Genomic DNA, 72,089 nt, shown 5'->3' on the forward strand with positions numbered 1-72,089 from the left:
CTTTCATACCGACCTGAACTAATTTTGGCTGTCCAAAGACAATTAGTGATTTTCTAGTTGAAAACTACTCCAGCCTCATAGGAAACTTGAAGATTGCATGTGGAATAGGTTTCCTACTAGGATAACACCATCCCTCTCTATTTCTATGAGAAGATCATTGTCGATAAAAAGCACCAGGAGGAGTCAATTTCCAAGAAGCTTGTGCTTTGTTGGCGAATAAGTTCATCTATTGTGATGTTATTTTTGTTATCCTTCGGTGTTGTGATAATGTTGCTCATGGGCTAGTTCAATTTGGATTGAGAAGGAACCCGAGTCATCCATACCCCTTTGGAACTTTGTAATCTCTTTTGTGGATAGTGATATCATTGATCCCATGGTTAAATGAATGAATGAAATTTGCTTAAAAAACTATTTACTATACCTTTTTACCCTCTCCTCTACATTTTCAATCTTTTATTGTTATTCGTTCTTCGCTGCCGTTACTAATGGTTGTTGGTCCGATGATGACAAAACTCTAGAGCGCTCAAGCTGTTGGTGTTTGATGACCGGCAACCCGTCACGGGGGTACCTAGGACGGTGTTCGAAGGGCTTCGGCGTACGGAGAACTCGACAGTAAATGCAAAGAGACAAACGATTTATACTGGTTCGGGCCCTCTTGTCGAGTAATAGCCTTTACGTCCAGTCGGCGTGTAACCTTTTGCGTTGGATTGATTGTATGATTGTTATGGTTAAAAGGGGTGCATTGTACCTCTCTTGATATAGGGGGAGGGTAAGGGCACATATCTTGTCATAGTCGGTTACAAGAGAAGAGTTCTAGTCCTATTACAGAATCTAGCTTTCATAGTAAGCCGACTTGATATAGGGGGAGGGTAAGGGCACGTATCTTGTCCTAGTTGGTTACAAGAGAAGAGTTCTAGTCCTATTACAGAATCTAACTTTCATAGTAAGCCGACTAAGTCCATCTGAATAGCTTGAAGTCCACGGCACCTTGTCTCGCGTCCTTCAATAGATCGTGGGCCATCCCTGGACCGTCACAGGCTAGCTAGGGCAGCCCATAGCCGCCGCACGCCTTGACGACGACGTGTATTATGTATCGCTGGAGGCCCAAGGTAAAACATTCATGCATGAACATGTAGTTAGGCGGTGACCAGCCTAAAAGTCGGCTAGCCTAATTTTTGGCCCATCTTAATTTGGGAGCCTGGCCTAGCAGCAATCTGGAAATGCTTCCACTGAAAATGCTATTACCTTGTTTGGCAGATGAAATTATCCTCACTTCTGCTGGATGTTTAACACTTCTAAAATTGGATTGGGTTGGTAATTGTATTTTCTGGAATTTGTCTTGCTGTCCTCCTTGTGTGTAAAATGAAGAAACCAAGAGATGGGTGGGGTAATGCGTGTGCATACAGCAAGTCAACAATGGTGTTGTTGATGATAGCAGAGCAGAATTTGCCAAAAGTCACGTAGCAGGTGAAGATGACGCCGTGCTTTTCCTTGTGCTCCTAGACAGTAGATGCTACTCCGATATATGCAGGGAATGAGACGAAGAGGAACAAGCTAACAGCACACAGAAAACTACCTACATGGCCCACTTGCATTGGAAGAGATGGGGGGCCCACACACCCCGCTGCCGCAACTGCCCTGCCATTTGCCGTGCTCTGCTGTCTGCCTCTCTTCCTCTTCCTCCTCTCCTCCTCCTCGGCAATGTGCAGTATATCTCGTCTCCTCTGGAGTGCACTGGAGCAGCCAGCAGGCGCGGCCCACAGGCCATAACGACTCACACTCATGTCTTGCATTCCATTTCCATGGCAGCGCCGTCTCCTGTCTCCTCCCGGTCACAGATAGATAGACGCTGAGCAACGCATCCGAGACCGAGAGTCAAAAATCTTTGGGTCGTCCGGGCCAGGGCCATGGCGCTGCCGCGCCAGCAGCTCGCTCTCCTCGCGGTCCTCGTCTCTGCGGCCGCGTGCGCCGCCGTGGCCACAGCGCAGCCGACCACCGACGAGCTGTCTGCATCTCCGGCGGCGGATAACAACAACACGCCGGCGGGCGTGGGCATCAAGGTGTCCTTCCGACCCCGAGTGGCCATCGTGGTGGGCATCTTCACCATGATCTTCTCCCTCACCTTCATCCTCCTCATGTACGCCAAGTTCTGCCACCCCTCCTCGTCTCCGCCGCCGGCCTCGGCGCTGGTGGGAGGCGGAGAGACAGGAGGCAACAATGGCGCCGCCGCCGCCGCAGCAGCAGCAGTCGGAGTCCCCAAGCAGGTCATCGAGTCGCTGCCCTTCTTCCGGTTCGCCACCCTGCGCGGGGCGCGCCAGGGGATGGAGTGCTCCGTCTGCCTCGCCCGCTTCGACGACGCCGACCTCCTCCGCCTCCTGCCGCGCTGCCGCCACGCCTTCCATCTCGACTGCGTCGACCGCTGGCTCGAGTCCAGCGCCAGCTGCCCGCTCTGCCGGACCAGCGTCGACGCCGACGACGCCACGCTCGGGCTCAAGTACCCATCCAGCGCGCGCATCGTCTTCGGCGGCGACGCGCTGTCCTCCGGCCGCTTCGAAGACGCTGCTGCTGCGGGGACAGGGAGCGGACGCGACCTCCTCGACATCTTCGTGGAGCGCGTGCCCGGACCGGAGAAGCAGGCTGGTGATGAGGAGGTGATATCATCGGTGGCGCCGCCGCCGGGGCTGGAGCTGGACAGGCACAAGCACCGCATCATCGTGTCCGACGTGGTGTTCAAGAGCCGGTGGAGCGAGCTCAACTCCGCCGACCTCATCGCGCTCGACACGGAGATGCTACGCTCCATGTCCAGCGGCCGCTTCGTGTTCCCGCCAGATTCCCCTTATTGCCCGGAGTACAGCAACGAGGCCCAGGTCCCCAACAGCAACAAGATAACAGCAGCAGAAGAAGAAGAGGATGGTATCGTGCCGACGATGATGGGGGGCAAGGAGAGGAAGCGGCTGCTGGAGCCTGTCGTCGTGGTGGACGGCCGGCTAGGTGGCGGGTGCAGCAGTGGCTCCGCCGTGTCGGCGTCCGCGGCGAGGATGATATCCTCCGGGGTGCGCTCCATGTCGGAGATCGTGAGCCTGCCACGGCTGCGCGCCGCGGCGAGGGAGCGGCTGTCGGAGGAGGAGAATCGGCGGTGGCTGCCGATCGCACGGCGGACGGCGCGGTGGTTCGCCGGGCGCGCCAGCAGGGGGCAGGAGGAGGAGGAGGAGCACCGAGCTGTCCACGTCATGGCGGCGGAGCATGATGATGTGTGATGGTGAGTAGAATAGGATAGAGAAGAGAAGAGAATCGAATCGAATGGAATGCATTGAATTTGGGATGGGTGAAAAGTGTAAACAAACAAACAGTCAAGATCATCGATCGATCATCAATCAGTACATATAATGATGAAAAGAAAATGATCAAAGACAAGTCAAAATTGAGTTATGGAGGGACGGAGGTCAGCCAACAGGGCAATGCGACCATGCAGAGCACAGCAGCAGCAGGCAGGCCAGGTGGTTTGGTTTGGTTTGTATATATAATAATCTCGATCGGCCAAATAATGCTTGCGTTGTGTTATGACTTGGAGGAGAGAGAGCTAGGACCATGACAATGCACTTGAGCAGCTGCAGCAGAATTATTCATTCCAAAAAAGAAGTGGAGCAACAATGCAAGGTCGTGACGACGCACATGCCTTCTCAACATGCATGTAAACAACACCATAGAATATACTAGAGTAGCATTATGCAATGTAATGCATATGATGTACCCCCTCTCCAGTTCCTACTTAATCAGAGTTGATGATAAGTAATACATGTGCTTGGCTGCTAGCACACCATAATTAAGAAAGAAAGGAAGAATACAACGGTGTGCGTTCATGTTCCAACCTAGCTAGTACTTTATACTGCCTTGCCTTTGTCCACAAAAAATGCAATTCTCATTTTTCGAGAAGACAAGTAATTTGAACTTTGATTAAATTTATATAAAAAGTACTAACATTCAAGATCCAAAATAAATATCATTAAATTTGTTACAGAATATATTGTTATAACAAATTTATTTGGAGACATAAATGCTAATAATACTTACTATAAATTTGGTCAAACTTGAACTACATTGACCGACACGGATCACATAATTGCATTTTTTTTGTGGACGGAGAGCCCTTCCTATTTGGTGTGTTCTTTCATAGGTAGGACCGTATGAGTACACAAATAATCGAGTGGCAAGGATCAGTACTCACTCCGTTTCAGGAAAAAAAAAAGACATCTTTTTTTGGACCCAAAATTTATCCCACAAAATTTGTCATTGTAGCCTTTGACAATCAGTAAGGTTCACATATATCAACTCAACCGTGTATCGTTCCTTTATTTGTAATATGAACAAAATAAGAGGGTGTTTTAGTGGAACACATGGAGGTGTGAATACATGTGTGGCACAAAAGGAGAAAAAAAACTATCTACTAGGATGAACAATAGAGTTGGTAAGTAATAAAGTCTATGACAATCGAATAAAGAAAAAAAAACGTCTCCATGAGAAATTAGAATACGAGAGGTCTTTTGCTAGGATCCAGCTACGACTGTTTTAGATCGACCTCCTTTGCGTTGTTTGTATGTTTAAACTCTTCTTCTTAATACAATGATACACAAATATTTTGTATATTCAAGAATAAAAAAAAAAGAATACGAGTAGATCATGGGAGAGGAACAATGTTAACAAGCTGTGGACAGTATTCGTTCAATAATTCCTAAAATACAACGAAGTAATAAGGATGATAAAGACAAAAGAAATAAAAAATGTTTTAACAATAGATCCATTTTTGGATTGTATCGGTTAGAGACCGAGTACATTGTAGCAAATCAGGGATTTGGCCTCCCTTGTAAGGTAGAAGAACTCAACTGGTCGAGGAAACTCCCTAGCTTTGTGGGTGGGAAGAATATTTTTTTATTAGCCTCAATTTGCTACCACGAGTCGAACGCAATGGAAGCACTACATTGCAAGCCATTCCGCATACATTCATAGTATTATTGTCTATGGTAGCCACCTAATTGCGCGGGCTAAGACATTAGGTCTTGTTTGGATGTACATGTATCTACATCAACGTATGCATATTGAAGTAATTAGAGTGGAATTTAAACTAAATTACATATAAAAAAAACATGAATTGAGTTAGATACATGGACATCCAAATCCGGACTTAGTGGCTGGAAAAAAAGATAAATGTATAGTGAGCTTAAAAAGCCCTTTCGTTCTAAAGTAACAATAACTCACAACTGCTCCGTGGACTCTATAGCTACTCCATCTCAGCTCCTATAAATATGGCAAAGCAGGCCTTGCGGATGTGTTCAATATCTATCTATCCATATATCGACATCAATAGATGCCAATACTACTTACTACTAGAGTACTAGTAGTATCTAAAGTTGTTTCGATCGGATGGTGGTTGTTAAATAGGAGTACAAACAAAAACAAATGATATTAATACGAGCACTCAGGGAGGACGACGCGGTCATCGAATGATAGGCAGACAAGTCACCAAAAAATATACAGTAATTCTAACCTTAGCTTGCAATCAGACAAAACCCATGCAAGATTCTGTCGTGTTTAGTCTGCATCGTCTGGATTATGATTATCTATCTATCGTAGATAGCTAACTACTCTTGATTGATCTGTACTAGCTACTATATTCATACAATGCTATAAGCTGCCGTTGGATGCATGATTGATGCAAACAACTCGATGGAAACAGAAGCTAATGTTACGGCCGGATTTTCATTTCATTCATTCAACCGAAATGGGATTGACCTCTGATCCTCTCCCATTCTGACCAGGGCATCCTCAAAACAAGCAATGGATGTCTTAATTAAACACTACTCCTATCCCTAGGAAAATGTATGAGAGTTCATTGGGTTTATTGGTTGAGCCTAGCACATCTCATCTATATAAGAACTTTAAATTTGAGGCCTTTCACATCATCACGCACTGTTCATCCGTCGTTTTCACAGACCCACGCTAGTACCAAATGTTTTTGTATGTCACAACAGAACGATCAACGTTGCGCGAGATTTATTCAATGACTCTTCATCCGTTCCAATTCATCCTAGAATCGGACTACGTATTTTGTTTCTGTACGCAAGCGCCTTGCTCTTTTGTATGGGCACGAGTTGTCTTGTAATCAGAATCTGCACCACGATCGCGTCATCTTAAAAACTCTCGGTCTGTCCCGTCTATTTCTCTACGTTTGTCATGCCCTTTTTGTTTTTTCTAGATCTAACCCAAAAACGGGATGGGAAACATGAGAGAAATTTTCGGTCCGTAATTGTGGAATCTCCTCTTGAAGCACCATCTTTATCCCTATTTTAGTTACACGTCAAAGCCCAATATACTATTCCTTCGTTTCGGCCCGCTTCTTCATTTTCTATGTGTTCTATTACATGAATGCAGTCGAAGTACTACCTTCGTTCACGAAAGAATGCAATTATGAGAATCGTGTCAGTTAAATTGGCTCAAGTTCAACAAAAATTATAGTAAATAATATTAGTATTTATGTCTCCAAATAATTTTATTATAAAAATATATTCTATGACTAATCTAATGCTTTTTGACTCCAGTCAAATTTTGAACTATTTGACTTCTTCAGGACGAATTCTTTTATGGACGGAGGCGCATAGACTCGTGAGTCTAGAACTACTGAACTTCACTCGGGATTTTGTGATGCCTCTTTTCTTTGTTTCATTGCATAGGATACGTTGATTATTAAGCATTGGATTAATGTATATTTAAATGTGGGATTTCGATATGTTCTGGCTCCTGCCCGTTTCTATAGACCTGCACTTCTCCTTTGCTTTCGTTCCTGGCTATTCTGATCCCGATGACGGTAAGAGGTTTTCCATCTGTTTTACCCATATATATATATATATGTAGTGCCCTATATAAGCTGGACGAATAAAGCTCACGGTGGCAAAGCTGTTACGAGTTATTTGTTGTATACGCAATTCGTCCGACTAATATAGATGATAGATACGTTCATTCAAACGGATGTCAGCGAACGATTCTCCGATCACATTCATTCCCGCACATCTTTGTAAGATAGTGTGATGGCATTTCATTCTCTTTCTCTTTTTGGACAGACGTGGTGGGCGCGCAGGCATTTCATTCTCTCTTTTTTTTTGATGTGGTGGGCGCGGACGTAGGGATCTCACGCGTCCCATATTTTCTTTTTTTTAAGAACCATGTGCACATAACTTAGAGTTGGATAGCATAACTTCGACAAATAACTTAACAATGCCAAGTTATACAATACTATGCTTTTTTTTTCTTTTCAGAAATTAATCATTCGGGAACATAAAAAAGGTTTAAAAACGATGGAGGAGCAAAATAAAAGTAACTTTTACAACCTATGCTATAGAATAAATTCCATAATATGATGCAAACTTCCAAAACCAGATAAATAACAACTTTCATAACTTCCGCAGCGATAGTCTCAGCATCTCTATAATTATGACATTGAGCATATCTATTTCTTTAATTGAAAAATCTGCAAAATATTTTAAAATTTAAAATAACAAATACAAAACAAAAGCTGACAACAAAAGAAAAAAACATAAGCCAATAGAAAAAGTAAGATGACTATCTAACATACACATGAAAACACAAGTTAAATACATAACTCTATCGGATGTCTCCATAGAGACTAAAGACATAACTCTAAACAGTAAGTTAATCAAATAAGTTAGATAGCACACCCATGAGACACAAAAGTTAGACACATAACTCTATACAGTAACTTAATCAAATAAGTTAGGTAGCATACACATGAAAGATACATAACTCTGTAGAATAGAATAAGTTAATCGATTAAGTTATACGAAAACTTATAAACACATAGTTATGAAACACAACTCATTTAGAAGAAGTTATTAAACACAAAGAAATGAACTAACTTTTAACTTTTACCAAAAGTTAGGAACACAAAAGTTTTTAAACACGAAAGAACGAATTAGTTTATAACTTATATCAAAACATAGAAACACAAAAGTAATGAAACATAATTTATGTGTAAAAGTTATCAAACACAACTTATGTACATAAGTTACTCTATAAAACTTATGTACATAAATTATTCAATACAAGTTGTGTGCATAAGTTATGTTATAAGTCATACTTATAAGTTATATATTATAAATTATGTGTTATAAGATAATACACATAAATTACTACTAAAATAAAATTCTTTGAAACATACGTAAGTAGGGTCTAGTTTTGTTCATTTCGTCACGTAGAGCACACTGGTGCAGACATAATTAAAAATGAATACACAATTCAGAAGGTTATAGGATTTTCAAATAAATGTTTCGTTGCGGCTCGTTCGTTAGAATAGATTTCGGTGAACGACCGTAGGAATGGAATTGTTGATGTCATGTGTAAACCCTTGCCTAAAGATTTATCTTTTTGAGTTTTTAGGACGCGTTTGGTTGGTTACCCAACCACGCCAAAATACGCCACACCTCCACACCGCACATTCGGCAAGTGTTCGAGTGATTCCCACAGATGGCACCGCAGCAGTCTTCCAACATCCTGTAAGTTATTTTTTTACGCCACGAGTTACCAAAAGTTTGACAGACAATTTCAGCGTACGCGCCCTTAGCCCCACGTTGGTCTGCCTTTGTTATAGTGCCGCACGTGAGAACTGGACGCCTAAGCCCACTCGTAACGGAAAAGCAGCAGGCTGAGAAGAGCGTGCAGGATTCATAAAAAATAGACGAAAAATTAAAGACCAAACGTCCTTCAGCCTGTTCGCTTGCTCGTAAACAATCGTAAATTTCCAGTCAGAAACAGTGTTTTTCTCTCACACCAAACCAGCCAGCAGTAAATAATCCACGATCGTTTACGGCCTCCCGAACAGGCTGCTTGTACGTTACTATGCGACATACAATTTGTTAGATGGTACTGGTGTCAGTAATAATAAGTTAGCTGTTTTATTAGATTTAATTAGTCTTAATCTAATATTAAATCAAATAAATTTCAAGACAAATAATAAATACTGATGCAATAAAGAATTAATCATGTACTCCCTCCATACTAAAAATGAAGTCGTTTTGGACAGCGACACGGTCTCCAAAGCATAACTTTGACTACTTATTTTTATAAAGATATTTATCAAAAAGTGATATATGTAAATTCTTGTGAAAGTATTTTTTAAGACAAATGTATACATATGGTTTTCACATTTTCAAACTCAACAACTTAAAAGTTATTCATGATTTATATTCTCAATGTTTGATTTAAGCCCTGTTCAAAATGACTTCATTTTTTTTAGTATGGAGGGAGTATAAAAATTTGGATATCGATTGATCTTAAATAGGTGCTATTGTGCGTGCTTGTTATGAGTTTATGAAAGATGGAAGGCGAGCCACACGTCAACACGCGAGTCACAACACGAACGGTCTCGATAACCAGGAGATGACATGAGCGGTATGGCATTAACAAAGGTTTTACAACTCCAAAGCCAAAGCGAGAAGTGTGAGAGTAAGAAACGACAACTAAGAGACGATAGACTAGCTATGGACGAACGTGCGGGGAGAGAGTGTGAGACTGAAGAAATAAATTTACAACTTTTATAATGTTAGCCATAAATATTAGTAAACATGCTCATGCATTACGATACGACATACAATTAGTTGCGCGGTATTTATGCCAATACAATAAGCTAGCTATTTTTCTTAGATTTAATTATTTTATGGCTCAACCTTAAATCAAACAATTGCAAGCTAATAACGAATGCTCGTGTAACAAAAGACCAATCTCGCATAGGAAATTGATAAAAAGAATGACTCAACTTAAATGCCAAGTTATTATGTATACCTGGTGTGAGTTTAAAAATAAAATAAAAGACGAGCTACACTTTTACCCAGACAAGGGGGGCATGCTCCTCCGCCAGGAGCGCCGTCCACGTCGCCCGAAATTCCCACCACCATCCGATCTGTCATCGTATGGCCAAGATTGCTTATAGCCGCTTCCGTTAGAATCAACTTCTTATAACTCCTCGTCGTAGTTGCTCTGGCTAGCTTCTGCAGCTTCTCATCAGGACCCCAGCCACTAAATATATACCTGGCTCCCACTTCACATTCCCTCATTCCAGATTCTTCTCCTGGATTCCTCCTCTCTCCCCATCGGTCTCTCTCTGTCCCGACGCACGGAGGGGCGACAACGGCACCGCCGGATGCGACTGCTGTGCGGCGGCGGGCGCCGCCCTCCTTCGCCTCCTTCTCCTCCTCCGTCCAACCTCGGCTGCCTCTCACCTCCGTTTTCCCCTCCCCTTTCTCTCTCTCCTTTCCTTTTGATGGCGTGACCGACCAAACCCTAGCTGCGCCATCGATATCCTCGTATGGAGGTACGACATCCTCTATCTCTCTCTGACCCTTTCACTTTCCATGCTCGTGGAGGTTGGTCGCGATTGCGGGTGTCCTGGTTGCACGCCCAAGATTGTTGGGATAGGGGTTATGGTGGTTTCAGAAGACAGATTTGTCTGTACCTTCTTTGTCTTTGGGGAGGAAATATATAGTCCTCGTCATAATTTATAAGTATTCTTCTATCTGCAGCATGGACTTCTTCCAGTTTCATAGATAAGTGTTTCTAAATGCGTTTAGTATTATATGATTTACCTTTAGTTACCAAGTGTTCTTCAATCTACAGCATGACCGAGTGATTATTGGTGCTGTAGCATAATTTTGATGCTCCTATGTATGAGACTGAAGTTTCTTTTCAAATTATATGTGTATGTGTGTGTTTGCTTTGCCCCTAATAGTTGTTTTCATGATATAGTACCCGTTTTTATATGTATAATCTATTTATTTAGCATGATATGTCAAGCATAAATTTCATAATTATATCTTCAACACAATGATATTCATTAATAAATAGAACGTTTGAGACGGTGCTTATGCATAATTTATTTACCATGGATGTGTCAATAACAAATTCCTTAATTATTTTCAATACAATGAGCGTTATTAGTAAATAGAATATTTGAAGAGAATATTTGAAGTAGTGCTAATTCCCGGTGCTGTTTTTTATACGTGTTTTTTATGTGGATAGGTTGTGGTAAATCTCATTCCTTTGGAAACCAATGGAGCTACAGGCAATATATATAGGTGTGTGTAGCCTTGCTAAAGTATGTTCAGTTATTGTTGATTCTTAGATATCTATTGCACTCCTTTTGGGGTTTTTTATACTATACACATTACTATGGATCTTGCTTCTTGCCATGTCAAGAGAGCAGTTAAATGATAAATATCTGTTCCACTTAACTGTTGTTTCTAGAATTTTATGCCATCAATTTAGGTGTGCTTCCCTAGATTTGTGTATCTATGATAAAAAACAGGTCACCCTCCATGTGTACAGCCACATCATGGCTGTCAACTAAATTTTTTTTCTCCCATATCAGGTTCATGTTGCTGTCATTTTTATCCAAAAGTTTGTCCATTGTTGTACATCTAGCCCCCCCCAATTTAGCTTCTTGCCATGTGAAGAGAGCAGTTAAATGATAAATATCTGTTCCACTTAACTGTTGTTTCTAGAATTTTATGCCAACAATTTAGGTTTGTTTGTTTACTTAATAATTTAACTTATTGTGCCTATTTATTGTTGTCTATGCAGCTCACATGTAGATAAATTGTGATGTGCCGTGTAGGCACAATATGAATACTTTATGTGCGGTATCTTTCTTGCATGCCTCCTCCTTCTGTTGTTATTTGTTTTCTTTTCCTTTTTCACAATGCTATTTCTGGTTACATGTTACACAATGTTATTATTTCTATATATTTCCTTCATATTTCAGCTCGACTCATATTTCTTTTAGATTTCAGCTAGGCTCCTTAAAGAGGTACATTTTCCTTCCTTTGTTTTCCAGTGTTAAAGAGGTGTATATTCCTTCCTTTGTTTTCTAGGGTACGCTTCATCTAACTCAGACTATAAGCTCTTTTTTACATTTTAGCTACTCTACTCAAACAAGGTATATGTATATATAGTGGTTCTTTGAAGTTCGAATATATGGTACCATCTACAATTCTAAAATATTTGAGTCTAAGTACATTTCACACTATGAGAATGAGAAGCAATTTCAAGCCCAGGCAATTCCAATAATTACTGGTCCTACACACAAAAAAGAGGTTCAACTCCAATCGATCAACTATTTAGTCCATTGCATTTACTTAAAAAAGTTGGGACTCTTATCTACGATTGTCTCCATGTTACTGCTTTTTATTATTGGACCACAAACATTATTTCTTTAGTTCTTTTCATACACATCAGTTCATTATGTTAATGAAGGTCAATGTCGTCCTATCCATATTTTTAGGTTCATCAAGTGTCTGGGCAGCACAGGTAAAAAAGATTCAGCACATATTTTCAGGTTCATTCCTATCATATTGTCTCAATTTGGTTAGTTCATGGTTTCATCTGTGATTCGTATTTATTTTGGTGGGTTCAAGTTTGATTTCATACATGTTCAATATTGAGAATAGTGCTTTGTCGTTTCTACAGTTTTGTAGTGAACAGAGTTTTCCTTAGAGAGTCAAGATTCATAGTTTTGGAGTGAGTTCGTAACAAATCTTTTTGCAGGATTGACGCTGCGGACAAAGTCAAAGGCACTACCTGTTGCCTTGCCACGCTTTGGTCTGGTATATTTTTCCCTACCTGCAAATGTTATTCGAATTCATATATAATCATCATATCTTTTTAGCTAGCAATAATGCATTCCGTTTAGTACCAAATGTTTAAAGCTCACAACTACCGATGGATTGGTTGCAGTTCATTTGAAGATTGGTTGTTCCTTTACAATGGCAAGGCCAATATAGATTAACCTATTGTCATTACTGCAGGTCCTGGTAGAAACCTTGCGTGGAGTTTTTTTTAATGCTTAGATTATTAGCTCATTTTGTTGTTCCTCCAGATTAACTAAATCTGCAATAAAAACACTTGCTTACATGATGCTGCTGTGAATGAAAAATTGGATCATCATACAATTAGCTTCCATCTTCTTGAGAAGCAATCTATTCCAATTGGACCGTTTCGATGGTTCACTACGGTGCCAACAATGACTATGCACAGCCGTGTTGGTTTAAACTATGAATCTATATAAAAAGTTCATAGTTTATATGATCTGATAAACTGTTGACATTCTCCCATATGACTATGCACAGCCGTGGTGGTTTGCAAACAGAAATGTCACTAGGAATTACTATTATTTATGTCGCAGTTTTCTCTGATCTATATAGGCGCTGCAGTTGTATATCCTATTTCTATAGCGCTTTCCACTCCATTTTTTTCATTTCTTTCTACTTTGGTCAATTGGTTATTCCTATTTTTTTGGCATCTCTTTCTACCTACTCTGTTTTGTGTATTTTTGAGGCACCAATGACAGTTGCCTGCTTACTTGCTTATGATCACTGCCTGCGAATTCCTGCTAATCGCTAATTGGGTTTGGGTACTGCGATAATATTGCCTGCTGAGGACCTTGTCGACAAGATCACAAGACCAAACTTAGTGGATATCCAGGTGAGTACAGCCATCAACTTCTATATGTTGTTTCTCCATAGAAATATGCTGCTTGGGTGCGATGCGCGCTTTCCTACTTAGCTTCTTCTTGACCGATGTTCCCATATGATAGTCATTGCATAAATAAGATTATCCATTCACATTTTATTTTTAGGTACAAAGTAGCTGATGGGTTCTTAGGCTAACACTTTATTCTGATTGCAGGTGTGTGCCACTTCATATATTTGATTATATGTATAGTTATCTCATGGACACAGCCTATCATGGCCAGTAATACTTGCCTGCAGCAGTCTTTTTTCCTTTGAATTATGTTTTTAAAATAAGACTGGTTTTGCTATTGACATGGCAAATTTTCTTTTTCTCGGTTTTGATGATCTTGGTCCACATGACTACTAGCCCTAGAAGGTGTAGCTTTATGGTTACAAAAATGTTGCTTCATTTTTTCTATAGTGACTCTTTTTTTTTTGCTTCCAGCATGATTCAAATTCAGGTACTTATAACAGTTGTTATGCCTTTTCATAGTCAACGTTGATTTTCTTGTGTAGTTTCCCTTTGTTGATATATGTAGACTGACTGTTAATGTATTCTTCTTATATACATATATAGGAGTAGGCCATGTCGGGTGATATTGTAGGTTCAGAGGTAGACACCAAGGGTCAGCACATACGGCAAGGTGCTGTGTTTGTCAGATAGGACAATGCCATTTCTGCAACAGTTTTAGATTGCTACTGTCTAGCTTCCAATTGGAAGAACAAACATATGACTTCACAAAACGATCTGACAAACTGACTGTGATATTTATTCTTTGCATTCAGTTCCAATTCATCTTGTGGTTCGTACTAATTAAGAGAAAAGAAAAAGACAGTTCTTCAGCCAATACAAATGCATGCTGAGGGTTGTTTCTAGGAACACTAATTATTTAGAGCCCTGTGAGTAGAATAAAAAATCCTTTGTTCTTTAGGTTTCAGAGAAGTACATACTAAATTTAAATTTAAGGGTTATTTGATTGTTCCCCTGTTTCAGTGATCTTTTGGTGGGCATACGTTCACCTACGTTGCATTGAACTGAGATTGTTTTGCTCCACAATGATATCTGCTTCCAATCTATGGTTAATTTGTACTCGTACTGCTTATATTTTTTCTGAATATTTTTTGCTTCTTTCCTGCACAGGTTGGTATTTCTTCATTTTGTTGCGTACTTGCATTATTAACAGTATTTGTGTCTCCACTCCATGTTGGATTCCTTCATATGCATGTCGCTTGTTGCTACCTTGTGAGTCATTTAGGCTTCCTCTCATTTATGTCAACCTTTTTCTATTTTCCCATCTATTTATGCCTGCTGCTTGCTGAGATCAGTGCTGTGAAATTTTTACTCTCCTCAGATGTCTTCAGCTAATGTCACCTTCTTTGCTTTTGTCCCTTGCTTTTTCGGACCAGGTAGGTACTGCTATAGCCATCCATGCTTTTTCGGACCAGATAGATCCTGCTATATTCATGTCGTCGATATTTATCTTATTCATATGCGTTCGGCTAATGTTACCTCTTTGCTCATGTTTTGAATTGGAAACAGCAGCCCACACGGATGCCCCACCAAATTTGCACTGAGCTTAAGCATAGTGTGGTAGTTTCCAAGGTACAGTGCCTTTATGCCCCTCATATGTTACATGAAATGCGGATGTCGTAACATAGCTCAACTCTAAAAAATCGATTTTAGTTGTCACTGTTGGATTTATTATGGGCTAGGCCCATTTATATATTCAATAAATCAATAACTCTATGGCTTGTAATTGTGAGTATCATTATTTGTACCGGATTGGAAGTTAAAAGGACGTTGACTCAACTTAAATGATTGGAATTAATCCGTTTAATTTGAGAGGTTGAAAAACGGACAAAGGCGTGCCACACGCGCGCGAGCGCTGCCGCCGCCACCGGCCGAGCCAGGCTCGGGCTCGGGCTCGGGCCGAGCCATGGCGTGGCGTGGCGAGGCGAGGCAGGCAGGCGGGCGGGCGTGGTGTGTTAATTTTTAGCACCCACTAACTCGACCTGACTCTTGATCTCCTCATCTCGTAACTCTGCGCGCACGGAGGAGCGAGAGGGTAGGTGCCTCCGAAGCCCTTGTCGTTCGAGACCTTGCACGGGGGATCGGCAATTAGGTTTTTGGGGAGCGTCTACGCGACTGCCTAAGAGTCTCCGTCTCCGTACGTCGTCTTCTTCCCGATCACCGGCGTCTCCTTCCTCGAGGAAACATTTTCTTCTCCTACAGCATGTCGAATGCTGGAACTTCGGAATTGCGGACGGGAGGGTATGATCGTTTCATCTTCTCTCAGTTTGTTTCATATGTCCAGTCTTGCCGTTTTATAAGATGTCTTATGTCTGTTTCTGCCAAATATATGCTCTGCGTATGTGTTTTATTTTTACAGTCATGTTGCCTCATATGTAGCCTTATGCTTGTTACAAATATGAGATATATATCATGCCAGTTTCTCACTGTTATGATTCATGAATCAAGTTCATATATTTTTTATCTTCATATGTTTCACATGATACATGATCTAGCATGTATTTTCACCATGGATATAATCGATATCATGATTTCAATGATTAATATTTCTTTATATGTCATCATCATGCTGTTAAATTATGGAATTAAAATGACATGGAAATTGCCTATTATTCTAACAGTCACCAGATCTGGGTCAATCACTACATTGTTCTCCATGTCATTGATGTTCATTTAGAGACCAAAGAAAATCATGACATACCATGTTCTAGGTTTCTTTTTCCACTCTTGCTATCATTACCGTTTTTAACCTTGCATGTTTGACAGTGCCAAAAGGTGCATTGGAAGACTTTAGGCAAATGTCATGGGTTAGTGGCTTTATATTGAGAAATGTGTGCTATCCGTGTGGAATATCAATTAGAATAAAACAGTCATAGAATCTGTAACTGTTTTTCACTGATACAAACTATGATTCATTTGTTATGTGTCATTTGTTTCTAGGTCTAGAAGATGAGCTGGCAGAATACGTGGACAACAGATAGCGTTCCAAGTTGCTTCCAGTAATAATTGCCCACATACTGTTCCAAGCTATGTCCAGTAATAATTATGGCCAGGTATGACGCTTTTTTTCTTCCTTTCTCCCCTTTTTGTGACTTCTTAGTCTGTACGCATCTTTCTCTTCAAACTACTATGAGGGAATTATGAATGCAGTTATTTTTGAATAAATGCAAAAGCCAAGGGCATGATGCAAAGAAAGAATCCTATATCGTTGGATAAAATATACCCAAGCCAACCAAGTTCAACATCTTTATCTGCGGACAAGAATCGTGCCATTGAACCAGCGGTGTCTGATCATGAAAAGTGTGAGAAGAGTGAAAGTTCCCTTTCCGGTAGATTCTCTAAGAGGTTGGCGTCCATTTTCCTTTCTGTGTTGCCACTGACAATCTAGGTTTTTACTGAAGGAGTCACTACAGGCTTCTCCCATTGCTAGGTGTTCAGATCTGGCTAGGGTCAAGTGCAGTTCATGAATCATATGTAAATCCCTCCTGGACAAGGCAACCATCATTCATGAACATCAAAGAGTAACAGGTACCCCTCAATTTGCCTCCCTCCGTTTATTTCTATCCAAATTCCAATTTCGCTCAACCTTCTCTTGCAAGCATATATGCACACAATTGATCGGAAGGTTATTTTTGAGATGTCTTGATTTGAGTGCACACGATTTTAATAGTAGATCATTAGATACATGTGTTCCAATAGCCTTAACAAGGTTCTGAGAAAGATTAATCTGGCAGGACAGAGGATGTGTTCCATGTGCATACTTCCCGAAAGGAGTCCATCAAAGGATCGGATCGTATGATTCATTGTTTCCCAACTGATACCAGGAGGATCAAATGAAAGTGCAGATTAACCAATTTTTTTTCTCCATATCAAATACTTGCATGTTAGCATCAGGGCTTGGATTGCGAAATAACAGTTTGGTTCAGAAAATTGGTTGTGTATCTCCAGTTTCCTTACATTGAGTTTTATCAGTTGTTAAAATTTCAGATAGGTTCACAAACTATTTACTCTATCTACAGCTGTTCTTAATCTATATTTGGCTGTGTAATGTTACCAACTACATACCTGTCTATTTGACTGTTAACTCGGTTGTACATCGAATGTTTCAATATATATTTTCGACTATGAACTTACCTATCCCTACGAACGCGCGCAATGGCGCGCGCCTTTCACTAGTTCATATACGTGTGAGAGATGCATACGAGCCAAGCAGGTCAGGTCATGGCACGAGTATTGTAGTGCCAACGCAGATTTTACGGCTCTAAATTTAAAGCGAGAAGGGTTAAAATGAGATACCACAAACCGATGAGAGATTGATACCGTTTAGCTTAAAGATGGCAATGGGGACCCATGACCCGATACCCGACTGGTATTTACTCCATTAGGGTCTAAATATGGACTAAACACACTACCCACGGATACGTAAATGGACCAAACCCTTCACCCATCGGATACGTGGGTATGGGTATGTTCCAGCAATCCCCGTACCCGTTTACCCATGGGTGAAAAATACTAGGCCAAAAACTAAATAAGCCCACCAGCCGATGTAATACCCTAGGTTCACCCGCCGGTCCCGCTTGGCAACTTGGCCGCTAGAGCCCTCGACCACTCAAGGGAGGCTCGACACCTGACCTCCCGCCGCCGAAAAAATAGGCGCGTGAGTAAAGCGCGTCGTTACCTAGTCTCGGTGCTGGCAGCCTGGCACCGCAATCACCACTCACCAAAAAAAATGCCGCCGCCAAAAAAAACTACGCCACCCACCCACCCCTTGTGACCTCGTCTCGGCGTCTCGCGTATTCGCATCGCATCGAAGCGCCAAGAACTCGCCACGCCATGCCGACGACGAAGCAACTCGAGCAAGAACGGTGATTGCCCTGTTCCCCTTCCCCTAATCCCCTTCATATCATATTCTTTGCAAGCACTGTAGAGGTGCTCGGCCCTCCGCGCTCCTTTGCCTCTTTCCCCCGCACTAACCAACTCCTTCACTCCGGCGTCAAGGGATTTCGTGGAGGTCTTGGAGGATGGTGTCCACCTGAAGCCACCCAGATCTCGAGCTCGTCGACGCCGTGAACACTCTGAAGCTACAAGATCCGGAGGTCCAAGTTGAAGTCGCCGCCGACGCTCCTGCAGCGGATCCAAAGAACGGCGCCGGCGCCGCCAGTACTCTTGTATCCAAGCCCAAGAACGGGAACGGCGCCGCTCATACATCCAAGTCCAAGAACACCACCACCAAGGAGAAGAAAAGGACCAGGGTTACTGCGGTCGTGGAGAAGACGAAACAAAAGGATAGCTGACCCCCTCTTTCTCTGGCTTCATCTCGGGAAGGTGCTGCTGCTCCTTTTGGCCGCCGCTCCTCTTCTGCAGCCACATCTTCGGGTGGAGGTGGTGCAGTAACTAATACTCGGCCTCCTAGTACTAGCCGCAAGTTGCTGCAGCCACTGATGTAAGTAAACCCAAGAACAATAGTGCTAGTGCCAGATTGTATTTATTATGACTATATGCTTCTTCTAGTTTAAATGAACCAAAGCATATCCTGCCATGTCTGTCAAACCCATCATATCACCATGTCTTTACTTTCAGGTTTTATTTATTGGCATGCCTAAATTTTTTATTTCATCTTGACATACAAAAACATTTTACTATGGATATCATGACAATGCATGCATATAGGCAATATAGCATTGCATTCGGTTAGTATACCGCTAAAATAACTTTATTTTTTTCCTATATTTAGTGACATAGCTATCCTAGCTCCTCAGTTGTACTGTCGTGTTGTGCAATTACCAATTCCCCTATTGCCATATGTAAGCAGTTCAAATAGAACAAATTGATAGATTTTACTTGTTTCCCATGTCCTGCCATACCTGTTATGTTTGATATTTTTTATAGCATATCTTTTTTTATTAACATCCATTCTTATTATGTCATACAGATTGAAAAATGAGTACTAGCCGTGATAGCTAGGGTGGACCGATCGGCTGTTGAATTGTTGATTTTCATGTGCGTGAATAAATTATTGGCGGATACGGGTGACCTGCCGGGTATGATTTACCCGGCCGGGTATGGGTATTCTGGCGGTACCAAATTTTTATGGCGGGGACGGGTCTGGGGTGGCCATACCCGATGGGGATTTACCCATTGCCATCCTTAGTTTAGCTATACAGTCTCTCAATCCGGAGAAGAATACAATTCTATAATATTACTACTAAATAAAGTATGTTAAATTTGACTAAATTTATATATAAAATACTACTTCATCCGTTCTAAATTATAAGTTCCTTTGGATGAATAAAAAAAAGTCAAAACGACTTATAATTTAGAACGAGGGAGTAATATTTATCATCCTAAATAGGTATTATTAGAAATATATTGAATTTAATACGGATTTCTACCAACCTAGTCAAATCAAATTTAAGATTGTACTCCCTCCATCCCAAATTGTAAGTCATTCCAAGAATCTTGGAGAGTCAAACTTTTTTAAGTTTGACTAAAATTATAGAGAGAAATACAAAGATTGATGACATCAAATAGGTATAATATGAAAATATAACTAATGAAGAATCTAATGATACTTACTTGGTATGATAAATATTATTATTTTGTTATATAAATTTGGTCAAACTTGGAAAACTTTGACTCTCCAAGATTCTTGGAATGACTTATAATTTGGGATGGAGGGAGTACTATATAATTTCAGGGCTCCTTTGGTTTACAGGATAGGAAAAACAAAGGAGTAGGAAAAACTTAGGAATCAAGATGCCATCCTTTCCTAATCCTATAGGAATCAAAACAAAGGAAAATGTAAAGAAGGCCTTTGGTTGAAGGTCAGGTGAAACACAGGAATTGGAGCAGGGACGGCAGGCATGCGTGGTGGCGAACTGGACAGGCACCTCTGCTCTTGCTGTTTAGGCCCATGGCCTCTCGTGTATATATATTATGTATAATAAAAAGGCCCAGTCCTCTAGAAGGAAAGCAAATGCTGTGTTTTTGCCGACAATCATGCCGCCTGTTGGTTTCAGCTGAAACGATCGTGGATTATTACTGCTGGCTGATTTGGTGTGAGAGAAAAATACTATTCTGACTTATAATTCATGATAGTTTACGACCAAGCGAACAGGCTGATGGAATGAAACAGCGCGAATAGACGCAACGATGCCTGCGCGAGCAATTGTTTCTCGTGCCAGGAAAGTTTCCGAGAGCTCTGACCTCTTGGTTTTTTTTCCTGTGAAATGGAGTATAGGATTGCAATCCTGTGGAATCTTTCCTTTCTTTTTCCTATGAACCAAAGAGAAGTTTAGGAAAGTTTCCTTAGGGCTCGTTCGTTTGGCGGGGAATCATTGCCTGGAATGAATCCTACCTGGATTGCTTTACAAAATTATATAAGCATTGATCAATTAAAATAATTCCTGGTGCAATCCTGTGATCCCCTTAACGGGACCTAGAATTATAGAGGCGTAGATGGGCCACATCGCTTTTACATGTCCACTTTCCAGGCCCGGCCCAGCTGCATGTCCAGATGTCGAACTAAAAACGTGGGCTGCCCGGAGGAGAGACCGAGGTGGAGTGCAAAGCCGCCCGCCGTTCGAGGGAGGTGCTACGCATTTAAGCTGGGGGCGGTCGGAGCAGAGTGGGCAGTTCAGGCTTCGGGGACTGAGGAGTGGGAGAGGAGAGGAGCAGGACCTGGGAGACCTCGCCTCGCCCGTCCTCCTGTCTTCCTTGCTTTTGGTAAGTGAAAGTGATTCAAGTGGAGATGACTCCAATCCTTCCTCCTTCTTCCCTCTCCCCCCTGTTTGATTTGATGCTTTGTGATTCATGGCTTGTCCTGTTGTCCATGTATGTACAAATCTGCAATGCTGCTGCATGCGTAAACCCTAGCCCCCTCGCCGCTGAAAACCCGGATTCGTTCCTCTTTCATTTCTTACCGCAGATGCAGCTTCTGCTTCCTAGGGTTTCGGGACATTTGGTTTCTTGCACCCAGAGGACGAAGAGCTGGGTCCCTTTCCTGCTGCCGCTCTTAGTCCTCACACTCGCAGATTTGTTTCTCTTTCTTAAAAAAAATAGAGGCGGGGAGGGGGGAGGATAGCCCCCTTTGGATTTTTAGCGGTTAACACGTTTCTGGATGCTGTTGCAGCGATGCGATTCATCTCACAGGGGTTTCCTACATTACCGTTCCTATTTTTTGGAAAAAAAATAAATGTCCACTTTTTTGTGTAACAATAACATAAAGACGAGTGCTTGAAGCTGCGAGTCTGCTGTTCAGGTGGTTTCTCAAGATTTTTTTTTAATAAAAAGCTTTTTTTCCCCCTTACCCTGTCAACTTCACCAAAAGCTTCCATCTTTTTTTTTCCTTACCTGAACCTTGTTTTAACAAAATGCTGCCTTTGGTCGGGGGCATCTGATTGTCTTTTTAATCTGTGATTCTTCAAGTCAACATTACGCCCATTTTCTTCACTGTGATCTGACAGCCAACTACAGTCGTATTTCTTTATTAGTAACGTCGTGCGCTTGAGTCCTTGTGATCTGCACAGTATAATGCTGCCACCAAAAGCATGCAGTTAGACAAGCTTAATGGTGCATCTGATATACTGTACAAAAGATTCGTGTCCCAAATGTGTCCTTGCTACTCAAGGAGGTCATATGAAACAAGTAAAACGAAATTTCTGCATTAGCAAACAGGCACAAGACTGAGTAACGTGGCTAGTGCCAATGAGGTGGGAACTCGGGAATGGAATTAGAGTTATAGCTATTCCTATCGTTCATTTCACCACAGAGGCTCTGCATTTTACTTGAATTTAATCTGATAAAGAAGTAGGCAGAAACATGGAGCTTATAGTGTTGAAGATTGTAGGTATAGAAGCTAGGTAACAGAAAGATTCAACTTGCTGCTGTTACATGGTATTGGTAAAACATTCTTTCAAGTGCTCATTGTCTTCCCTTGCACCAATTCATTGTTGTCCTTGTTTCTTTGCAGAGAGTGCTGCTTGTTTTATCTTAAAATGGGCTCTCATGATGGCGAGGATGAAGAGTTGCCACCACCCCCGCCGGTGCCACCAGATGTGGTTCCCATTAAAGCTGAAGATGCTGTGGGAGAATCACCAGCAAACAAGCTAGTAAAGCCAAAGAGATTACTGATGGACAGGCCTGGTATAGGAAGAAAAGGGCAGCTAGTCCAGCTCTATTCAAATCACTTTAAAGTCGCCGTGAAGAGTACAGAAGACTTCTTCTTTCACTATTATGTATGTCTTCTTACTGAGTTCACAATCTTCTGTTCAAAATATATCATTGTGTGTCCCTTGTTTGTTAATAACTTATCTTTGGCTGATGAGATAGTGCTGTTTTATTTGAATAGGTGAACCTGAAGTATGAGGATGATCAACCTGTTGAAGGTAAAGGGATCGGCAGAAAGGTGATTGATAAACTGCAGCAGACATATCGCGCTGAGCTTTCCAACAAGGATTTTGCATATGATGGAGAAAAGAGCCTGTTTACAGTTGGTGGTCTTCCACAAAAAAACAATGAATTCACCGTCGTCTTGGAGGACGCGTCTACTGGAAAGTTAATTTTATTCTTTGATCTGCTTTCTTGTTGTTTATGCTTATCCAGAATCGTACTTTGTAATTGCGATGTTTTTTTTTGTGTGTGTGTGTGGTTGTAGGACTGCTGCCAATGGGAGCCCTGGAGGTAATGACAGTCCTGGAGGTGGTGACAGGAAGAGAGTGAGGAGGCCATACCAGACGAAAACTTTCAAAGTGGAGATAAATTTTGCAGCAAAGGTTCCTATGAGTGCTATTGGTCAAGTCATTAGAGGCGAAGAAACGGAGAACTCCCTGGAGGCACTTCGTGTTCTTGATATCATACTGAGGCAGCATTCCGCAGAACAGTATGTAGCTATGCATCTTCATGGATGATTTATAGGTAGATTTGAGGATCTTCCGCAGTTAGATCATGGCAATTTTTCTCACTACTTGCAGAGGCTGCCTTTTGGTTAAGCAATCGTTTTTCTACAACAACCCTTCAAACTTTGTTGACTTGGGTGGTGGTGTGATGGGTTGCCGTGGATTTCATTCAAGCTTCCGCGGCACACAGAGTGGACTTTCCCTGAACGTTGGTACGTATTTGTCCTGTATGGCTGTATCGGTGCCATGTTTGTCTATTCTGTAATCTTACATCTTTCATGATCATGATAGCTTATTTTTTGAAATCCGCAGATGTCTCAACAACAATGATCGTGAAGCCTGGCCCTGTTATTGATTTTCTTCTTTCTAACCAGAATGTTAATGATCCTAGCAGAATTGATTGGCAAAAGGTAAATTGCACCTTTGGATATAACTTTTTGAATGATCACGCTACTGCATTGAAATATCTATTTTGGTAGAACGGTAACACTATTTTGGGGTGTGCATATTCAATGCAGGCCAAGCGTGCTCTCAAGGGCTTGAGGATTAAAACCACTCCTGCAAATTCAGAATTCAAGATTTTTGGTCTCAGCGAGAGGATTTGCAAAGAACTAACGTGAGGACATGTTTTCTTGCTGTTTTGTTTATTTTCATGCGTGCTTTACTTGGTATTTGAAAAAAAATGTACCCTAGTGTGTAGCCTGTTCCAGAAGAATTTTGTTCAGCAAATATTGCTTTTATTAATTGTGTTCTGATCTCAATGCCAAGCTTGTTTGACAGAGATATTCTTGTGCTTAATTGCTTTCTCATCGACATATGCAATTAGGTTTCCACTGAGGCAGAGAAATGGTAGCAACGGAGATTGTGATACCATTGAAATAACTGTCTATGACTACTATGCGAAGAAAGGAATCGATCTAAAGTATTCTGGTGATTTCCCCTGTATAAATACAGGGAGGGCAAAGCGTCCAACATATTTTCCAATCGAGGTTTGTTTCATTTATGTTAGTGTACATCCTATCAAATCTCTGTTTATTAAATATATCTTGCATCTCATATTTTTGTATTGTGTTACTAGCTATGCTCCCTTGTTCCGCTTCAAAGATACACCAAAGCTTTGTCTACGCTACAAAGGTCATCCCTTGTTGAGAAGTCTAGACAGAAGCCTCAAGAAAGGATGACAGTTCTAAATGATGTGAGTTGTTACCTTGATTTTAGCATGCTGCAACGATTTATAACTACATGGGATTGGTTTCTACGACTGAATTAATCAACAGCTTATGATTACCCTAAATGCTAGGCACTGCAACGCGGTAACTATGATTCTGACCCCATGTTGAGGGCATGTGGCGTTTCAGTTGCTCCAAAATTTACCCAAGTTGAAGGAAGGATCCTTCAAGCCCCAAAGGTTGGTGACACTTCTCTAAGCTTTAGTTGTTTTCTCACTAAATGTTGTACCAATATTATGTCAGCAAAATGTATCTGACTAAATCTAATATCTTGTAGCTGAAAGCTGGCCATGGTGATGATATCTTCTCACGAAATGGACGGTGGAATTTCACCAATAGGGTCAGCAACTCAGCATGTTTCTTTTTTTACCTTCTCTAGTTCTTGATTATGAAGGATCTTTCTTCTGATGTTTATTTGCCAATTCTTTGCCCCTTTCAGAAGTTTTATCAAACCTGCTCTGTGGATAAGTGGGCGGTTGTTAATTTCTCTGCACGTTGTGATGTTCGGAATCTTATCCGTGACCTGATGAGGAATGCATCTGCAAAGGGAATTGTATGTTTTAGCTTTTCACACATCTTTTATTGTAACAGTTTTCTGTTGCTCACTTTTTCTTCTGGCAGCAAATGGAGGAACCTTTTGATGTGTTTGAAGAGAGTCCCTCTATGAGGCGTGCACCCGTGTTGAGAAGAGTGGATGATATGTTTGGGCAGATAAAATCAAAACTTCCTGGAGCTCCAAGGTTCCTCATGTGCCTTCTCCCTGAGAGGAAAAATTGCGAAGTCTATGGTTGGTTTATATTTGGTTGCCACTGTTACTCCTCCATATAAATATCTCACACCTTTGCAATAATTATACCTTTTTGGTTTCAACCAGGTCCTTGGAAGAGAAAGTGCCTGGCCGAGTTTGGTATTGTCACACAGTGTCTAGCTCCAACAAGAGTCAATGATCCGTACCTGCTTAATTTGCTGATGAAGATTAATGCAAAGGTTTGAGACATGATTTTGTCTTCTTTTGCACTGTATTGTTCACTAATGCATGCTTATACCATTCTCTTTCCCCTGTTTTTAACCAGCTTGGTGGTCTGAACTCGTTGCTGCAAGTTGAAGCATCTCCATCAATACCCCATGTGTCGGAAGTACCCACCATCATCTTGGGTATGGATGTGTCTCATGGTCATCCAGGACAGGATAGACCTTCAGTCGCAGCGGTAAGATGGGCATACCTTACTTGTACAATTCCTCTGCCCACATGAAATCTGAGTGAATTTCTGAAATGGATCTCTGTTAATCTGATGTAACCATAACTTTCCTCTTTGTTTAGGTGGTTAGTTCTCGTCAATGGCCTCTTATCTCTAAATATAGAGCATCAGTGCACACCCAATCCGCCAGACTAGAAATGATGTCATCCTTGTTTAAGCCACGGGGTAGTGATGATGATGGCCTCATTCGGTAAGAGATATCTTCTTAGTATGTGGATTTATGTAATATGTATGTTAAGCGTGATGACTTTTGAATACTAAGTTCATCTTCATATTTGGGACTTTCAGGGAATCACTGATTGACTTCTACACTAGCTCTGGAAAGCGAAAACCAGACCACATTATTATTTTCAGGTTTGAAGTTTTGGGGTTATTATTTGCTTATATCACTAAATCTTTTTTCTAGAAACTAAAAAATATTGAGAAGTATGGTACATTCTTTACTGGAATGGATTATTGATACTTTCTTAACCACTGTGGTGTAAGTATAACCATTTGCTGGTTTTAGGGATGGAGTCAGCAAAAGTCAGTTTACCCAGGTCATCAACATTGAACTGGATCAGATAATTGAGGTAATGCATTTGTTTTGATTTGTCCTTGCACATTTGCTTAGTTCGCAACGAATGCTTGTACTCACCACAAGGTAAATACTACTGATTGCACATCCTTCTAATTAATGCAGGCATGTAAGTTTCTCGATGAGAAGTGGTCACCCAAGTTCACTGTGATTGTTGCTCAAAAGAACCACCACACCAAGTTTTTTCAGACCGGATCACCAGACAATGTTCTTCCTGGTAATGTTTATTTGTAACGAGTGTACAAGGTGACTTACCATTTGCATGTGAGTTGGCAGTGTCCTGTGAGATGTGGTGACAATAAATGTGTTATTCTGCAGGAACTGTCGTGGACAATAAAGTTTGCCATCCTAAGAACTTTGACTTCTACATGTGTGCACATGCTGGGATGATTGTAAGTTGTGTCTGATCTCTGAATGAGCTTGTCCAGAGCAAAATGCTGTTAGTTATCTCTGAATCCTAGATCGTTTAAGTGCTAAATAAATATTGGTATGTGCTTGCTGCTCGTATCAGGGAACAACAAGGCCGACCCATTATCATGTTCTGCACGATGAGATAGGTTTCTCTGCTGACGAAGTGCAGGAGTTTGTTCATTCGCTCTCTTACGTGTAAGTAGTGAACTTTGGTTGCTGCATTTCACTGTGACTAGTTGCTGGCTATATAATAGTCCCTTTGCTTATACTGTTGCCATGTCCTGCTTTGCAGGTATCAAAGGAGCACAACAGCCATCTCAGTAGGTAGGCCACACAGTCCCAGTTTCCGATTGCTGAATCTGAAGCATTGTTTGCAGCACAGCAGACTTACTCTGTGTGCGCGCTTTGTTTTTGTTTGCAGTTGCTCCAATCTGCTACGCCCACCTTGCTGCAGCCCAGGTGGGCACGTTCCTGAAATTGGAGGAGATGTCAGACGCTTCCTCCAGCCAGGGAGGGCATACCTCGGCGGGCAGTGCTCCCGTGCCGGAGCTGCCTCGCCTGCATGAGAAAGTGAGGAGCTCCATGTTCTTCTGCTGATGTGCTGGTCCATCAGGATAGGGGGCACGTCTGAACTGATTTCGGTTAGCGGTAGTGATCTGTGTGTGTGTATGGCATGCAACCAGCTTGGAACCTTGAAGGCTCGCTTGTTGCGCCAACCGACTTAGCTGCTGAATGCCTGAATCTGGAGGCTTTTGTAGCAGAACCAATCAGCGGTCCTTTTGTCTGCGGTGTTGCTGTCAGCAGCTTACGTCCTAGTAAAGTTGTGTGTAATGAACCTTCCTTGATGCTAGCTAAGCTCCCCGTATGGATCGATCATGCGCGCTGTTTCTTGCTTGGTTATTATTTGGTTGACATGTTTGGTTGTGTTGGGAACAAATCCGCCTGAGACAGCCAGTTTCGTTTACTACTTTCGAAACCAGAGTTCAAGCTCCAGCAGTTCATTCGGCCACGTCGCCTACTAATCTCGTCCGTCCAATCGTAGTTCCTACGGTTACGATCGCATCGCAGCCATGGCTCTGTTGTTCTAGAAACATCTTTCCCATTCTCTCCCCACGATGTGCCTCCACCCACACATGATCGATCCATACGGGACTGCCGGTGCGGGGAAGCTTGTGCCTACTTGCTAGAGCTAGACCACGCGTAGCCTCGCCACATCGGCTAGCTTGTGCCTGCTTGCTAGAGCTAGACCACCGTAGCCGCGGGAAAGCACCTCGTCGACGTCGTTCTCTACTCCTCTACGTCGCCGAGGAGGAAAAGGGACTGCCGGTGCGGGGAAGCTATCGCCGCGACGACGTGGCCGTAATGCATTGCCTCCTTCGAGCGCACTGAAGCCGCACAACCATGCCCTACGAGTGCTGCTCGCTCGGCGCTTCATCAGTCCATCACACCCCTGTTAAACGCTTTGGGACCATCTAGGAGCGGATCCAGTGGGGTTTTCATTGGGTTTTTCGTAGTAATGGTGTGAACGAAGAGGGACAGAGAGGGAGAGGAAGAGCTAGGGTTAGGCACTGACCATCCATTGAGTAGGGGATTCGGCCATCAGGTTCATCGGTGAAGTTCTACGCTAGGCAGCGACGGTCGGTGAAGAGAGCGACGTAGTGAAGACCGTGGTGGCGCAGTGCAGTGGCGGCGGCGGTGCTTCCTGTCACTGGCTGCGCCCCTCTGTTAGATCAGAGTAGGGTTTCTAGGTGGGGCGTACGGCTCAGGCGAACCTCGTACTGAGAGCCGCCGACTCCACCTCTATTTAATGCGCAGTGTGACGGGGGCCCGTCAGCCATAGATGGACTGGGCGCCCCCGATCAGGGCGCGAGGTCAAGGCCCAAGTGGCCGTTGGGCCACTGTGGTTCGGAGATCAAACCAACATTCTCCCCCTTGATCTCAATTCATACTTCAACTTTAAACTTTGACTTTAATCCTTTTCACTTTTATTTGTTCCATCACAGATTAGTGCATAGAGCATGCTTCATCGTCACGGTCAATCGCCGATAGACTTAACAGCTACAATACACATCTCTGTTCTGAAACAGATTCTTTGACTTTGGGCCCTTTATTGTCCGGAAATCATAGGCTATACCATAAACCCATGTCGACTGTGTGTTCTCCAAACACACTGGGTGGTAAGCCTTTTGTACGCGGATCCGCAAGCACTTGCTTGTTACTTATATGTTCAATACTTTTAGTATGATTCCGGACTTTCTCCTTCACAACGTACAACTTTAACGTCAATGTGTTTGGCAGCACACTTGACCCGTTGTTATAGGAGCGAACTACTTAAATGGTTATTGCTGTTATATACTATTATCAATTCCGGGTGTAAGTTCTTTTAACCACTTCGCCTGTCCTTAAGCCTCATAACAAGCTATACCATGGGTATGCATCTTTGATGATACCACAACTGTTTCTTTGGAGCTTTTCCACAATAAAACTCCAACTGCGAGTGTTAGCTACTATGTGGGTTTCACTAAACATCTCGCCAAAATTTAACTTTTGTACCCACAACTATTTGAGAGTACTTATTCTTTCTTACTCACCATGAAGCCTATAAATCTTTGCACAATTGCAAAATATTCTCAACTCTATTCCAGTGATCTATATCTGGACTGGACTTCTGCCAAAAACATCCCGGATACATAAATTGTGTAAGGATAAGTTCTTGCTTATAAGCATTCAGTAAGCTTCCAACAGCTGAAGCATATAGGACGTCCATTTGATCGATCTCACATTTATTCTTGGAACACTGAAAGTTCTGAAAACTATTACCCATGACTATAGGAACAGGCGCAGGTTTATTCACATATATACTTTATTTCTTTAGAATCTTCTCTAAGTATATACTTGAGATAGTTCTAATACCCCTTTTCCTTTTATCTCGGTAAGTTTCAATTTCTGGAACGAATGATGCTTTACCAAGACCATTCTCATTGAAACTTGAGGACAAGAACTGCTTCTTTTCCACTACTAGCGAGTAAGGTGCTACCCACATGCAGGATTAGGAAAATAAATTTCTCATGTTTAAACTTTGCATAAATACAATTGTCCTCTACATTCCTTTTAAAACCCAAACTTTCTTATTGTCCTGTCAAGCTTCAAGAACTACTATCTTGAAGCTTACTTTAATCCATAAATGGATTTCTTTAGGCAACATCCCTTTACGTTCTTTTCCTTCCACGACAAAATCTTTTGAGTTATGCCATGTAAACTTTTTCATACAAATCCCCGTTGAGGAATGTGTCTTTACATCCTTCTGATGTAACTGTAAATCGTAATGTGCCACTAATACCATTATGATTCTAAAAGAATCCTTGCATGCTCATTATAATCTATTCCTTCTCTTTATGTAAATCATTTCACCACAAGTGGCGCTTTATAGCTTTCCATATTCCCTTTGGATATCTTTCTATATTCCCTTTGGAGTCACCTTTGTCTTGTAGACCCATTATAGCCTACTGTTTTGGCTCCATTAGGAATTTCTTCTAAGTCCCAAACATCGTTGGTATTTATCGATTTCATTTCATGTTCCTTTGCTTCTTGCCATTTAGACGAGTGAACGCCTATCATGGCTTCTTCAAATGAGGTGGAATCACTCTCTATTTGAATTTCTTTCTTAACTTTTACTTCTTAGTCACCAGAAATATCTGATTTTCTTATTCTTTGAGACCTTCTAGGGTCTCGTGGCACTTCTTTCATATGGGGCTATTGTTACTCTTCATTGCCAAAAGGCAATTGTTCTATAGCCTCTTGTATCACAAGATCCTTGTTTACTTATTCATCCTCTTTAAGAGCTAACATCTGGTGTTGTATATGTCATACAACATCAGCATGTATAAAGCAATTTGTTGCTCTAATAAACACTGTAGTGGATATGTAATCCCATTTCTATTCAAGCCTTAGGTATCTACATACCATGCTCCCCCAGATTACTCCATCTTCTGTAAAGATGGTGTATCTTCAAATTTCTTATTTTGGGTTTAATCTGCTGAAAAAACTCATACGGTGCATTTAGCACCGCCTTGATAACTCTGAACTCGTCCAGTATGAATACTAGCCGACTTTACTATCTTCCCATCGGAACTATAAAAAGTCCAGAAATTTAGCTATTTCTTTACTTTAGGGGTATCATTATTATGACCGTCTTACTCCCTCAACGATCACATTCATCTTTTATAGATCACTTTTACCTGTAATGCATAGTATGCATTTCATTATCTGAAGTATGGAGGGAAGTATCTTTCTTAATTGTCTTTCTTAATTAATCTTACATTTCTTCCCCTCGAAATGTGGTATGAACTTTTCTACCACAATTTCAAAACATTCAGAACTCTTGTGAATGAGGAAACTTTGATTACTTACTTCATCCACACGATTACATCATGCAAACAAAATTCGTATGGGAGTACATTTTCCTCATTACACTTTAAAACTCAACATAGTCAATTATTATCAATACTTCTACAAGTCACACTTGCATATCATTCTTATCTCTTGGTTCACATACAACTTTCTTTTGTTCTCAAACTCATTGAGTACTTATGACCATGACACAATCAGGGTGTACGGTAAATACTAGAATAGCATAAGAGCTATCCCAAACTTCTCTCCATGTGCGGGATATTTCTTTAGAGCATATGAATCATCACATCCTCCTCCCGCCATGCGGGATAAGTACTATACCAAACTCTCCTGCCATGCAGGATTGGTTAACATATGTACTATGCCAACTTTACCCCGTCATGCGGGTATTTTCTCAAACTTTTCCCGCCATGCGGGTACTATCACAAACTTTTTCCCGCCATGCGAGAAGTTCTCTTGAACAGATATAATTGCTAGGATTGGCTCGTGTTCAATCATCAAATTCAGAAATAAATCTGAATATTCTTTAACACACATGTGTAATCCAATGTTAGTCAAATTAAACATGTATATGACTTTTACAACTCTCATAAGTGAAACTGAAAATAAATTCTTCTTCACAGAGAGTACATAAAAGACATTTCTCAATGAAGACTCTCATTGATCTATCTCTTTTCTTGGATCAATTTTAGAATTCTTTTCTTTTGAAGCCATTCTTTAAAGAGAACATAGTTTCTTAAACAATGGCATTCTTTCATACATAACTTGCCCTTGGGCATTTCATCATCTGAGTCACAAGTACCCAGCTCAATTCTCTTACTGCCTTCAAGAATGAAAGCATGGAGGTCTTTTGTCTGAAAAATATTCAACAATAATGCTCATTAAACTTTGAAAACTTTATGTTCTATTCTATATCACCGTTGGGCAGAAATAGAATAAAACATTATTCTTCTACATTAATTCCACATCACCGTTGGGCAGAAATGGAATTAACGTATAGAAATTCAATAATCTTAAAAACATAGAACTGCTCCTCAAAATTAAATTCTCCCGTTTGAAAGGTCCTAATGGCTAGAGGGGGGGTGAATAGCCTAATAAAATTTCTACAACAACACTTAACAAAGTGGTTAGACAATTATGAGGCGAAGCGAGTGTTGCGCTAGCCTACTTAAAATGCAAGCCACCTACCATAATTCTAGTTTAGATAGTGTCTATTCACACAATAGCAAAGACACTATCCTATGTTAGTGTGCTCTCAAAGACTAACTAAAGAGCCACACCAACTAAGCAAGCAAGCTCTCACAACTAGCTATACTAAAGAGCTTGTCAACTAGTTTGCGGTAAAGTAAAGAGAGTGATTAGGATAGTTATACCGCCGTGAATATGAAGTACCAATCAATCACAAAGATGAATAACAATGAAGACCAATCACCTCGGAATCAAAGGATGAACACAATGATTTTTACCGAGGTTCACTTGCTTGCCGGCAAGCTAGTCCTCGTTGTGGCGATTCACTCACTTGGAGGTTCACGCGCTAATTGGCTTCACACGCCAAACCCTCAATAGGGTGCCGCACAACCAACACAAGATGAGGATCACACAAGCCACGAGCAATTCACTAAAGTACCTTTTGGCTCTCCGCCAGGGACAAGGTCAAGAACCCCTCATAATCACCACGATCGGAGCCGAAGACAATCACCACCTCCGCTCAACGATCCTCGCTGCTTCAAGCCGTCTAGGTGGCGGCAACCACCAAGAGTAACAAGCGAAATCCGCAGCGAAACACGATCACTAAGTGCCTCTAGATGCAATCACTCAAGCAATGCACTTGGATCACTCCCAATCTCACTATGATGATGAATCAATGATGTAGATGAGTGGGAGTCCTTTGGCTAGGCTCACAAGGTTGCTATGTCAATGAAAATGTGCAAGTCAGATCCCTTGAGCCGGCCATGGGGCTATAAATAGAGCCCCAATCAAATAGAGCCGTTATACCCCTTCACTGGGCAAAACACGCTCTGATCGGACGCTCCGGTCATACTGACTGGACGCTGGCCCTCAGCGTCTGGTCGCCCGATGGACGCCACGCGTCACCAGCTTCAAACGCTGTTCGTCAGATTCCAACGGCTACGAAGCTGACCGGATGCTCCGGTCAAAACTGACCGGACACTGAAGCCCCAGCGTCCGGTCGTTTCCAGTAAGCTCCCCGAGGCATGTTTTTTCGACCGGACGCGTCCGGTCCACCTTGACCGGACGCAGCCAGCGTCCGGTGCTCAACCCTAGCCTACTGTGCCGTCTGACAGCTCGACCGGACGCAACCTTTCAGCGTCCGGTCGCTGAGTGACTCAGCGTCCGGTCAGTAGACCGACGCCAGCATTATTTCGACCAACTCCATTTCAACTCTAACTTCTTCACCCTTGCTCAAATGTGCCAATCACTAAGAATTTTGCATCCGGCGCAATAGAAAATAGACATTTCATTTTTCCAAAAGCGCCGAATCCCGCCGAGCTTGCGAGGCGGGAGGGAGAGAGGGACCCAAACCCATCTCAACCCTGCAAACACCTTGTGCACATGTGTTAGCATATTTTCACAAATATTTTCAAGGGTGTTAGCACTCCACTAGATCCTAAATGCATATGCAATGAGTTAGAGCATCTAGTGGCACTTTGATAATCGCATTCCGATACGAGTTTCACCTCTCTTAATAGTACGGCTATCAAACCTAAATGTGATCACTCTCTAAGTGTCTTGATCACCAAAATAAAATAGCTCCTATGGTTTATACCTTTGCCTTGAGCTTTTTGTTTTTCTCTTTCTTCATTTCAAGTTTAAGCCCTTGATCATCGCCATGCCATCACCATTGTCATGCTATGATCTTCATTAGCTTCTTCTACTTGAAGTGTGCTACCTATGTCATGATCACTTGATAAACTAGGTTAGCACTTAGGGTTTCATCAATTCACCAAAACCAAACTAGAGCTTTCACTTCACCGTTGGTTCGAATTTAATTAGAAGACAATCAACTTCATTGCAGCGGAAACATGAAAATACATTTCTCTAGTTTAAGAGCATTCCTTGATCTTTATCTTTTCTCTGAAAAATTGGTCACTTTGATGCAAAATTCATCAGAGATTTAAACTTTAAACATAAAACTCATAGAATTATAATATTGTTATCATCAACGTTGGTCAGAAAATAACAATACCATAATTTATCTTAACTATCAACCGACTATTCCTCCAATTAAAATTTTCCAGCTGATTCTAATTTTAACTGGAGGATAAACTTTTCATCTTTATTATGACCGTCTTGCTCCCTCAACGATCACATTCATCTTTTATAGATCACTTTTACCTGTAATGCATAGTATGCATTGCATTATCTGAAGTATGGAGGGAAGTATCTTTCTTAATTGTCTTTCTTAATTAATCTTACAACCCCGAGGGCTCACGGGCCAAGGCCGTGTCTTCCTCATGCATCCCAGCACAGCCGAGACCCTTGGCAACGCAAAGCAATTGAACTAGCACGCGAGACGTGCAGCGACCCCATGGATAGCGGTGAACGCTCTCGGGGAGCATGAACCGTTCGATGGAATGCCGCTCTGCAGTCAAGAAGATAACAGCCGGTGCTATGTCTCTTCAACTTATCACATCTCATTCCACATGAATTTTTGTCTATTGCAGCTTCGCTGCTATATCTCTTTGCTGAATTCATCCTCCACTACAATAGAGGTCAGAGCCTCAGAGGTCAGACTGCAACAAACATCTCATGAGAGGTAACAGATAAATCTCACTCTCACCTAGGGATGAAAACGGTACGGATATTTTCCGACCGTATTCGAGACCGAATCCGTTTAGAGAGGTTTAGATCTGTCCGTATCCGAGTCCGGATATTCAACATCCGATACCTTATCCGTATCCGAATACTCAAATAGCATATTTATGATGTCGATATCTAATCGTATCCTATCCGGCATGGTTGACGCTATCCGTATTCGAATCCGAATCCAGGCAGAAATATGAAAACAAATGTAATATCAGTGATATCCGTCCGTATCCGATCCGCTTTCATCCCTACTCTCACCTATATATATGTGTTTGTTCGGACCTTTTTAATTTCCCCACTAAGATATAGATTCAAATCATCTTCACTCGTTAGAACTCGTACTAGAATACTACACCCTCTCGTAGTTTTTTTTTCACAGAGCGGGAGCTCTCTGCACTGGGTACGCCCTTTTTTTATATATATATAGAGAGAGAGAAAAGCATGTCACAGGTTCAGCTTTGTATCTCCATAGAAGATAGTGTGATGACACTGATACCTATTCCATTTGTTTTAAAGACGGATATCAACCTTTTAGTTTGGCAACTATAATTGGTTAGTTCTTTCCAAATAAACTGATGACTTATAAATATTTCTTTGGTGCATAATCTGCATACAAATAGTGACATTATGTTATTTTTGCCTTTTTACAAGTACTTGCCCAAATACATGTCAGGATTTTCCTGATATATCCTTGATGACCTATCCAAGGTTGATGCAATATTTTGGCAAGTGTCCCCCTCTTAATTTAGGTGTTAACTGTTAGGGTCCGTTTGGATGTAAATATTGGAGACCTTGGAATTGCATTGGTACCGATATCAAATCAGACTGGTATTGGAAATGTATTGTAATACCAAATCTGTTGTTTGGATGTGGATGAATTTGCTGGCTGGAATCTATTGACTTGGCAAATACCAATTTATGTTTGGATGTGCACATCATGAAATTGATTTCTCCCACCTCCCTCACAAATCACACGGCCCCGGCAGCGCAAAAGATAGCCGCGATCCCGCGAGCAGTAGTGCCCACCTCGCCGGCGTGGAAGATAGCAGCGAGCGGGCTCCCTCGCGTGGAGTATCCGGGCACCCCGGCGGCGTGGAAGATGGCAGCGAGCGGGCTCCCTCGGCGCGTCGCGAGCAGACTCGGGCACTCCCTCGATGCACGCGGAGGCGGCCGCAAGCGGACTCAGGCTCGGCCCTCGCGACGCGGAGGAAGGCCGCGAGCGAGCTCGGGCACGACCCGACGCGCAGAGGACGCACGAAGAAGCTCGAGCTCGGGCCCTTCCGGATCTGAGGACGGACGTCCACCGCGACAGGTGATGACGGGGGAGAAGGGAGCTCGATGGGGTAGGGGAAGCAGTGATGGGGGAGAAGAGAGCTCGACGCCGGCGCTGAGGAGGGAGCTACCTCGCCGCAGGTCTCGGTGGATCTGAGGGGCCCCGACGAGTGGGGCAGAGGGGGCGCGCGAGGGTGGAGGAGCTCCGGCGAGGAGGACGAAGGGGCTGGCTGCGAGGGACGGAGGGGCCGGCGCTGGAGTTGGAGACGACGAGAGCCGGAGGGTCTCGGCTCGGCATCGCTTTGGGGTCGTGCTACGTGAAGCGAATGCCGCGCGGAATCACGCTCAGTTTCCAGACTCCAATGCCAAGACCATCCAAACACGTGGAATTCGGGTCTACTATTTCCAATTCCAATGCCATGGCCTCAATGCAGACATCCAAACGGGGTGTTATAGTTTTGTTCATATAATATTTACTAAATACTATAATGATATGAATACAAAAACTAATCACAGAGCTAACGGATATATTGACAGCTAATTTCAAATGAACAAAGCTATAAAAAAATTGTAATAAATATCTTAGAGCGTAGAAATTATTTAACACAATACTGTTACAAGTATTTTTCGAATTTAATCTGGTGTAAGCCTAAACTGAACATGTGGTGAAGAGTGAAGACATGATGCCCTGATCATATGAAGATATGATGGGTTAGTACACCAAAAAGACTGGAATCAACTTCTTGCTAGATATTATAGGATCAGTATGACAGTGTTAGTCTATTAGAAATGATAATCCCTTCGGTGATGCCAACGCCAACCAAAGATTAGTCCAAGGCCTTTAGTAATAACCCAAGGAAATGTCATTTTTAAATACCTTGGTCTTTCTGCTTCTACTATGCAGGTTTTTTTCTGTTCAAGAAACCTGGAAATTTTGTGCTCCGAAGCAATTCTCCAAAGTGGTAACAAAATGCTGATCTGCCCCTCTGCCTTGCTCAGTATAATTACAGTAACAGCTTGTGCCACACATGTTTTACATGCTCAATTTTACATGCTAAGCAGATCCTGAAGTTTTGGGCAGGCATGAGCTCTGAATCATCATCATTTTACCTTTCATTTGACATCTGCAAATTTCACAGAGTGACATATTGACATATGGATATGCAGTTCCATACGTGTATCCAAAGATAATGCCTTAAACACTTATGCAGCACAGTATTTAGCATTATACATTTTCTTCTGAAGTCTTTTCGTGTGGCAATCTGCTCATTGGTTTAATGCTTCTCTGTATAATCTGGCTTGACTATGATAATTGTGCAACCAGGAATAGCACGTACGGTGCCTTTGTGTAATTTTCTCCACAAATGATACTAAAGTGCAAGCAAAGCTCTTCGTAAGATTATTTACGTTTAGATTTCAGATTGAACAAACACGAATGATACTAAAAATGATCCAAACAACCACTGCGCCTGGTTTCTAGTGTTACATGAATCTGGCAGAATCAAAAGGCACCTTGGCTCGTGTCTGGCTGCCATGGAAGACACAGCTGCAAGCACTTGCATGCATCAGCAATTCAGCATGAGCATCACACACACCACTAAAGACTAAAGAGTAAAGACTAGCTTAGCTCCCTTGAACAACAAGAGCACTGCACCAGGCAGAAGAAGGTGAAAGCAGCAAGCAGCACACCACTGCCGAATCCAAAGCAATCAAACAATCATCAGCATCAATCAAAACTACTATTGCGTCTATCTATCAATCAACTATACCTGAAGCACCAACACAAACCTCCCAGTCCCAGTGTTGATGCGCTATGCTATGCACAAGCAAAGAAGAACCAAATCAATCAATCAATCCTTGTAGAAGCAAGCCAAGCGCAAGCGCAAGCACAAGTGCACAAGCTCGGTAGTGAGTGGTTGGTCATGGATCCTTAAGTAGCTCCATGATCCAGTCCCTGACTCTGAGGAAGCATTTCATGGACAACCTCTCGTACACCATCTCGTACATCCGGAGGTTCATGTAGGCGAAGCTCATGTAGGTGTCGATGCATTCTTGGTGCCTGTGGTACAGCGCCGGGATGGTCAGAGCAGCAACGATGCCTGTTTTTGACGGAGGAGAGGAGAGGAGAGGAGAGGAGAGCAGAGCAGAGAGACACGGTGAGTGAATACAGGGAGTATATCGATGATCATCGGACATCAGTAGAGATGGGTGAAGCAAAGACAAGGCAAAAGCTCTCACTCACTTGCGTAGCAGGCGGTTGGGAAATCTGTAAGGCTGCCGACGATGGAGACGCTCCACAGGCAGAGGAAGGCTCGGTAGAAGAGCAGCGAGTCCCTGCCCAGCGCGATGTCCCGGAAGGCGTCCAAGGCGGCGTCGAGAGCAGAGCGCAGCAGCGCCGCCGCCTCGTCCACGGTCCTGCTGCGGAACACGCAGCTCCGGGACGGGAGGCTGCGGCCTGTTGAGGAGGCGCGCCGCCTTGGCCCACAGGAAGAGCACGGTGAGGAGCAGGAGGAGCACGTTGGAGGCGAGGGACAGCAAGGTGTAGCCGCGGACCAAGCCGCCGTAGAAGAGCAGCCAGGAGGAGACGGTGGCCGCCAGCAGGCAGGCGCTCACGTCGGCGCGGCCCCGGCGCCACAGCAGCACGTCCCAGACTGCATGCAGCAGCAATCCGATTCAGATATTCAATCCAATCCCTCCCGGGCAATGTAATTGGGTTGAGAGAAAGGGGGCGAGAGAGAGTACCGAATCCTCCGGCGGCACATGTCCCCGCGCCGCCGCCGCCGCCGACGCCAACACCGGCGGTGGCGATTCGAGCATCCATCATGTAAGGTAAGGGAGGGGACGCAGGCAGGCAGCAGGCAACCAAGCAGCGACGACGGTCGACGGTGATGGATCGGATGAGAGGAATCCCCGGAATCCAATCCAGCCAAACTGGATGGGATGGAGGGGGCCGATGCAATGGAAATGGAATTCGGCCAAAGCAAAGCAGCAACCAACAGCAGCTAGGTTGTAGAGCGAGCAGAACCAATCCCAATCCCAATCCCAATCAAATCAAACAGAGACGGAAGAGAAACCGAATGAAGAATCCATGGCTGATGATGGCTGCTCGCCTGCTCCCCCTCCCCCTCCCCCTCCCCCTCCCAACCAAAAAAACAGATGGCTGGAATGATGAGCCGGAATTGACGTGGCGTGGGTCCCACTACCACGAAGCAACAGGCACCGGCCTCCCCCCCCCAATCATCCATCCACCACCACCACCACCACCACCCTTTTCTTTGCGTGCTGTGTTTTCTTCCACTTCCAGCTTGCCCTGCCGGTGCCGGCCTCCCCACCTCTGGCCTCTACCAAAAACTAAAATCATAACATAACATAAAGTTAGGATTCCGGAGACCATTATCTTTTATAATATGTTTCTTTGATATCGTAACTTTTCCGGGGTAGATCTAATTCAAAATGAGCTATCAACAAGAACCACTCGCGAGCTTGATTTAACCTAACTAACTCGGTCATCGGATTCCTAAGAGCACACACCACCCATGCATCGATCCCACCACGCCTAGACTAACATCACGGTTATGTACCGGTAACGAACATAGTCACTCAAAAAGGTTCTAATAATACATAAAGTGAAAAAATTGTGCAAAAAAAGACTAAGATACTGCAAAGATTTCTTTTGATTTTAATCCAAAAAACTAACATTTTAACAAGAACACATGCCGAACTAAAAATTTAAAAACAAGCCCTTTTCGTCACACCGAGAGGCATCACATGTCATAAGCATCGGTGTGATAGCTAAATGCACACACTAGCATCGCCATAGACACTTCCCACGTACGTATACCGCTAGTGTGGTGGTTAAGTCAGGCCCGTGGTTGGCATGACTCATGTTGTGTACCTTTTCTTTTTGATCCAAAACAAAGGATCTAGGGATCTTCCCAAATTAAATCTTGTATTTTTATGTAGAGGATGGCACATTTTGTTTGGATATATTATCGTCATAACTTTTGTAGTTCTGAAACTAAAGTTCTTCTCGGAATGCTATATTTGTGTCGGGTTCATAAACCCGGGGTCCCTCGGGGACCGGCTTCCACGCCAAGGCTCGGCTCAAGCAGACAGCACACAACTCATGGGCTGGCCCAAAGATCTAAAACAAGATTTTTTTAATTTTAACCCCTTTTTTAATATAATTTTAAATCTAACACTGTCGGATTTTTTTAAACTAACACTTTTAGCCGCGCCTATTGCCCTGGCGCGGCCAAATACCTGTGTCACGCCATGCATGGTGGCGCGGCAGAGGGCTGACGTGGCGTGGGCCAGCCTGGGGAACCGATGACGTGGCAGGTTCTGTCGCGCCACCGACCTTGGCGCGGCACTGCCGCGCCCTGTTGCGTGGCACGGCCGGACCAAATATACCGCCCGAGCAGCCACACCACCTGGCCGCTGCGCCTGTCGCCCGCCTGGGCTACCTGGATGGTTGAATCGTAACGCGTCGCGCCCGTATTTTGTTGAGTTTTTTTCACGGCCGAATAGAGAATTTGATAAGCCAATGATTAGTTTTTCGTCTTTCATAATACGGTTATGCACCATTTTAACTAATCAATTACGAAAAATTGCCACCAGCGTCCAGATACGCCGGGACTGCCGGTTCCCCAACGCAGGGTACTTAATCTCGCCGGCAGTGCTGCCGTGACTCAAAGAAACGAATAAGAAGCAAGTTGACAAGCTGCCACATAACATATTCATTGTTTTGACATAAGTTTGAGATAACATAACCAAATAACCCCGCAAGTTTCGGATGCCAATATTCGTTTGACCTAACAAACTAAGACCCAGGAGTGTAAGTGATGTAGACTAGGCCCGATCTTCCGAAAGGTATGATAGCGTCGATTGGTGTAGACTCGACGTTCACGATCTAGGCTTCGAACCAAGACTGATTCGGACCCCCGCAACCGTTACACCACTGCTCCGTTGGTTATCAACCACGCGAACGCGATTGACCTCGCCGAGAAGGCTTTCCTGCAAGCGAATCGAGAACACAAGCAAGAACGAGATAAACGCAATCTGAAATTACAAATAAATATGAGGCTTATGATAATGAGAAAGAGTTCAAGTCTTTATTTGAAAGGACTAATCGCCACAGGCGAACAAGATCAAGAACTGGCGCCCTAGTTTACAGCAAGCGGCCTTGGCGACGATAGTTGCAGCAAAACGACGTCTGTTTCACGAGGAAATCAAGAACTAACAAAACCCAAACCCTAAGGAGAGTGACGGCTGCTATTTATAGAGTCTTTGGCGTCACCCCCCTGGACGCGCCCCCTAATGGGCCCAAACACGATACACGGTCCAACGGACCAAAAGACGGTGTCGTAGCACCCTGGTAGATTCTGGACGCTGACTTGTTTCGATAATTCCCGTTGATTCCGAAAGTCTTTTGACGTGAAACCACTTGGATTGGCTTCCTTATCAAATTAGCTTTCCAACCATATGTGGATCATCGAAAACGGAGTCCGGATGCCTCCTGGATGACCAGTTTAAGGCAGACTGGTCCTGGAGGCCGAGGGAGACTCGAACTTGAGTTGCTTTGGGCCTCCACCTCGGGGACTCGAACTGAATTAGCCTCGGACCTCCTTCTTGACTTGGACACCCTTGCTGACCTCCTACCCCTCCATACCATGTGCCAAACATGGTCATATGCATGGGTGTCATATCCTCATCATCCTCCCCTTCTTGACGAAAAGCCATCCTCGGCGTCGATTGTGCTTGAAACTAATCATGCACAACATAAAGGAGAACGGGGTTGCGAAAACAAAGGGGACTGAAATAATTGTGAGAAGGAAAATGACCATGTTTCCAAGTTTATAGCATTTCATCTCGCATAAAAATTTCAGCAAGCATGTAGACTCCATGATCCGAATGCACATGATGTATGTCAACACTATCCTGCAAAAGATTAGAACTAACCAAAGACAATGCAGGAATAGATGATCTAGCAGACATAGGTATCAACCAACAATGCTCCCCTTCTTGGAAGTGAACTTATTTCTTTGAGGAACATGAGAAAATGTTTGTATTATTATGGATGCCCTCTAAACGATCATAATCTTGTACAACAAAAGGAGAATTCATATTACTACGAATGTATACTCGATGTATCATATATTGTCTCTTGTTGTTATATTTGCCGATAACATGATACTTCCTCCGGTTCTATAAAACAAGTCGTTTTGGACATCGACACGGTCTTTAAGAAACGACTTTGACTGTAACTTTTTGCTATAAAATATTTATAAAATATAGTCAATATATACTTTTATGAAACTACATTTCAAGATGAATCTACTTACATTACTTTTATATTTTCAAACTCAACCCAAAAAAAGTTATTTGTAGTCAAAGTTTAAAATATTTGACTTAAGACAACCTCAAAACGACTTGATTTAGAAAACCGGAGGGAGTATGTATGTTTAGAAAACCAAGGCAAATCAACATATTTAAATAGGCTCTCCTCCAAACAATCTAGGTTACACAAAACATCAAATTTAATGTAACCCAAAGTATGTAAAGAAGACAACAGTTTGAACTCATCAGTTTTAGTAGCAATATGAATAATATGTTTATTTTCAGCACAAGTGACTGGTTTCAAAACATGTAAAACTGAGACATCATCAACCAATTCATCTTTATCATAAGGAACTTCAAGCAAATTATCATGGGACGGAGATAAATCAAGAGAGGGTTTCACTAACAATTGTTCTATAATAGCATGGTTTGTGGAAGAATTTAGTACATTAAAACTATTCTCACCTTCCGTGAGTGTAGCACCATGGGCATTACCTGTGTTCTCAGCAGGAGTAATAGGTGCATTGTGAAGTGATGGTTCTTAATTTACATATGAGGTTGTGAGTTCCTTATTTTCTTCCATGTCATCCTCTCGCTTATGTACATTATCCTGCAGAAGGTTAGTCATAGCAAGAGGAATAACAACAGACTCATCCTCTAAATGGTGCACCTCAGCATATGAAGTCAAACCAGGAGGTGGATTAACAAAGGTTTCTCGCATAAGAAGTTTCATATTATTCCAAGTTTGAGGTTTATCAGAAGGATCTAAAGACTCCCACCAAGATAAAGCAGAATGTCGTAAAATACTAGCTGCATTTGTTACCTTTCTCCTTGGACACATAAAGCGAGTAGCAAATATGTTATCTATGGCAATTTCCCACTCCATGTACTCATCAGCACCTATATCATTATAAGTCGGTGGATACGAACAACCTATCATTGTTAGAAGACAGCAAAAGACAACACAAAAGTATTATCCCTGTCAACTAATTAGGTTGTGGACAAGGAAAAATCAAGGCACTCAACTCTCAAGCGTATTACCACGGTCTTACAAGTGTTCTTACCAAAGCAACAAGCGGTGCAATCGGTCGGTGACTGTGATACCGTTGTAGCTTGAGTGTAACAGTTGCAAGGTGAACTTGTCCTTGGTTAGAAGAAAGTGGAGCTTGGACAGGCACAATATAGTAGCAAGGAATAATAAATTTCGCAACTGAATAGCAAAGCTGAATAAGTATCACAAGTACTTGTCTTAGTTGCTGGTCTACTCACGTTCCAAGTACCAGATGTATCAAGTGATGTGAACAGCAAGAATATGATTAGGAACAAGGTAGAAATCAGCACACGCAAACACAGCTCAAATGGCGCTCTCTATGTGCTCCTCTAGATATTGTTCCTCTTTTGTCCCTCTCTTTTTTCTATTTTTTGGGCTGTCGTTGTTTTTTTGAGAAATTTCAACTTTTTCTTTTTATTTTTTTGATATTTTTTCTTCACTTAGGAGCACAAAAGAAGTAACCATAGAAAATATGAGCTTAAACAATTGAAAGACGTGGCCTATGAAATTTCAGAAGACGTGCTCGAAATCGACAAAACCTTGTGACCACGAAAAGAGGATCTTGTGACCACTTTTTGACTAAAATAAAAATCTCCGACCCTGATTATACCTAGGATGGATGGATCCAAATTTTTTTCTGGTCGATTTTGATATATGGAACGTCAAAATCTAAGTTCGTATGCGAAAACTAGACCAGTTTTACGAACGCACTCTGAATTAGAGGACAAAACGGGAACAATGCGCGTAAAATTGGTCACAGCAGCAATGATTTGATGGAAACAGTGAAGACAAGTGTAGGACATTAGATGGCGTGGACTAGGGTTTGATGGATACAAAGAAAACTCAACAAGACTTGGAGATGTTCATGGATTATGATGAAAAACAAAGGGAAAAACACAAACTAAACTAAAAACTATTTAAAACCAGCAACCAGAACTTGACCTAGGGCACAAACTTAACAACGCGAAACAGAGACGAAATTACACGGCACAATGAGGCTATAGGACAAGGAATATGTGACTATGTATATTTTTTTGGCTTTTTGTGGACTATAGGTAATGCAAAAACAATAACAATCTAAAGGGGAAAACAAAGTTATACCTAACGGGTAACAAGGTCTCTAATACCACTTGATATAGACTAGGACCGATCTTCCAAAAGGTATGATAGCATCGATTGGTGGAGACTCTACGTTCACGATCTAGGCTTTGAACCAAGACTGATTCAGACCCCCACAACCGTTACACCACTGCTCCGTTGGTTATCAACCACGCGAACGCGATTGACCTCGCTGAGAAGGCTTTCCTGTAAGCGAATCGAGAACACAAGCAAGAATGAGATAAACGCAATCTGAAATTGCAAATAAATATGAGGCTTATGATAATGATAAAGAGTTCAAGTCTTTATTCAAAAGGACTAATCGCCACAGGCGAACAAGATCAAGAACTGGGGCCCTGGTTCACAGCAAGCGGCCTTGGCGGCGACAGTTGTAGCAAAACAACATCTGTTTCACGAGGAAATCAAGAACTAAACAAAACCCAAACCCTAAGGAGAACGACGGCTGCTATTTATAGAGTCTTTGGTGTCACCCCCTGTACGCGCCCCCTAATGGGCCCAAACACGATACACGGTCTAACGGACCAAAAGACGGTGTCGTAGCACCCTGGTAGATTCTGGATGCTGACTTGTTTTGATGATTCCCGTTGATTCCGAAAGTCTTTTGACGTGAACCTTTTGGATTGGCTTCCCTATCAAATTAGCTTTCCAACCATATGTGGATTGTCAAAAACAGAGTCCGGATGCGTCCTAGGTGACCAGTTTAAGGCTGACTGGTCTTGGAGGCCAAGGCAGACTCGAACTTGAGTTGCTTAGGCCTCCACCTCGGGGACTCGAACCGAATTAGCCTCGGACCTCCTTCTTGACTTAGACACCCTTGCTGACCTCCTACCCCTCCATACCATGTGCCAAAATGGTCATATACATGGGTGTCATATCCTCATCAGTAAGGATCCCTCAGATGCCTCTGTCTCTTCGGATTTGTTGGCAACACATTGGGAGTGTAGCCAACGTCGGTATGGTCGCGTCGATGGTGCATATGGCTCGTACCCTACAGGTATATGATACGCATGATTACTTATAATTCTTTATGATTGTTAGTTCATGGAGCCTACGTATTGAAACAAACTATCTTTGTTAGTACCTGTGAGGCTCCTTGGGTGTCAAGCGGGGCACCACCTAGCTAAGACATGCCTATCTCGTCCTACGGCCATTTGTCCCACTAGTCATGCTGTCCGTGGAAGCTATGTGGTGGTGTACGCACCGCAGAAGTGGCACCTGTCATCGGCTGAGAAGAGCCGGCTGGTGTCCTCAAAGAGGCTGAAGACGTGCCACCCAACCGCACGGGGAGTGACGGTTCCTCATAAGGAGTGTCCATGTAGCTCAACTTCTGAGCTAGCTTCCTGTAGCTCTTCTTCACCTTCTGCATAAATAGACGTTAAAGTTAGTTCATTACCCAAACACATATACACTAAAGAAAATTTTCGAAACGAACAAGTTTATGTTTACCTCCACAAAAGCCACGAGAACGCTTGTCCCCTGCCCTCTAGACTCATGAAGCTGGAACGCTGCTTCATTAGACAGCCTTGACAATTATGTCGCCTAGGTACAGAAACACCGTTGGACAGTTTTAGTACACATACTTAATACCAAAAGGATAACAAATTGTACCATTCAAGTATCTTACCACGTATCTTTGAAGCGGGGCTCTCTGTAGCTGTGTGTCCTCCCTAGTGGTAACGTCGTACACATCTTCGATAATATCTTCCTCCGAGTCCTCGTCAATCGCCACGTCAGTGTACGGGGGCTTAATATGTGTCCTTGTAGACCTGTGAAGCCACCTTAGGTACTCATCGAAGGTGTGCTGGTCGTGTAGAGGACCCACAAGGACCACATGTGGTACCCTGGTCTGCCACAAATGGATGTACGAGCTGTGTGTCACGCGCCAATCCTTGGTCTTGTACCTCTTCCTGCGGTCAAACCTACAACAAAACGATGTTAGTTGTACCAAACACACCTCTGAATTGTAGCATTGTTATTAATCGATAACGCAGCCATGCAATTCTTGATTGGTGGAGTAAAGCGGTGGTGGGTAGCCTGTCATTCTTCCAAACTATCTGCAGACCCAGATGGGCAAGTGAATCTTGACCACATGGAAGAAAATAAGAGGGATGTCGCAGCGATACTCATGTCTCATCCCTAGTGATAGGACTCAGATAGCCCTAGAGCTCCAGAGAATCCCAAGGACACCAAAACACCTGAAATTTTGTAATTGTGTTAGGTTGTGATATAGTGTACATCGAAGAAGACACTACTATGATAGTATAGAGAGCATAACCTGGTGCTGTGTCAGGACGTCGAGACTGTCCGTATACTCCCTATACTTGCGCCATGCATTCCCTCTAACTAACTGTGCTTTTATCCAGATATACAGAGCTATTGGGAGTGTATCATGCCCATTCCATCGCTGCATTGAACACGATAATGAATTAGCAACAAATAATCTCATCATATCTAACTGCATGGAAGAATATAATGAACTGAAGTACTTACCGGTAAACCATTATTAAGGGGCCTCCCAAAAGGTAATCGTTCCCAACACCAAACCTAGGTAGGAGCAACCCCAAGGTTCGCATGTCCTGAGGTGCGACGGCAGGCAACGCATAGCTGTCGATACATCCATGCTAGGACTACGCTGCCCCAGCTGTACCCCACTATGTTCTCCCATGGCTGGCGAAGTATGTCAAGGAAGATCCAGCTGATGGTGTTGCCCAAGGCGTCTGGGAAGAGGAAAGCACCAAGAAAGTACCAGCGCCACACTCGAGTGAACCTGTCGATCTGTGCCTCCTCAGCTTATGGGTCCAAGTACTCAAAGCGCTATGCGATCTAGGACGACGAAACACCGAAACTTTTCCTGTAATTGATTAAAGAAAATGAGACCCAATGCCAGCTGTAAAGCAATGCAAGTATTAAATAGGCTTGAATTACTCACTTATTTTTCTTGGAAGCATCGTCGTCCGGTGGAAGAAAGCCAGTAAACTGAGCCACCAGCTCCCTCCAGTGATCGTTGTCAACTATCCCTATCACTGGAAGTCCCCCCAACCAAAGGTCTAAAATAGCCTTCACGTCCTACAACATCAAGGTCATCTCGCCACAAGGTAGGTGGAATGTGTGGGTCTCAAGCCTCCACCTGTTATAAGAATAGAACGACTGTTAGTTGCCTTCAATTTGTTACAAGAAAGTTTACGTACAAAGAATGCACTCGCACCTGTCTATAGCTGTAGTAAGTAGTGCTGGGTCAAGGCGCGGAAGACCATGGTTGACAACACGGACAAGCTCGAAGAAGCCGGCACGTCGTATGTACAGCGTATAACGCTCGTCCCACTGATGCGCCCTAGTGTGAGTGCGGGGCCTTAAAGGAGGCAAGGACACCTCTGCGTCATTGTCACTCAAGATGTGTGCTCGGTGCTGGTCGTCATACTCCACCTCAAGAATGGGGTACAACAGGTGCTGTGTGGGAGGGGCCATCCTGTTACAAATTGATAAACAAAGCGTTAGAGTATTCAAATTAACAAAATTCAAGTTAACATTAGTAAGTTCACAAACAAATTCACTAACCTAACTAGCCTAAATCCCTAAAACCAAAATCCTAACTATACTAGATAATAAATACATAATCAATCCATATAAAACTTTGGTTCCAAAATTACAAGTAATCCCTCGTCTCAAAATAAATACACATCTTGCTTCTCGAGTAGTCAAATATGTTTAAGTTTGATCAAAACTAAAAAAACGGTATCAATATTTGTATCTCCTTATAAGTTTATTACGAAAGTATACTCCATGCTTAATGTAATAGTACCTATTATGCATCATAAATATTAGTACGCTATTATATAAATTTGGTCAAATTTTTTAAAAAAATTTAACTTCAGGAAGCGAGATGTGCATTTATTTAGGACGGAAGGGGTACTTCCTCCGTCACATAACAATAGTCATTCTAAGATATCGCAAAGACACTAATACTCAATGAAAATAGCCTCGATGCCCCTACATGCTCCTAGAAATGCTAGCACTAGCAGACCATCATCAACTCTTTTGCTTCTGAGCCGGCCGCTCGAGGATTACGAGGGCACGTGGGGGTACCGTAGGGATACAAAAAATTATAACTATACTAGATAATAATAAAAAAATATGAAATTGAGAGGGAGGTACCTTAGGAGCGGGTGGCCTTGACGCGCCGGCGTTCGTGGCGTGGCCGGCTAGGGTGCTGCGCGGTGGGAGTGGCCGGGCGTGGCGTGGGGGAGCGGTTGAGGCCGGGCTGTGCGGGCACAGGCGGGGCGAGGCGAGGCCGAGCGAGTGCGTGCGTGGCGTGTTAGATTTAAAATTATAATAAAAAAGGGTTAAAATTAAAAAAAAATCTAAAACAACAGGTCAAAAGAGCGATCCAATTACCGACCGAAAGGTCTGGCCAAAGAGGAACAACGCTCGCTCGTCGACTACTTTGGCCCACCTCTCCGACCGGAGCGCTCGCTTCGGACTCCAGTCGCCTCCGGACGGCCCCTCCGATCGGAAGGCCAGGCCCAAAGCGCTACTTCCGACTCCGACCCCGCGTCTTCGACCGGGGTTCGTAGAAACCCTGCTCATCGTCTTCTCCGACTGGCGCGACTAGGGCCGACTGGGGCCATCCGACCAGGGATGCCCGCTCAGAAGGAACTAGGGGACAAACGGAGAAAGCAAGCCAGGGCGCACAAGTCAAACCACGATACCAGAGACCATACCCTGTACCCTGTAGGAACAGTACTCTGCAACCGCCCTAACACGAACAGTGTTGTAGGCGCTGACATTTCCCTCTACAGTATAGTAGGTGCCGTTAACTCCCATACGGTAAGGCCCCCCACATGCCTCTGGGCATCGATAGTGTTGTGGGCGCCAGGATTTACCATACTGGGTGAACGTGGTGAAACTCCTCACATGCCTCTAGGCATCAACAGTATTTGTAGGTACCGACATCTGCCATTTCTGAAGAAGGCAACGCAACCTCCCATGTGCATCTGACATTCTACAGTGACATCAACAGTGTTGTAGGCGCCTACTATTATCTTGTACCCGCCGGCATGGGCAACAGAGCCTAGTAGCATACGTACCCTCACCCTCTCACTTGTAAAGCCATCCCTTTTATCTATAAAAGGAGATGCGCTCCCTCCAACAAAGGAGGGCTTTTCTTTTTAGTCCTTTTAGAACCAACATCGATCGAGTTCATTAGCTCACAACCACAGAACCGCTGGGTTCGTACACCAAGCACACGCCTAAACACTTAGCTTATAGTGGAGCTCTTGTCGCTATCGGCCCTTCCGACCGGAGCCGATCGAACCTCTTGTACATCCCATATTTCCCCTTCTCATTTGTAACCCCACTACAGTCTTCGAGCACCTAGGCTCAGGAATAAAGTCATCGACCGACTCGAACTGGATGTAGGGCACATTGTCTGAACCGGTATAAACCCTATGTCATTGAGTGCTAGGCCACCTCCGATCATAACGTACGGCAAAAGTACAAATATTTACTAGTTGGTCACATTCTGCTTCGACAGTTGGCGTCGTCCGTGGGGAAGACATTGTACGTTCAACACCTTTTGGTCATCGGATGGCCCACTTTTCCACCACCCTCGACGTGGTGGGCCTAGGCGATACGATTCGCTTCGGCTCGCTAGAGTTTCCTGCGGTCTCACCGGTTGGGATGCGGGTTCCACCCGTCTTCGAGCCATCCCAAGCCTTCCTCTTCAGAAGCCTGGACTTCGTTGCCAACCAGCTCGGCATACTACACCTCTGCGAGGAGGCTCACGTCCCGGCACCCGTCGGAGGGGCACCCTCCACCAACTCTGGGACGCATGACTTCAATGACGCGGCATCTGTGCTTCTTTCCGAGTAAACTCTCTGCTCAAACCCCGCTGTGAGTAATGTACACGCTGTTATTTACTTACTATTCTCTATCTTCCATTGATTACCCAGTGGAACCCCATTGTCCCTGACGCAACCGCCACACGACCGGTGCCCCTATGGCCTTGCATCTTCCGTGGACGCATATGCCCGAGGGCTCCGAAGGATGCCAGCGCCGCCCCCTCTCGCATCCAAACTCGTGGGAATGGCGAGCTATGCTCCCACCTATTTTCTCGACCTCATGGATGATGATGGCAAGAGTGATGGCTCCAGCATCGGCGACATGGTGCCTAGCCACCGTCCGTCCTAGGAGTGCGCCATGGCGGATGCTCTGGGACACCCACCAGCGGAAGCGGAGTCCTCATAGACTCACACCTCACCGGACTCTCATGCGGAGACCCCCCGAGCTCACATGGGGGCATAGGGAGGGACCACGACAACAGTGGCTACATCAGCCACCAATTGCGCCAGTGCGCTCGGTGCACCATGTTGCGCCCCGTGCACGTAGATAGATGAACGGTGCTCAGGGTCTCACCCATTGGGTCCAGCACAACACCATGGACAGGGGGAACGATCCCCCGCAGTTTGCTCGAGCCAATCAGAACGTCGCCACCACGGCAATGGTTCTGCGCGGCCTGTCCGAGCCGAACGACCCTCATCAATAGGCGATCCACCGAAACCTCTGGGCACTAGTGGAGACCACTGCTGTTCAACAAGCGGAGTGTTCCATATCACGACGCCGACTCGTGGCCTCGCTCCCCGTCAAGGGGATGGGGACGCAGCAGATGGGTCGATCCACCCGATCGCCGCTACAATCACCGAGTGCGGCACAAGAGGCCACATTGGCACCACATCATGACTTAACGACCGCTCCGCACCGACCACCTATGTACGCGTGGCTTTGACCGAACCGAGACACACGCGGCAGCGATCGGAGTCCCAGCCCTGATGGCCCAGGACCACGGACCTTTATCCAAAACCTCCAACAAACGCCGCCCCCGCCGTGCTCCGACAGAGGCCGCGGCAAGGGCAAGGGCAAGCGCCAGGATCAGGATGAGAGCCCCTCCACATAAAGGGGGAAAAAGAATAGAAAGAATCGCCGTCGACCGGCCAACTCTACGTTGGTCGCCATGACTGATCATGCGGGCACATAGCCCCAGCAGGACCCTCTGGGCCACTTCCACAAGCTCATGGAGAGCCCATGCACCAACCATGAATACCTCGTAAAACACCTCTACAAGGATTGCTAGCTACTCAAACGCCTTCTGCGGTAGGCTGGCAGGCCAAAGGAAGAAAAAGGCAAAGAAGCAGCGACCGAGAAAGGGGGCGTAGTGGGCAAGGATCCGGATGACTAAAGGACAAAGTGATCCGACTGGACGCCTACCGATCGAAGGATGACAACGACGCCCTTCTCTCCAAACGCTTGGAACAGCTATGTCGCTTTTTCCCTTAAAAGTTTCAGTCTTACCATTGTTTACTTAGCCTATGCTCCTATAAAAGCACCCTGACCCGAACACTTTTTCGGCCCGGGGCGCTCGAGGGCTCCACTAGGGCACACTGCTACCTCTCTATTTTGTTTACTATCATATGGTGAAACTCCTTCCTATCCAACCAAAAGGATAGTTTGCTCCTTTAATTTGCCTTACGTAGCTTTGCTTCAACAACATTTTGACTGATCGCACCCCTCCTTTCCCTACGGTTATGAGCAGCCGAATCTCGCGGGCCACGCCCTGGGCTCCCAAGGTCACAGCCTACGGGACAAATGGGTAGGTACGAGAGGGAAAGAATAAAAAACAAAACTATGCTAAGGAAAAACTAAGGAACAAAAGGAGAACGAGCTTCCCCGAACGGGGTGACTCCATTATAGAAAATGAAACAGGCCATAGTCATTAAAGCACACAAGAACGTTAACATAGGGGCTCCCCCATGAACTTAAACTTTTTACACTCACTAAAATACTTATATTTTACAAGTTATTGGATCGGCCCGGTAGCATCTGCTATCGGTGCGACCGACGAGGGCGCGGGCTGCTCACTCCTCGACGGCACGACATTTGGCTCGGTCGAGACCGGGGCGACGTTCACCTCTGACCTAGGCTCCGCGTCGTCCGCAAGCTGGGCAGCGTCCTCCCCACGCATGCTTCTGGCCATGTCTTCATGACGGATGTCCATCACCCACTGGGTAGAGACTTGATCTGCCACCGACCTCGTGTGTGGCAGCAAGCCCTCCCCGATCGACTGGATGTCCTCCATGCTCAAGCCTTTAGCATACCCACTGCAGATGGCAACGAAGTCCAGGTTCGGGTGGTGTGTCGCCACCGAAGCCAGCACCCCCAATGCTCTGTAGAACAGCCCACTCCTGATAAGGTCCCGAACCGCATCCGGGACCTCCGCCAGCTGGACGGCGGGCACGCTAGTGCTTGGCACTGACTCGAAGACTTCTGAGATGACCAGGTAGGCAACATTGTGGATCTGGTCAAGATCCCCCTTGAGAGCACGTCACTCTTCATAGGACTTGGCCAGTTCCTCCGTGTTCTAGCTGAAGGTCGCCTTGATCGTCTCCAGGTCCTGCTCCAACGTCTTCACCTTTCCACCTAGCTCTGAAAGAAGAGCAACAAGCTTAGAAACAGGCTGAAGGAAAAACCAACACAACAAAAGACAGAAAAGGTACGTACCGACATGGAAGTTCTCAAGGGTGGAGAGATCCTCTGCCTATCGGGCCACCTGCTCGTGCAGCCGGGCGCTCGTGTCCTCTATCCCCATCACCCGGCCCTGGAGTGTGAGCACCTCCCAATCTGCATCCTACCGGGCCTTCCGCTCCACCTCTAGGGCCCTCTGCTCCGCCTCTAGGGCCTTCTGTGCTGACTCTAGGGCACTCCGCTCGGACACCAAAGCGGCCCGCTCTGACTCAAGGGCCGCCAAGGACTCTGGAAGTGCCGCCTTGGTGTTCGCCAGGGATGTTCGTAGCCCCACCTCGGTCTTCGCCTGGCGGGCCTTTGTCGCCTCGAGCCCTTGCTTGGCGGCAGTCGCCCGCTCGGCTGCACGCTACCCCTCCGTCCATGCCATAGTCGCCTCGGCTGCTCGGTCCTAGGACTCGCGACAAGTGCACGCTAGCTGACGCTCAAGCTCGGCCGTCCGGGCGTGCTCTGTTCAGAGAAAGTAGGACTTACGGGACGACATCCCCTTTAGACTCTATGAAAAACAAGCATGCTAAGGCAACCAACAAAAGATTCAGAGGTTAAGGACAAGTACGCAAAACTCACCTCCGCGGCGAGCTGCAGGTCGACCTCAACTAATTGCTGAGCGAACTTTACCCGCTCCTAGGCATCTCTGAGCCTCGCAGATAGGTTGGCAAGTTCGGACACCACGGCGTGCCCTTGCTCCCCAAGGATGTCCTAGAGCTGACACTCTTAGGAATCCCAGAGGACGAACCGCACCTTCGTTGGGTCCTCAGGGTAGGGCCACTCTAGGTCACCCTCCGGCAGCCCGCCGGAGAGCCTAGCCTCCGGTTGGACCACCGCCAGCTCCTGCGACAACATCGGTGGCTCTGCCGCATCATCCGCCTCATCATCGAACAGGATGTCCACCACCTCCCTTGCATGGACCACCGCCGGGCGTTCCGACTCTATCCCGCTCGTGTGTTCCCCCGGCGCCTTCGGCCCTGACCATGAGGGTGAGCCGTGCAGCCCTCTGCCCGGCGAGGTAGGGAGCTCGGTCTCCCTCTCCTCTTCTGCCATGGCCGGTAGAGGAGGGGCCACAAGGGTTACCTCCGACGCGACCTCCATCAGCACTAGAATCACCGCCAATGCCGCCGCCGCCGCTGTCACCGTATCAGCAACCGCCCCCAGAAGGGAAGGGCTCACCACCGCCACCCTGTTCCCCCCCGCCGCTCGTCATGACACGCTATAGGGTGGGCCTCCATGCCTCCTGCATGGGAGTTGGGGCGATGCTCAACCCCGTCATCTCCTGGCCACTAACAAAGGGCATTGGTAAGTCACACTCCAAAAAGACTCAACAGCAAAAGATTAGAAGGAAACAAAGGAAAATGTACCGAGAGGTGAGTGGTACGACTCTAAAAGCAAGACCTGGCGCCGATGGGTCTGCAGGGCATGGGCCGCCCCCGGGCTGTGACCCGCGCCCCCTCACTTCGACCGGGGACGGAGTCATCCCAACCGGTTCCTGCCTGGCCTATGGGTCACCGTACCCCTCGGCTCGGGACTCCCCGACCAGAGCGGGGGCCAAGGCATCCTCCGGCTATGAGTCCCACGACGCGTGGGCGCCAGTCTGCTCCTTAGACCACCCAGCTTGCTCGACCGCATCCGCGGCAAGCGGGACCTCCCCCGAGCGTTGTCACTCGTCCCGACAACGCACAGGTGCCAGTCCGCTCCTCGGACCGCTCGGCTTGCTTGGCCGCATCCGCCATAGGCGGCAATGGGACCGACGCCGCCGCCAAAGGGCACGGTGACCGCGTCCGCTTTGCTGCCCGTTCACCAATGGCGTCCACGCTCGCCGCGCACTTCCTCGGCGCGGAAGCCACTACGCGTCGCGTGGCCTCCTGCTCATCACCAGCGGACGTCGCCGCAGGGTCGCGATGCTCCGCCGAGGTCACAATGACCTCCCGACTTTCCTCCTCCTCGGAGAAAACCATGTCATCCATGTCCATGGGATCCTCTGACTCGAGCTCAGACTCGACGTCGCTCTTTCTCTCCCCGGCCTTCACGCGTCGGGCAACCTCCTTCTCCTTCTTGTACTTCTGGTGGGCCACCTCGGTCTTCTTCTTCTTCCTGGCATCTGCCGCCTCCTTCTGAGCGGCCTGCTTGGCCACACCCTCTGGATCCTTGGGAAGGTGCGGCCAGGACTTATAGTTCCCAAGCCCCTGCGGAACGTATGGCTCCCAATCAAAAAATAGGAAAAGCAGAGGAAGAAATGCGGACTAAAGAGAAGGGAGCATACCAGGGTGGACACGATCAAGGAGTTGAAAGGCACGGGCTTCCCTTCGACCCTCTCTTTGGGCTTCAGCTGTAGCACCTGGCCAAGGCGACTCTAGACCTCGTCGTCCGGTAGATCCTCCGGCGACACGTGGTTCGGGTCCGATGGGCCACCGTACAGCCACATCGGCTACCTCCTCTCCGCCAATAGCGTGACCCAATGATGGTATAGGGTGTGGAACACCCGCACTCCATCAAGGCCACGCTTCATGAGCTTCTAAAGCTCCTCCTCGATGACCCCCACCTTGTGCTTCTCCTTTTTGGCACAGCCCCATGACCAACTATCCTGCTTCTTCGGCCTCCTACCGGTGAACATTGGGAACAGCGCCGCCGCCGGATTTTGGATGTAAAACCACTCCCCATGGCACCCCCGGTTGGAGTCGTAGGGGAGGTACGTGGGATACGACCCTCCCACGCTCGGTTTCCTCTACAGGGCGAAACCCCCCACCGGCGCGGTCTCGGCCGGGTTCCCCACCATCAGGGTTCTCCCAGAGAATAGCTACCGAAAGAAATCCGCGTGCGGCTCCATCCCGAGGAAAGCCTCACAGACGGTGATGAAGCCAGCAATGTGCAGCACCCCCGTCGGATTAAGGTGCTGTAGCTCCAGACCCCACTTGTTGAGGAGCCCGCGCAGGAATCAGTGCACGGGGTATCCTAGCCCGCGCTCGTAGAAGGTGAGAAAGGAAACCACCTCATTGGGCCGAGGTTGCGGGAACTCCTCCTTCCCAGGAACCCTCCAGTGCGCCACCTCCTTCGGCGGTAGAAATCCCTTCATGATGAAGGACTTCAACACCGACTCCCTCACGGTGGATGACCTCAGTCCAACATTGTGCTCTGAAATCACGAAAGGATTTGTGAGTTTTTTCTCCTCTCCCTTGCTCTCTCCCCTTTTCTTTCCTAGAAACCACCGCGGCTCTCAGGAACGCTCACGGCAAGAAGGAAGAGGAAAGGCGGCGGCAGATGAGGAACATGCAAAAGAACGGGGCGAAAACCCTCTCCTTTCTCCTACTTATGGAAAAGGGAACAATAGTTAGGGAGGGGCGCGCCGATCGGGGAAGGCAAAACGGTAGAGCGAGAAACTCTCTCTCTCTTTCCCATTTAATGTAGATGAGACGCGCCCTGACCGATGAGACGTGCCCTGCCCGATGGAACGGCTCCTGATCAGACGGGACGTGGCCTGGGTAGGGCCCACCACTACCACACGTCGGGCACAAAAACAGAAGCGCCACCACACACGGGTGGCTCCTCGCTTCCCCAGACCAGACCTGGAAAAAAACCCAAAATGAGATCTCCGCCGAGAGATCATCGGGCCCCCTGAGTCTATCAAATCACTCAGGATAGACACCGAGAGACAGGTAAGGAGCAAAAGGACACCCCATATAGGCCATGCCGACTTCGTCACGAACGATGAGCACAGGTCCTGGTCGGATGTTTCCGACTGGAGCTCTCCAAACCCCATCACTCGAGTCACCAAGGTGAAAACTACAAACCCCATCTATTTCTTTATAATCATTTCATACATCCATACGTGCATTCATCCCATACGCTCATGCCACCCGGACGATTCGGGCCCTGAACCGCCTGGGGGCTCAGGAGCTAAGCATCGCACGTGCAGCGAAATGCATCACAACGCTCCATGTTGCGTCACGAAGTGGCGGTTGCCTCATTCGACATGAGCAACCAACAGAGCCAGGGGAGAAAAACATAGATGAGCCCCGTGCGGCCCTCGCTCGGTCTGGCAGACTAGGTCATCTCAACCTTCTCATTCGATCCTGAACCTCTCGCTAAGCCCATAGAATCTCCATCGACGAGAGGCTGTTAGGCCACCTGGGTCGGTCTCTGGAATGACCCAGGCATCTACCGGGTTGCAGGTAAAGGAGTAGTGGAATGTCACAAGAGGGCTATGCCGACCCCATCATGAACGACAAACTCGGATTCCACTCGATCACACCCGTTAGGGAACTCACCGAGTGCGTCACTCGAGCCCGAGCGATTGGGACAAGCGACAAAACTCAGCCCCTCCGGTTGTGAGGAACCAAGGATGGGGTAACGCACACCACTCACACTGACCCCCACTAAGGCCCGACAGGGCCCGGGGGCTCAAGACATAAAAAGCCTGGGTCTATGACCCCGATCTCGCCCCATCCGGCTACGCTTCCGACTGCGCTCCAAACACCTAGGTCTGTGACCCCGATCTCGCCCCATCCGGCTACGCTTCTGACTGCGCTCCAAACACCTGGGTCTGCGACCCCGATCTCGCCCCATGGCTCTGACTGACCGACTCACCCGATCCCACGGCGTGCATCGATGCCAGGATCAGTGAGCTTTGTCTCATCCAAACTAACTTTCTCACCCGATCCCACGGTGCGCATCGATGCCAAGATCAGTGAGCTTTGTCTCGTCCAAACTAACTTCCTCGCCTGATCCCATGGCGCGCACCGACGCCAGGATCAGTGAGTTTTTGTCTCAAATCCCTCAAACAATCTAAAAACACCTTGGCTGCACAACGACACCTTGGTTAAACAAACTCTGTCCCAACTAAACACGTGCACACACGCCCGCTACCGAACTCCCCTAGGCGGTTCTGCCCGAACCGCCTAGGGGCTCGGGGCTACACCAGCGGGTGCGCTAGCGCGCACCCGCCGGTAACACAGAAAAACCCCCAGACAGTTCTGCCCGGACCGCCCGGGGGCTACACCCGTGGGTGCGCTCGCGTGCACCCACCGTCAAAAATAAAATCCTCCAAACGATTCTACCCGAATCGCCTAGGGACTCGGGGGCTCCTATCGGGTTCATAAACCTGGGGTCCCTCGGGGACCGGCTTCCACGCCAAGGTTCGGCCCAAGCAGACAGCACACAACTCATGGGCCGGCCTAAGGATCTAAAACAACAGGCCGAAAGAGCGATCCAATCACCGACCGAAAGGTCTGGCCAAAGAGGAACATCGCCCGCTCGTCGACTATTTCGGCCCACCTCTCCGACCAGAGCGCTCGGTTCGAACTCCAGTCGCCTCTGGACGGCCTCTCCGATCGGAAGGCCTGGCCCAAAGTGCTACTTATGACTCCGACCCCACGTCTCTGACCGGGGTTCGCAGAAACCCTGATCACCATCTTCTCCGACTAGCGCGACCAGGGCCGACTGGGGCCATCCGACTGGGGACGCCCGCTCGGAAGGAACCAGGGGACGAACGGAGAAAGCAAGCCAGGGCGCACAAGTCAAACCACAATACCAGGGACCATACCCTGTACACCTACAGGAACAGTACTCTACAACCGCCCTGACACGAACAGTGTTGTAGGCGCCGACATTTCCCTCTATAGTATTGTAGGCGCCGTTAACTCCCATACGGTAAGGCCCCCCACATGCCTCTGGGCATCGATAGTGTTGTAGGCGCCGGATTTAACGTACCGGGTGAATGTGGTGAAACTCCTCACATGCCTCTAGGCATCAACAGTATTTGCAGGTACCAACATCTGCCATTTCTGAAGAAGGCAACGCAACCTTCCATGTGCATCTGACATTCTACAATGACATCAACAGTGTTGTAGGCGCCTACCATTATCTTGTACCCACCGGCGTGAGCAACAGAGCCCAGTAGCATACGTACCCTCACCCTCTCACTTGTAAAGCCATCTCTTTTATCTATAAAAGGGGATGTGCTCCCTCCAACAAAGAAGGGCTTTTCTTTTTAGTCCTTTTCAGAACCAACATCGATCGAGTTCATCAGCTCACAGCCATAGAACCACCGGGTTCGTACCCCGAGCACACGCCTAAACACTTAGCTTATAGTGGAGCTCCTATCGCTCTCGGCTCTTCCGACCGGAGTCGATCGGACCTCTTGTACACCCCATCTTTCTCCTTCTCGTTTGTAACCCCACTGTAGACTTCGAGCACCTGGGCTCAGGAATAAAGTCACCGACCGACTCGAACTGGACGTAGGGCATGTTGCTTGAACCAGTATAAACCCTGTGTCATTGAGTGCTAGGCCACCTCCGATCATAACGTACGGCAAAACTACAAATATTTACTAGTTGGTGACATACTGCACCGACAATTTGAGTTTTCGTTTAAGCTGATTTTTCCTGTCGTTGATCCAAAATGAAGGACGACCTTGTAACCTCTAAAAATATTGTAATTCTTCAGGTTAGATGCTAAAAATCTGGTACAACCCTTTTTGCTCGAGTGACATCATAGATTTTGTAGTTTTCTTAAACTAAAATTCTTCCTAGGATAAGTTGTTTAGCCCAAAATGATTTCCACTGGTCCGGGAAAAACCATCAAAATTCTTAGTCCGGAAAGCAGTACTTTGTCATGTAATTTTTTAGAATAACTTATTTTGTAGCCGGCTACTGAATAACTACTATCCTGTAGCTGGCTACAAAATAACTTATTCTATAGGCACTTTGAGTTATGATAATTACTATGTTAATTTACTAAGTGGTTTACTATAAAGTTATGGTAAATATCCCCATGTATTATAGTAACCCAACTATTGTAAATATGTACTGACATTATTGTAAATTAGTGTATAAACTTATCGTAAATGGAGGTGGCTACAGAATAACTTATTTTGTAGCCGGCTACTGAATAGCCTCTCCTACTATCCTGTAGCTGGCTACAAAATAACTTATTCTGTAGCCACTTTGAGTTACGGTAATTACTATGTTAATTTACTAAGTGGTTTACTATAAAGTTATGATAAATATCCCCATGTATTATAGTAACCCAACTATTGTAAATATGTACTGACATTATCGTAAATTAGTGTATAAACTTATCGTAAATGGAGGTGGCTACAGAATAACTTATTTTGTAGCCGGCTACTGAATAGCCTCTCCCTATATATATATATATATATATATATATATATATATATATATATATATATATATGTGTGTGTGTGTGTGTGTGTGTAATTTCCAAAGTTGCTTAACAAAGCGCATGCATGGTTAAAATTAGATTTCAATTTGAAACCGAATTTAAAAATATATAAAATAACTTGAAAATTTCCATGAATGCTAAATATATATAATGTACCGAGAATCCAAAACCGGATCGGCTGTATTATATATAGCTCGACCGAACGCGCCGGCCGGGGTTGAGTTTGGGTGTGCTTGTCTTTGTAGACGCAGCGTGTATTGCAGTGCATGGAGTAAAAGATACGTACGGTAGGGGCGCGCGCGCACACACGTATTGTGTCCGGTTGCGAGTAAATGCGGCGCACGACGACGGGCGGGCGGCCCATACGTGCTTTCATTTCATGGATCGATCGATGCTGCATGCCTGTTTCATTGCGTTCATGCATATGAACTAGCTCCGAATTTTTTACATTTTTGCCTTTTTTTTTGAAAGTTTATCATAAATAGACCCCTGGCGAAAAGAATTTAGAAAATAGACACTTAGCTCGGCGCCATTGATGCTGGCGCCGAGCCTCCTGCCATTTAAAAGTGCATACAGTGCAGTGGCGAGTAGTACATGCTCACTTTTAAAAGTGCATGCGGTGGCATAGACTGACACAGCGCATTCAATTGGACTTGAAGAGTCACATCAGAGTAGTACATTCAATGGGGACCGTGCAGCGCATGCAAGAGCTGCACTTCAACATATTCAGGTTTCATAACTATACCACTCAGTTTCATCCACCCCAAGCAAGGACAGAAACGACATGCCTAGTGCTATATTTGCACAATGTTAAAAGATGACACATACATTATACATTGAGATTAATAAAGTCACTCACTTGTTGTTCACTGTCCGCAACTGCTGCCTTTCAGCATCCATTGACCTTAAGGCCTCACTAGCCTGCTGACGAGCACGTTCCAATTCCTGCTGTGCTGCTAATTGCAGAGAAGCAGCCTGCTCAGCCTTCTTATTAACTTCATTAAACCGAGCTTTCAGGTCATCTTTTTCCTGTAAATGTGTAGGAAAAAACACTAAAGATCAACTTCTTGTTTCAATAATTCAGTATATTCACGAAACATGAGAAACAGGCAGCAAAGAGTCGATTACACCACAACAATCGTTGAATCAAATTGTACTAGTTTATTCTCAAACTAATGTGCACATAGGACAGCTGAAAAATTCCATATTTAGGGAGAGACTGAGGCAGTGAAGTAAAAGATCTACTATTTTCAAGCTAAAGTGAAGATAGGACAGATAAAAAATTGGTTACTTCTTACCTTTTGTATATCTTGTATACGTTGTTTTGCATGCTTGTGAAGCCACAAAAACTTGGTATCCAGCTCAACATATTTGTCGTCGCGTTCTTTTAGTTCCTTTTCCATTTTTTTGTTCAGCTACATGCATGAAACTAATGATGAATTAGACTCTGAAACCAAAAAAAGGGGCAGCAAGGACTAGGTTGTATTACAGATTATAATGACATATGTCATGACCTCATAAATCTATTCCAGCTTTCAATTTTAGTTCTTATTATCTACTAAATATTTTTCTCTATATTTTTTGTTGAAACTCTAGTGAGTTGTCGTTGCTTTTATTCAAAAATCTCATTTCTATTTTGTTAAATAAGTATATTATAGGTCCTAAAATGCACTTTAGTTACTCAACAATATACAGCCTGTTCGGCTAAGACTGAAACGATCGTTTACGACTAAGCGAACAGGGCGATAGACAACCATTTGGGGCTCTAGATATTTAATTTCTTCTATCGAATAACTTTGTGTGTATTAGTAATTTCTCCTTGGCACCTCTGCTGTTTGTGCCATGTTTGCTTTTCATTTTGCTTTTAGAAATCACGGATTCTGTTGTTTTCTTAACTTTCAATCACATCCCGTCTTATTTTTAGTAAGAGCAGAGGAATAAGACTAAAATCATTGAGATACGGGCTTAAGACTGGCCCTTGATGAAGTCCAATTTAAAACAGGGAGGGTAGATCATATTAGCATATTTAATTTCTCAATGATACAACTATCTTAGCCACGTACCTTTCCCTGTACTGAGATGTAATCTACCCATACAAGAAACAAATATACGCAAATAAATAGGGGCTAGCTGATGTGACTCTTCAAGTAATTGAATGCGCTGTGCATGCGCTGCACGGTCCCCATTGAATGTACTACTCTGATGTGACTCTTCAGGTCCAATTGAATACGATGTGTTAGTCTACGCCACTGCATGCACTTTTAAAAGTGAGCATGTACTACTCGCCACTGCACTGCATGCACTTTTAAATGGCAGGAGGCTAGGCGTCAGAGTGACCGGCGCCGAGCCCCCTGGCAGGCATTTTCACCGTGCCCAGCAGCTCGGCGCCAGAGACGCTGGCGCCTAGCTCGGCGCCAGCATCAATGACGCCGAGCTAAGGGTCCATTTTCTGAATTTTTTCTGCCAAAGATCTATTTGTGAGAAACTTTTAAAAGAATAGTCAAAATATAAAACATTCGGGAACTAGCTTAGCTAGCACTAGCAGCATGCAGCAGCTATATATATATATACCTCCAGTTCCGTTAGTTTTTCTATGAATTAAGACGTATTTTCATTTAAAAATAATCGGTACGTACGAGCTAGCTAGTTAGAATATTTTAATATTTATTAGTTTCAATAATAATAGTATACCACCAATGCAATTATTATTTTAAAATTGATGTTAGACTGAAAAGGTATTATTTTGGAGTAATATAATACTAACAATCAAGCTAGCGATATATATAGCCGATATTAATTTGTTCACTATATAGTTTTGACTAACCATTGATCCAACTTTACTAGTTGGCCTAGCACTCGGCACGCAACGTGAGTGTAATTTTGCATGGATCGCGATCAGCGGGCCGGCCGTCCGGGTCATGCATGCATGGCCGGTGGTGAGGAATGAGGATGCATGGTACGTGCAATGTTGCAATCAAGTAGCTTGCACATGTAGGCGTACGTGTGTACTATTTTAGACACACACACACACACACACTCCGGTGTGCGGTCCAATTTATCTCCCGTACGTGCCTCGCGCTAGCTGAATTCGTGGCTAAGGTAAGAGCTGGCAACTTGACGATGCACGCGCACGGTCACGACGGCGACATGCATGCATTGCAGTGCAGCTCTCTCTCTCTCTCTCTCTGCATGGAAGGCGATCACACAGCTATGCATGCATGGTCTGGTCCCCCACTGCACACCGTACCACCCTGCAGTGCAGTAGATCATATCACATGCAGTCACACACACAGGTACGTACTATGCAATGCATGCATCGTCGTACCTGCAGTCATGCAGAATTGCAGATGCATCTATCCTGCGGTCATGCCTTCCATGGATGGATGAAACAGCTAGCACATATACGCACGAGTACGACTACACGTCATCCATGCATCCATGTATCTTCTTCTTCTTCCCCAGACCGACCTGCAGCTAGCTAGCCTATATATATGCAGCATGGCATCCGGGCAGCTAGTGCTATCTGGATTCGCAGCTAAGCTAGCTAGTCGATCGATCGATCGATCAGGATATATATATTATTCGATTCGATCTGCATCATATATCCAGGGGATCGGAGAGTACGTACGTCGATCGATCAGGATCGAATATGTCCCACATCGCGGTGGAGCGCAACCGGCGGCGGCAGATGAACGAGCACCTCAAGGTGCTCCGGTCCCTGACGCCCGCCCTCTACATCAAGCGCGGCGACCAAGCCTCCATCATCGGCGGCGCCATCGAGTTCATCAAGGAGCTGCAGCAGGTGCTGGAGTCACTGGAGGCCAGGAAGAAGCGGCGCGGCAGCGGCGGACACAGCAGCTTCATCAGTCGTACTAGTAGTACCCCCAGCCCCACGCCCAGCCCGCGCTCCCACCTCCTCTCCTCCTCCGGATCCGGATCCTCCTCCGCCGCCAGCAGCAACACCATGGCCACCCCGTCGCCGCCAGTCGCTGCCGCAGGGATGATGATCAAGGAGCTCGCCGCCTGCTGCAATTCGGCCGTGGCCGACGTCGAAGCCAAGATCTCCGGCTCCAACGTCCTGCTGCGCACGCTGTCCCGCCGCATCCCCGGGCAGGCCGTCAGGATGATCGCCGTGCTGGAGGGCCTCCACCTGGAGGTGCTCCACCTCAACATCAGCACCATGGAAGACACCGTCCTCCACTCCTTCGTCCTCAAGGCACGTATATACGCATATCATATTCATATGTAATGTAATTATCGATTGTTCTCATGCATGCCGCATATGTAATGTAATGTAATTAATTAATGCATGCAGATCGGGCTCGAATGCCAGCTCAGTGTTGAGGATCTTGCCTACGAGGTGCAGCAGATCTTCGTCGTCTGCTGCCGGGACCGGGACCCGGAGCTGCCGGAGCCGGAGCCGGGCCAGCCGCAGGAGAATCATCATCTCAGCTCATGATGTACTCCTCAGCTATGGCCATATAGTACGACCTACCAAATGCATGCATGGAAGAAAGGCTCCATCGATTGAATTTGCTTACTTGCTTATTACAGTGCCTACGTACGTAGTAACCTCAAATTAATTAAGCAATGTGCTAGCTCCCTCTACATACGGATATATTATTATCTCTACTTCAATTCGTTGTTCTCTGCTAGCTATATCCAAGCCCATGAATGAATGTAACATATATAGGTAGAGCTAGCTAACTAGCTTTATTTACTTTTTGACATCATCATGCAATTACATACATACTTGAGCACTGCGATCCGTACGGAGTATGCTATTCTTCTTCAAGTCATTATTACACATTGAAACGTCATAATATCATATATATCGATCAGGGTTATCAGTTTATATATACATTAGCTAGCTGCATGCGTGCGTGCAAATATGACATGACCAATACATGTATCAATCATGCTTTGTATACTTTGGTCAATCAGTCGTTACTATATGTATATATAAACGGCACGGCTAGCCTCCGGACGTCTAGACGGACGCCCGAAGCGCCGGCCGAATGTTGCTTGTCTGCGCCTGCGTCTCGCGGCCATGCGGGGCCCATGCCACCGAACATCACCCGCACCCGCGGCGACCGCTCGTGTCCTCTCTAGCTTTCCACGCGTATTCCATGTGCAAGATCTATTTTTAAAACATTCAGATGCAACACTTGCAATATACAAAAAAGACAGATAAAACACTTGCAAAAATACTTGAAAACCATTGCAAAACATACACAACATCCAGATAAAACACTTGCAACATATGCATGAAAACATATGCAACATCCAAATAAACACGCTCGCAACATACGTCTGAAAAATAGATGAAACACTGGAGACAAACTCTTGCAACATACGTGTACAACTATTACAACATATGCAACATCCCGATCTACTTTTGCAACATATGTATGAAACGCTTGCAACATACCTCTAAAACATCTAAAATATTTTAAATGTGAGCTTGCAACATGCATGATATCCCCATACGGCCTCCTCCGTTGTCTGCATCGGGGTGCCACAGCCATAGTAGTAGGCGAGACCAGAGGGCTTCTGTGCCAGGGCCTGACGCTTCTCCTTGCGTTGGCGGCGCCTATCGGCATCGTTGGGCTGGGCAGGTGGTGGAGCAGGAGCAGCGGGCGTGCGGAGCAGGAGCAGGAGCAACGGCAAGAGCAGCGGGGCGGGCGGCAGGAGCAACAGAAGGGGGTGTGGGCGGCGGAGGAGAAGCAGAAGCAGTGCGAGACAGGTGGCAGGAGCAGCGGAAGGGGACGAACACGAGGTTTATTGGGTTGTTTGGTCCGCAGGCCCAAGCGCGCGGGGACAGGATGGACGCTCGCATCCTATCATTTCCGAAAGAGCAGAGGTTCACATCAACATGTACAACCGTAGTAGGGGAACGGAACCAATACAAACATGCATGGTGTCCAACATGTGCGGGTCCTCTGTCCCCTCATGCAAGTCATTCCACATCATTCAAGTTAGGATTAGGAGCTGCCTCCGGCCTTCGCTTCTCCCTGCCTCTCTCCATCTGCGCAGCCTCCGCTCATCATCGGCTTTGGCCCAGGTCAAGCGACGTATTGGCACAGACGGTCGACCTCCCTCTCCTCCCGCCCAGCGCGATGCACCAACCTGCGTCGCCAGAACCCAACGCCGAGCGCCAGCCCTACCACAGCCTACGCCGGTAGCGTCGACCTATGCGACAGGCCTGGCGCGTCTGCAGATCTGGTGCCTAAAGAGGTAATGTTGTTATTGTCAACGCTGATGATTAGATTTATTACCTAATATGCATATCCACTTCTTCATATTTTCTCTCCAATAGTGTCGGGTATCGATATTAAGGATATCCAGAGCAAGGAAGTTAGCGCCCACGCTGACTTCTCCGGATGGCTCGAGATGTATTAAAAGGTCTCGCGCGACCCCTTGGGTGCGAGCTCCGTCTCGCCCGAACCCAAGGACACGGTTTTTGTCTCGCCCGACCTCAGGCTCCATCTTGCCCGACCCAAGGCCGCGGGCTCTGTCTCGCCCGACCCTAAGGCCACGAGCTCCATCTCGCCCGACCCCTTGGGTGCGGGCTCTGTCTTGCCCGACCCCAAGGATGCGGTCTCCGTCTCGGCCCACCTCAGGCTCCGTCTCGCCCGACCTAAAAGGCCGCGGGCTCCGTCTCGCCTGACCTCGAGGACGCGGGTTCCGTCTTGTCTGACGGGGACCCATACCGTCGCCAACCACTCCTGGTCCAAGCATATGGGCCTGGGTCAAAACTCTGATGCTAGGGAAGAGACAGACACACCTCGATATAACCCGTGGCCATGACAGGCCATACCTGGGGATTCACATCAAGAACAGTGTCGGACATGTCGGTGCTGTTCTACCTAATCCTCGTACAGACGCAGATAGGCGTGTTAGTTCACCACGACGACCGCAAGAACGGAGTGGAACGCCATGACCAGCAGATGATGCCGCACATGGCGCCAGTGACAAACAGGGCCGCGACATGGAGCTATCCCTATTGACATCCATAGGATCAGCGGGACCCGCATGAAGGAGAAGGACCCGACAACCCTGAAAGCCTTCTTCTCTCTCTCGTTCTTCTACTTTTCCTCCTCTATAACCTATGCTTTCCCTTCGTCTATAAAAGGGGAAGCAGGGTGCCTTATGGAACGGGGAGAAAAAACATGAAGTCAGAACACAAGAGCATGACACGAGCACACGACTGAGCGGCAAGCGAGCTCTCAGCACCCGTTCACTCCTTCCACCAGAGACTTGGGATCCTCTCCCTCTCTCGCCTGTTTGTAACCCCTACTATAAACCGAGTGTCGGTAACATAAGCAGCAGTGAACTAGATGTAGGGATGTTCTGTCCGAACTAGTATAAACCCTTGTGTCCTCTGAGCACAACATCTGGGCTAGACGCGTAAATACAAATTTACTCATCGTTGGTCCGAAAACACTGACAGTTGGCGCGCCAGATAGGGGCTTTTTGCGTGTCTCGACGTCCACACCAGGCCTTAGATGGCTAGTCATGGCGTCAGCTAGGTCCCAGGAGTGCACATGCACTTCAGGAACCTAGACTTCATCATTACAATGGAGGAAGAGTGGACACAGGTTCCCGCCGCCATCCAACCTCTCCGCTCCACCGGCCTCGATGTGATCACCAAGGCGCTTGAGGAGCTACAGCTGCACGCACCGAAGGGGAGGCTAGAACGCTAGCTCGGTGCCTTCCTAGGACCCCGATCGTCCCGGGAGGACCTGCGCCGCCTCACCTTCTTGTTCACCAACGTCATGACACAGCTTGCCAGAGTAGAGTCGCCCTCCCTGGAATACCTCATCTGGAGTGCCCCGACAGTGCTCTGGTTCGGTCTATGCCACGCCGCAGAGACCGTTGGCCACCTTATGGCGCCGCGCACGCCCCCATCCTCTATGAATGGTGAGTTTGTGGGGATGACCAAATACGTTGCGGAATCTTTCCACAACCTCCTCGTTGGTGAATTGGAGTCACCCTCCAACGCTGACTCCAGCAGGGGGAACCATCACCCTCGCGAGAATGTTTTATGGCAGGTACCCCTAAGGGATACGTCGAAAGCATCCATGAGGGACAACAGACGACCTCGACGACAAGGTCAAGGGGGATGCAGGGGCCCTACCTCGCCTACGGGTAGAGCAATTAAGGGCATGACTCCAGCTCAAGTAGGAATGCGTGGGGCTCGAGCGAGAAATCGAGCGCCACAGAGACGGTGGGCGTGTGCGCACCGTGGCCCACGACGTCAACCGGAGGATCATCAAGGACAACAAAGCCCTCCCACACTTCACTCGGGCAAGCCAGAACATCGCTGCCACGGAGGCCTTGCTCTCGGGGCTTTTGGAGCCCACGACACCAGAGGACCGTTGGTCCCATCGTGAGATTCGCACGCTACTCGAGCGTGCGGTGGCGCAGCAGGCCGAGAGCTCGCTGTCCCAATGACATGAGCTCAATGCCAACCAACGTGCCCCCTCAGAGCGACCCGACAGGGACATGTCAGTCCACCAGGCATAAAGAAGCGATAGGCCGCTTGCCGAGGTCCTGGTGCATGAGCGTCTTGGCCTCCACTATGACGCGCACGACACCCTAGATGCCCATAGGCGTGCCCGCGGCAATGAGAGGGAGGAGGCTAGCCATGGCTACCACCCTCGTCATGGTGGACGCTACGACAACAGCGAGGACTAAAGCCCAAGCCCCGACTTGCCAGGACCTTAGGCCTTTGGATGACACATCCTCAACGCCGTCTTCCCACCATGGTACCAACCACCGACCAACATCCCAAAATACTTTGGGAAAACAAACCCTGGACTATGGCTCAAGGATTATCATCTTGCTTGCCAAGCTTGTGGAGCGGATAGTGAAAATTTCATTATCCGCAACCTTCCATTGTTCCTAGCCGATTCGGCGCGAACGTGGTTGGAACACCTTCCGCCCAACCGAATCAAAAGTTGGGCGGACCTAAAAGAAATCTTCGTGGAAAACTTCCAGGGCACATACACGCATCCCAGGAACCCATGGGATCTTAAAAACTATTGATAGAAGTTCGGGGAAACTCTTCGTGGGTATATCCGCCGCTTCTCCTGGTAGTGCAATGAGCTACCCAACATTGTCGACGCCAACGTCATAGGAGCTTTCCTGTCTGGGACCACCTATGAGTCCCTGGTTCACAAGCTGAGACGTAAGGGCCCGTGAACCACCAAGGAGCTCCTTGACATCGCCACTAGCCACGCCTTGGGCGAGGAGGCGGTCGAGGCAATTTTTGACCGCCCTAAGGGCAAGGCAAAGCGGGGTAAGGACGTCGGCGAAGGCGCATCCAACCGCCCCAATAAGAAGAAGAACAAGCAGCGGCGCGAGGGCTCGCTCGTGGCCACTATCGACCGTAAGGGGGGACCACTTTAAGAAGCTGCTCGAAGGGCCATGCCCGAACCATGCTTTCCCTGTCAAGTACCTATACAAGGACTGTGTCCTCATAAAGCAGTTCTTGTCTGAAGGCTCCAACAAGAGGGAGCATAGGAAGGAGCCCAAGCCGGCCATAAACGATGTCGAGGGGAAGGACGGTGGATTTCCAACGCTGGATGGCTGCCTCATGATCTTCGAAGGGTTGGCGGCCTATGACTCGAAGTGCCACCAGAAGCTTACATGCCGCGAGGTCTATACGGCCGAGCCAGCCGTGCCTTTCTTCCTCCGAGGGTCAGAGTCTGCCATAACCTTTGATCAGACCGACCACCCATAAAGCATCCTGTAGCTGGGAAGATACCCGCTCGTGGTCGACCGGATCATCGACACAAAGTAGCTCACTAAGGTGCTGATGGATGGAGGTAGCGGCCTCAACATCATGTACGCAGAAACGCTCAATGCCATGGGCATCGACCGATCATGCATATGACCAACCGAGGCACCTTTCCACGGCATTGTGCCTAAAAAGTAGGTCGTGCCACTTGGGCAGATCGATCTGCCCATCACCTTCTGGAATCTAGCCAATTATAGGACGGAGACCCTTACCTTTAAGGTGGTCGGGTTCCACGTCACCTACCACGCCATCCTAGGACGTCTGTGCTATGCGAAGTTCATAGCCATCCCAAACTACACCTATCTGAAGTTGAAGATGCCAGGTCCATATGGGGTTATCACCATCGGCACCTCCTTCTAGCCCACCTACGAGTGCGAGGTTGTGTGCGGCGAACACACCATAGCAATTGTCGCCTCCAAAGAGCTTGCAGCCATCAGGGAGGAAGTCGTCAAAGAAGCGCCCGACCCTAAGCGGTCGGCTAGGTCTTTCAAGCCTGTAGAGGGTGCCAAGGAGGTCCTCATAGACCCCAATAGCTCCAAGGGCAAAGTGGTGCGCATCGGCACCACGCTTTCCTTCAAATAGGAAAGCACGCTAGCTGGCTTTCTACGTGCCAATAGAGCCATCTTTACGTGGAGACCCTCGGACATGCCAGACATTCCGAGAGAAGTCACCAAGCATGCCTTAAATATCAGGCCAGGCTCTAAGCCGGTGAAGCAGCGCTTGCGTCGCTTCGATGAGGAGAAACGTAGGGCCATCGGCGAGGAGATTACGAAGCTTTTGGTGGCCGAGATCATCAAGGAAGTATATCACCCCGAGTGGTTAGCCAATCCCATTCTTCTATGAAAAAAGAGTGGGAAATGGAGAATGTGTGTTGACTACACGGGTCTCAACAAAGCGTGTCCAAAGGGTCTGTTTCCTTTGCCACGCATAGACCAAGTAGTCGACTCGACCTCAGGGTGTGAAACCCTTTGCTTCCTTGATGCATACTCCAGGTACCATCAAATCATGATGAAAGAGTCCGACCAGCTCACGATGTCTTTCATCACCCTGTTCAGATTGTTCTGCTTTGTCACAAATGCCGTTCGATCTAAAAACGTGGGGCCATGTATCAGTGTTGTATGCCCAAGTGTTTCGGTGACCTCATTAGACAAACCATTGAGGCCTATGTAGATGACATCGTGGTCAAGTCCAAATGGGCAGACCAGGTCATAGTCGACCTAGAGCAGACCTTCATGATCTCCGAGCAAATGGCATCAAACTCAACCCTGAGAAATGCGTTTTCAAGGTCTCGAGGGGTATGCTGCTGGGTTTTATCATCTCCGAGCACGACATCGAAGCCAACCCAGAGAAAATCTCAGCCATCACAAGGATGGACCCAATTTAGAACATAAAGGGGGTACATCAGGTTACCAGGTGCCTCGCCATGCTGAGCCGCTTTATCTCACGCCTTGGCGAGCGAGGTCTCCCCCCTCTATCGGCTTCTAAAGAAGGCTGACTGTTTCAAATGGATGCCTGAGGCCCAGGAGGCACTTGATAAAGTCAAGCAGCTCCTG

The 72,089-nt window shown here is 45.9% G+C and overlaps 3 protein-coding genes and 1 pseudogene across 3 annotated transcripts; 3 read left to right on the forward strand and 1 right to left on the reverse strand.

The window, feature by feature from the left end:
• The first annotated feature begins 774 nt into the window (after positions 1–774).
• Positions 775–3,691, forward strand: LOC136513972 (putative RING-H2 finger protein ATL12). Its single transcript, XM_066507950.1, has one exon. It carries the CDS (start codon positions 1,908–1,910, stop codon positions 3,255–3,257), a length of 1,350 nt encoding a protein of 449 aa, XP_066364047.1. The 5' UTR covers positions 775–1,907; the 3' UTR covers positions 3,258–3,691.
• Positions 3,692–21,183: 17,492 nt separating this feature from the next.
• LOC136514023 (protein argonaute 4B) lies at positions 21,184–27,847 on the forward strand. Its single transcript, XM_066508002.1, has 23 exons — positions 21,184–21,324; positions 22,571–22,835; positions 22,949–23,154; positions 23,255–23,479; positions 23,571–23,707; positions 23,808–23,905; positions 24,014–24,111; positions 24,322–24,484; positions 24,574–24,690; positions 24,796–24,903; positions 25,002–25,064; positions 25,164–25,277; positions 25,346–25,511; positions 25,599–25,711; positions 25,798–25,932; positions 26,046–26,173; positions 26,272–26,337; positions 26,492–26,555; positions 26,666–26,777; positions 26,879–26,952; positions 27,072–27,166; positions 27,264–27,295; positions 27,393–27,847. Exons 2-23 carry the CDS (start codon positions 22,596–22,598, stop codon positions 27,566–27,568), a joined length of 2,730 nt encoding a protein of 909 aa, XP_066364099.1. The 5' UTR covers positions 21,184–21,324; positions 22,571–22,595; the 3' UTR covers positions 27,569–27,847.
• Positions 27,848–37,868: 10,021 nt separating this feature from the next.
• LOC136512378 (reticulon-like protein B12) lies at positions 37,869–39,604 on the reverse strand (annotated as a pseudogene).
• A 24,774-nt stretch (positions 39,605–64,378) lies between these two features.
• On the forward strand, positions 64,379–65,190 carry LOC136510018 (transcription factor MUTE). The gene is made up of 2 exons (XM_066504591.1): positions 64,379–64,947; positions 65,047–65,190. The coding sequence occupies exons 1-2, from the start codon at positions 64,381–64,383 to the stop codon at positions 65,188–65,190; spliced, it is 711 nt and encodes a 236-aa protein (XP_066360688.1). The 5' UTR covers positions 64,379–64,380.
• The last annotated feature ends 6,899 nt before the right edge of the window (positions 65,191–72,089 follow it).

Source organism: Miscanthus floridulus, chromosome 16 (assembly GCF_019320115.1).
Source record: "Miscanthus floridulus cultivar M001 chromosome 16, ASM1932011v1, whole genome shotgun sequence".
Taxonomy (NCBI): Eukaryota; Viridiplantae; Streptophyta; class Magnoliopsida; order Poales; family Poaceae; genus Miscanthus; species Miscanthus floridulus.

What these genes read in the sequence shown, in the direction of transcription:
- LOC136510018 (XM_066504591.1), top strand. Translation starts at nt 64,381, where the DNA reads ATGTCCCACATCGCGGTGGAGCGCAACCGGCGGCGGCAGATGAACGAG. An exon ending in TCCACTCCTTCGTCCTCAAG is followed by an intron (nt 64,948 to 65,046) that starts GCACGTATATAC and finishes TAATGCATGCAG; the next exon opens with ATCGGGCTCGAATGCCAGCT.
- LOC136514023 (XM_066508002.1), top strand. Translation starts at nt 22,596, where the DNA reads ATGGGCTCTCATGATGGCGAGGATGAAGAGTTGCCACCACCCCCGCCG. An exon ending in ATGCATCTGCAAAGGGAATT is followed by an intron (nt 25,278 to 25,345) that starts GTATGTTTTAGC and finishes TTCTTCTGGCAG; the next exon opens with CAAATGGAGGAACCTTTTGA. An exon ending in CACAACAGCCATCTCAGTAG is followed by an intron (nt 27,296 to 27,392) that starts GTAGGCCACACA and finishes TTTTGTTTGCAG; the next exon opens with TTGCTCCAATCTGCTACGCC.
- LOC136513972 (XM_066507950.1), top strand. Translation starts at nt 1,908, where the DNA reads ATGGCGCTGCCGCGCCAGCAGCTCGCTCTCCTCGCGGTCCTCGTCTCT.